This window comes from Salvia hispanica, chromosome 5, assembly GCF_029641045.1.
Source record: "Salvia hispanica isolate PSC_SH4W2 chromosome 5, Shi_PSC_v1, whole genome shotgun sequence".
Classification (NCBI taxonomy): domain Eukaryota; kingdom Viridiplantae; phylum Streptophyta; class Magnoliopsida; order Lamiales; family Lamiaceae; genus Salvia; species Salvia hispanica.
Genome location: NC_142696.1, coordinates 44,753,330 through 44,806,394, shown reverse-complemented (window position 1 = coordinate 44,806,394; position 53,065 = coordinate 44,753,330). Strand labels below are relative to the sequence as shown.

General features: G+C 37.9%; 2 protein-coding genes, 1 long non-coding RNA gene and 4 pseudogenes across 4 annotated transcripts; 6 read left to right on the top strand and 1 right to left on the bottom strand.

Moving 5' to 3' along the window:
* The first annotated feature begins 865 nt into the window (after positions 1–865).
* On the top strand, positions 866–5,386 carry LOC125188760 (alpha-xylosidase 1-like). Of its 2 annotated transcripts, none has more exons than XM_048085808.2 (3): positions 866–1,232; positions 1,304–1,977; positions 3,306–5,386. In XM_048085808.2, the coding sequence occupies exons 1-3, from the start codon at positions 1,042–1,044 to the stop codon at positions 5,186–5,188; spliced, it is 2,748 nt and encodes a 915-aa protein (XP_047941765.1). In that variant the 5' UTR covers positions 866–1,041; the 3' UTR covers positions 5,189–5,386. The 2 variants fall into 2 exon arrangements, with proteins under 2 accessions (XP_047941765.1, XP_088915467.1); XM_089059341.1 differs by having other exon boundaries at positions 1,063–1,232; positions 1,281–1,977.
* Positions 5,387–14,450: 9,064 nt separating this feature from the next.
* Positions 14,451–16,763, top strand: LOC125190806 (uncharacterized). Its single transcript, XM_048088210.2, has 3 exons — positions 14,451–14,537; positions 14,986–15,215; positions 15,311–16,763. The coding sequence occupies exon 3, from the start codon at positions 15,485–15,487 to the stop codon at positions 16,502–16,504; it is 1,020 nt and encodes a 339-aa protein (XP_047944167.1). The 5' UTR covers positions 14,451–14,537; positions 14,986–15,215; positions 15,311–15,484; the 3' UTR covers positions 16,505–16,763.
* Positions 16,764–23,434: 6,671 nt separating this feature from the next.
* On the top strand, positions 23,435–25,186 carry LOC125190294 (3-ketoacyl-CoA synthase 5 pseudogene; annotated as a pseudogene).
* A 14,992-nt stretch (positions 25,187–40,178) lies between these two features.
* LOC125189254 (3-ketoacyl-CoA synthase 6 pseudogene) lies at positions 40,179–44,054 on the top strand (annotated as a pseudogene).
* A 1,128-nt stretch (positions 44,055–45,182) lies between these two features.
* LOC148926905 (uncharacterized) lies at positions 45,183–45,953 on the bottom strand. The gene is made up of 2 exons (XR_016130934.1): positions 45,868–45,953; positions 45,183–45,387 (listed from the first exon to the last, which is right to left on the bottom strand). It is a non-coding gene; the product is annotated as an uncharacterized LOC148926905 (long non-coding RNA).
* A 1,405-nt stretch (positions 45,954–47,358) lies between these two features.
* On the top strand, positions 47,359–49,047 carry LOC125187169 (3-ketoacyl-CoA synthase 6 pseudogene; annotated as a pseudogene).
* Positions 49,048–50,912: 1,865 nt separating this feature from the next.
* LOC125190657 (3-ketoacyl-CoA synthase 6 pseudogene) lies at positions 50,913–52,692 on the top strand (annotated as a pseudogene).
* Positions 52,693–53,065: the final 373 nt, after the last annotated feature.

Sequence of the window (53,065 nt, the reverse complement as noted above, 5' to 3'; positions counted from 1 at the left end):
ACCGACTGCAAAATGCATTTGAACATTGACACTTGTTGAAATGAAATCTTAACCGAATCAGAAGAGTATGGAAAGTGGAGTAGTAGTGAGGTTTTGATGTACATTTCAACTTTGCCTTCAAAATATGATACTCTGAAAATCAAATTTTCCCTTCCTTTTACCTTTACAGGACCTAGGCGAAAAAGGTAAAAAAATGGGCCCTCGTCGTCTTTCTCTCCCATAATTGTATAATCAAATAAAGAAAATAATAGTCAAGTAATTATTGAAATAATAAAATAATAAGCTTGTTTTTTTTTTTAAATTGGGGGGCCTGGGTCTTTGATACATTGTTCATATAGATAGGCCTGTCATAAATTTAAATTCCGGTGAATTTCGTAACGTTTAAAATGAGCAATTATATTAATATAACTTTGGTATTATCCGTAATTCTCCATGGCGAAAATTGCTGTCATACCTAAATTTATTGTCGTGGCGCGTGTATGTTTAAAAATTAAAAACGTGACAATGTATTAAACAGAATGTTTAATGTTTTATTCACGTAACATTTTTCGTATTTTTCGTTTGTCATATCGTACTGTACCTTATTCCGGTTGAGAAAAAATGTTAAAATTATGATATACTAATAATTGTCTATTTTTTTAAAGTTGTAAAATTGAACATAATTTCACCAAATTTTATGTTTTAATTTCTAGCTTTTTTTTTCTTCCTAGAAGAGGAACAATAATAGTATAAGTAGTACTATGTCAGAGTTCAATACAGTGCAGTCTCTAAACTGTTGTAATTACAAAAGAAAATATGAGTCGAAGAAGAAAACAAGACATAACTCAAGCTTTGAGATAAACATGCCATTACTGAAACATGGAGATGGGACCAAATATCCCAGAAAACAGTCTGAATTTCTGGGGGACCCAAACTAACTAGATAGCCACATGCTTATGTCAAACCTCTCCATACCACACTGTACTTCTTCCCAATTTCTCACCCATTATAAAAATCTCACTCCCGCTTCTCAGTTTTCCTTCACTCCCAAAATTCTCAATCATGCCACTCTCATCTCTGCTTACATGTTTTTCTCTCTTCTTCATTCTATCATCTGCAACGAAAATCGGCAGAGGCTACCGCTTGATCTCCGTCCAAGAATCTCCCGACGGCGGCCTCCTCGGCCTCCTTCAAGTCATCCACAAAAACTACATCTACGGCGCCGACATTCCCCTCCTCCACCTCTATGTCAAGTAAGCTCTCAAACTTAGAAAAAAGTACTAATTGCATGTAAATATAAGAGTGCCAATTTTGGGTTTTGCAGGCATGAAACGGAGAATCGTTTGCGGGTTCACATAACTGACGCGGAGAAGAAAAGGTGGGAGGTTCCGTACGATCTTCTACCACGACAAACCGTTCCGGCATTTAAACAAACACTTGGTGTGCAATCACACAAGCCATCCGACTACGCCGGAAATGAGCTAATCTTCTCTTACAAAACCGACCCTTTCAGCTTCTCCATAACAAGAAAATCCAGCGGCGAAACCCTCTTCGACACGGCCTCCTTGCCCGCGGACCCTTACAGCGACCTCGTCTTCAAAGACCAGTACATCGAAATCTCGACGAAGCTGCCCAAAGACGCCTCTTTGTACGGTCTGGGGGAGAACACGCAGCCGCGGGGAATCAAGATCGTCCCTAACGATCCCTACACTCTGTACACGACGGATGTATCGGCGATTAATCTCAATACCGACTTGTACGGATCGCACCCCGTGTATATGGATTTGAGGAATCGCGGCGGCGTTGCGGCGGCGCACGGCGTTTTGCTGCTCAATAGTAATGGGATGGATGTGTTCTACAGAGGGGATTCGTTGACGTATAAAGTGATTGGTGGTGTGGTTGATCTTTACTTCTTCGCCGGAGCGTCGCCGCTGGCGGTGGTTGATCAGTACACGGCGTTGATTGGCCGCCCGGCCGCCATGCCTTACTGGGCTTTCGGTAATTTTTTCTATACCTCGCTCTTAAATAATGAATTGGCTTCCTCATTATTATCTAAATTAGTTCTATAATTGGAGCATTTTCTCGAATTATGTTAAAACTATGGAGTAAATAAATTGAGCTTTAAAATCAAAATGTCGTGCAATAATGCGGCTTTATTGTTGGATTGCATTAGATAGGAATTATAATCATAGCTAGCAATTTTGGATTTAATTTCGACTCTCATTTATAACAAAATTTAGTTAGGAATTACTGTTAGTTAGGTATTCATAAAAACAGGTAGGCGGGCAGCGGCCTGTTATTTTTTAACATTTTACTTAATTTAGATGTGTATACTACGGCCATTTTAATGCTTCTATTTCATAATTATATTTATCACTTTATTAGGCTAGCATGCATTTCTAAATTCTAGTACTAAAAGCTTTGATAATTGTAAGTACTACTACTACTTTAGCCGCTTATTTGTTTTACTATGTTGTAAATATCTAGTACTCCTACAAAAGTAGCTATAATATCATTCCCTTGCTCCATTTAGCAAGCCTCAAAACCCCTTTTTTCTTGTCCCATTTATAATGGACAAAATCTAGGCGCCACAATAAGTAGGGTTATTATAATTTACAGATATGAAAAAACACATTTTATATTATCCGTACCTAAAAAGTTCTGAGTCACGTGATGAGATTGTAGAGGGTCTATATAATGAATTATAGAGGTAAAAATCAACACTTAGAAAAGTTATCTACCATAAGTTTTGATTAATTAATCCTAGTAATCCATAATTAATTTTTGAAAATAGAAAATAAACATAAAATTAACTTTAAATTCTAGATTAGTGAACCCGGGCTAACTATCTTAAAATCAATGTACAAAAATGAAAGCTAAAAATGAGAAGAAAAAAAAACAGTGGGACACAATAAAATACCCAATTTTGGTTAACAAGGCTGCACATGGTGCTAATCAGCCCGTGAGCAATTCAAGGCCCACTTAGAAACAAGTTGAACACCCATTTATATATAAAAGCTGTATTTTACAACCCCATTTACATATTCGGTGGAGGACATTAACAGTAGGCCACGAAACATTAAAAAGCATCACTCCATTTCACATTAATTAGACAAACCACCAAGGCCCTCCCCTGCTTCTCTCCAAATATCCAACTTTTAACATTTCTAATTTGATTAATACTAACATTATTGCAAATCACACATTGATGATTGATCCTGTAATTTCAAATTCACAATTCAAGATTTGAATAGTGGAGTAGTATAGATTTTGATGTTTGTATAATGATAAAATGATAGAGTAATGAGCTGTGCTTGAACGGACAGGGTTCCACCAATGCCGGTGGGGGTACCACAACCTCTCGGTGGTGGAAGACGTGGTGGAGCGATACAAGAAGGCCCGAATCCCCCTGGACGTGATCTGGAACGACGACGACCACATGGACGGCCACAAAGACTTCACCCTCAACCCCAAGAACTACCCCCGCCCCAAGCTCCTCCACTTCTTGGAAAAGATCCACGCCCGCGGCATGAAGTACATCGTCATCATCGACCCCGGCATTGGCGTCAACACCTCCTACGGCGTCTACACCCGCGGCCTCGCTTCCGACGTCTTCATCAAGTACAAAGGCAAGCCCTTCTTAGCTCAAGTCTGGCCGGGCGCCGTCAACTTCCCTGACTTCCTCAATCCCAAGACGGTCCACTGGTGGGGCGACGAGATACGCCGCTTCCACGAGCTCGTCCCTGTCGACGGCCTTTGGATCGACATGAACGAGGTGTCCAATTTTTGCAACGGGCTGTGCCAGATTCCGGTGGGCCGGATCTGCCCGAATGGGACTGGGCCGGGCTGGATATGCTGCCTCGATTGCAAGAACGTGACGGCCACGAGATGGGATGATCCGCCGTATAAAATCAACGCGTCCGGCACATCGGTTCCGATCGGGTACAAGACTATAGCTACGAGTGCATATCATTACAATGGAGTGTTGGAGTATGATGCTCATAGCTTGTATGGGTTTTCGCACACGATTGCGACTTATAAAGGGCTACGGGCGCTTCCTGGTGGAAAGCGCCCATTTATTCTGTCCAGGTCAACGTACGTGGGGTCGGGCCAGTACGCTGCACACTGGACGGGGGACAATCAAGGGACATGGCTAGATTTGAAGTACTCGATTTCAACGATGTTGAATTTTGGTATATTTGGGATTCCAATGGTCGGGGCGGATATTTGCGGGTTTTACCCTGCCCCAACCGAGGAGCTCTGTAATCGCTGGATCGAGCTCGGGGCATTTTACCCCTTCTCTAGGGATCACGCGAATTTTTACTCGCCGAGGCAGGAGCTTTACCAATGGAAATCCGTGGCGGTGTCCGCAAGGAGGGCGTTAGGTATGCGGTACAAGTTGCTTCCGTATATCTACACGTTGAGCTATGAGGCGCACGTGACGGGAGCTCCGATCGCGAGGCCGTTGTTCTTCTCGTTCCCGAACGAGACACTGACGTACGGGCTAAGCACGCAGTTCTTGCTCGGGTCCGGGTTGATGGTGTCCCCTATTTTGCAGAAAAAAAAGACAAAAGTGCATGCTCTGTTCCCGCCCGGCACGTGGTACGATATTTTTGATATGACTAAGGTTGTCGTGTCGAAAATGTCACATTACCGCGCCCTCGACGCGCCCTTGCATGTGATCAATGTGCACTTGTACCAAAACAAGATTATACCGATGCAGAGGGGCGGGCTGGTCTCGAAGGAGGCTCGGGCCACGCCTTATACCCTAGTGGTCTCCCTCCCGCTGGGGACTGCGGAGGGGGAGGCCAGGGGGGATCTCTTTGTGGACAATGACGAGAATCCCGTGATGGGGCTTGGGAATGGCCAATCCACGTACGTTGAATTCTATGCACACGTGAATCAGGGTGCGGTGAAGGTGTGGTCCGATGTTCGAGAGGGCGAATTTGCGGTAGAGAAAGGGTGGTATGTTGAGAAACTGATTGTTTTAGGACTAAAAGGGATTGGCAAAGGAGTTGCAATTGAACATGATGGGAATGCAATTATTGTTGATGATTCGAAGGTTGAAATGAGCTCAATCGAACATGAAATTATGGATGAAGAAATTGAAGAGAGAGAAGATGAGATGAAGCATGTGATGGTGGAGATTAAAGGGTTGGAATTGTCTATTGGGAAGAAGTTTGTTGTATCGTGGAAGATGGGAAACTAAGCATGAAAAAGATCATTGTTTATTTTGCTGCTATTTCCTTTTTTTTAATGTTATTGTGATTTGTGAACGATGAGGTGATGGCATAAAAAGTTTGTTCATCCCTCTACTTCCAGGAGTGATTTTTATCTTGTGGTGGAAGAGCAATGATGTACCTTAATGTTTGAGGGAAATTGGAAGTTCTGGTCATTGTTTGCTCAATTTTATGATGCGGTTTGAGATTGTTTGAATTCGATTAAATCTCTTTAAATTTCTCCAGTGAGATTCAACACACAAAAATTAATTGCTGTTTCTGTCAAGTGTCACCATACTTTGGAAAAGTATCTCTTTAAAATTATTTGTTGACTATGGACTTAACAATTTAAGCCCAAATTTTAAGTAAGTTCAATTTTTTTTAAGTTTCTAGTACTCCATGTTTTTGTTCTTAGATAATTCATTTCATTCAATAATTTTCCCTTGCAGTCCCTCGACTACATAGTACTTCCTCAGTCACATTTCATGTGAGATACTCTCTTTTGGCAGTGAAACAAAATAGAGAAAAAAAAGTAGGAACAAAGATAAAGTAAGAGAAATATAGTGTTATTTTTTTTACTAAAAAAAGGAAATGTCTTATTTATAGTGGGACGGCTTAAAAAGGAATACGTCTCATTTATAGGGACGGAAAAAGTACTACTATTATTCTTCCTAGTATATTATGTTATGATAATTTTCTATTAAATTCATTTTTTATTACTACAAAATAAAAGGTAAAACTGATAATAAAGCAAAAGCAAAAACAAAAAAAAAAAACCAAAAAAAAAAACAGAAAGCTAAGCTAGCAAATGATAATTAAATGTACATGTAAGTTAAAAAAAACTACTACTAGTAATTAGTAAGACAATTCTTCTCAGACTAATAAGTTGAGAGTTTAAACTATATAGGAGTACATTAGAGAATATAGAGTCATAGAGTGTGTGAATTGTAACCAAAAAATACTCCACTAAGAAACAAAAGGATCGGACAAGAAAAGAAGTAAATGTGAAGGTGCAAAAGTTGGACTTTACTTGTTTTAGCATACATTTAATAGAGATGAAACTGAAGAGTTTTTGACATACTAATAGTACCAATTTTACTCTTATTCCCTATATTTTTTAATCTTCGTAGCACCGACAAATACAATGGTGTTGTTTGCCTTCTTTATGATTTAAACTGTCTACTATAAATATGCGGAGAAAAAATATTTAATGAAAATAAATTTTGAGGAAGTCGTTCATAAATAGGCCTATCTAAATGTGAATTTCTTGTTCACCTCATCAATGTCAACACATCCGCAATTAATGTAGCGTTGGAAATTTTGTATATTCACATTTTATAAAAGTGATATTGTAATAATTGACAAAATCATTTTTTCTTGACTTTTCTACAAAAATATTTATATTCTAATATAATTCTTTTAATTGCTTATTATAATCTACAAAATCTCTTATAAGTAGTAAAATAAATGAAATAAGAAATTTAAGTATGAGATGTCCCAAAATAGAAAAGTGCGACGAAGGGTACTTATATGTCCTTACAAAACAATTTTCTTATTCATGAGCTTACAGAATCTGTAGAATGGGTCTACTGAAAGGGATGAGCATCCCTTGAAGAATTTAACAAAAATGGATCCCATTGGAATTTAAATATACTACAAATTTATTTATATTTTGAAAGGAATTTCTTATGTGGGTCCGCAAACGCATAAAGATAGAGGAATGAATGAAAATTCGAAAAGCCCATATGCTCAGTCAAATTCACTTAACCTGACCACCTTCTGAATGCATCTGCCCTGCATTTTTCATGATATTTTTTGTAAGTATTAAAAAGCATGGGTGCTTCTCACTATTCTATGTTTCAATGTTTGCTAGTACAACATTTTTTTAATTGAAATTTTGAATACAAATTTTGGATTTATTCATTTTCAATTATTTAATGCAATCAGGATTTTACTCTAGTCTTAGTAAAAGAATCGGGCTGTTTTATAGTATACTAATTAGTTATATGGGTGATAATATGTAGGAGTAGTATTTGAAAAGCAAGAAAACTAAGAAGTGGCAAAAAAAATCATTTCGAAATGATTCATATATCAGAATTATTTAAGCTTTAGTTAAAGTGCAGGGGAGATGGGCATATGCTTATTTAGGAGTATTTGTAAATAGAGTATAAAGAATAAACTACATGGTCTCAACTTATACAAAGAATAAACTACAAAAATGGTCTCAACTTTTACTATATGTATATGTATATTTGCGGTTCTTGGTCAATAAACTCTTAAGAAATATAAGGACTTTGCACTTTGTACATTTTAGAATTTAGATCATTTTGAAATTTTAAAAAAACAAAGCCATTAAGAAGATTTTTGTACATTTCCATATTCCAAATAAATAACATAAAGATTGCGCATAAATAAACAAATGGGACCACTGGTTAACTTTAATATAAATGGGAGTAGTAATATAGTTTTAAACTTATAGTACTAGTTTGGATTTAAAAAATAACCAAAAATAATTAATTTAAACCAAAATAATTAATACAACAAGAGAACGTGGATGATATCAAGCTGATATTTTATTTTATATTTCGTGAGTTCTTTTTTATATTTCACGAGCTAAAGGTGCATTTATATTTTATACTCCTACAAAACTAAATCCAACAAAAACGCTTCATTCCAAAGCAATGCCAGCATGCTCCATGATATATAGCTTTATTTTTCTACACTGCACAAAAAAGGGAGATGCAATAATTTGTTGAAGAATATAAATTGAAAAGCAGTCTCATTATTTAACTGTAAAATGTGAACTTTATTGGATCTCAAATTATCATCATTGCTCATAATTAGCATTGGCTAGAACCATGGATGTTAACCAACCACTTTTCATGTCCCCGTAGCTTAGATTTTGCATTGTCCACATCATAGTAAAAGGTTCGATCACATCTCGACAATAGATTGCCACTAGAAATGTAAAATTTGAAAGGGAATTAAAATGGAAATTGATCATTGGGTTGTTTGTACAATTCACCAACTAAATACTAGTAGTAGCTAAAAATGTATCACTCTGTCCCACTCTAAGTTATACATTTTTAAAACAGAAAACTTCATTATTTTTAGTTTATTCTCCCTATTATTTTATTCGTTTTACCCGACTAAAAAAAATGCATAAAATTTAATACCAAAATAAAAATACTCTGATTAGAGTGGAAAGGAAGGAGTGATTCATAATATCTTAAATTAATTATGTAGCATTATTTAAAAAAAATATACTCCCTTCATTCCACTCATAGTGAAACAGTTTCTTTTTTTGGATGTCTCATTCTAAATGACACAGTTCTAACTTCTAAATATAAAAATATCACTCTCTCTATTTTTTTTCTCTCTTACTTTATTTTGTCCATTATACACATAAAACAACATTATATAAATCTCGTGTTGAATTAGAAATGCTCCATTTAGTGTGGGACGGAAGGAGTAATTGATAATAAAAAATCCTGAAAAAATAATGTTTTATTTTGATGTATTAGTAAATCATAAAAAAAAAAAAAAACTTGTATGAGGTTGGAACTTGAAAAGGTCATGCGATTTCTAGTAATCACGAGTCAGGTATTCTTGTAAATCATTCCAGTAATATGATATTCAGTTAATTTAGTATGATATTAAGTTAATTTAGTATGATATTCAGTCAGTAATATGATATTCTTGTATAAGATTATCACTTAATTTTTAGTATCATAGTGATAAATAATCCCGGGTAATCAGCAATTAATTTATGCAAATCAAGAACTGGATTCGGATCTAAATGTACTAGTCATACTTCGTCGAGTACTACATTTTGACCGCAAATTATCGACAAATTTGCTTTAAAATGGGATTTGACGCTATTACTGCATTTACCAGATTCTGATCTCGCAATTTCCTACCAATATATTTGGGAATATTTCACGAAATAAGTCGATGACAAATTGGCAATCCAATTTATAATCAATAAAAACTACTCCCTCAATTTCATAATAATAGAGCCATTTTGTCATTTTGATAAGTTCCATAGTAATAGAGTCATTTTCCTTTTCAGTAAAAGTAACATATTTTTTCATATTGTTTTACTCTCTCTTACTTTTTTCTTTCTTCTTTCGTACTGCTTTACTCTCTCTTACTTTTTTCTTTATTCATCTCTGTACCTTTTATTTTAATTTTTCACTTTATTTTCTCTTTACTTAACTCACTTAACACAAATTTTTCTTAATCTCCATGACGAAAAGTTTTATCTCCATAGTAATGAAGGGAGTATTGACAAAGAACACTTTCAAATTTTATCCTTTTTGTTCTAATTTTTATAAAAAAATATAGAGTAACTACTTGTGATTATATGAATGTCTAATAAGAATTTATAAAATGTTAAATCAATCAATAAAATTGACGTATAATTATACTTTTATGGGAAAACCAAATAAGTTGACTAGAATTGACTGTTGGGAGTTGTAGTAGTAGTACTACTATATTGAATAAAATAAATGGAGTAGAATAAGTAGGTGTAATGAATGCGTCGTTGATCACGTGTCTACTTGTTGACGTGTCAGCTGCTAATGTTTTTCTTGGCGGGAAAAAAGGGCGGGGGCCAGGCGGCGGCGTATTTGGCGGGAAGACGAAGCAACCTCCCTTTTTCGGCGCCCTTTTCTCCTTCAATTGCGTATCTTACTTGAACTCCTCATCACCATGCATGGCCATACATCACTTAATTATGCGTTATGTATGTGCATGCAGTAGTGGGTTTTTTTATGGATACAGGGAGTACTACTACTAATTATAGGTTGATATAACTCTAATTTAATAAATTTAAGAGTATATTTAAATTTAATTTAATATATTTTTAAATTTGATTGTTCGTTGTTTATATGATATTATTATATTAAATACTAATAAGGTCACAATTGTTCACACTTGAATATGTCCCAAGAGTATTTGACTTACTAGATTGCTAATTTGTTTGGGTTTTTGAAATATAGGGCCCAATTCCAAACGTTATATAGAGACCTAATTATATATCGTTACCTAATCGGATTTGGTTACTTTGTCTAATACAGGAAAAATGTTAAGCATGTGATATGTGACCACTTCAACTGCATTACAGCTTAACTAAAAATCTATTCTGATTTGGTTACTCTAGTTGTAAATAATAGTACTGCACTTTGTTTTCAATTATGATGAAAGAAAACCATATAGTACACGAATAGAAATTAGAAAACAAAGAGCGGATTAAAGGAAAATGTCAAAAATGTTGTAAGTTGGAACGCCCTATTCTTTTATTTTTGGGCATTTCACTTTAAATGGAACATTTCTTTTTTTTATAAATCAACAGCTTTTAACTTTTATAAATAGAAAAATGCATGTTACGAAATTCATGCATCTATTTACTTTGGGTTCATATTAGTAGTATACATTTTCCAAATTCCACCATAAATTTAGAGTGAAAACAAGAGAAAATTCTGCATCACGCAAAATGATGCGAAACAGCTGCGAAACTGAAATAATTCAGGGGCCAGGGAATTTATTTTGTTCTCGCTGAGTTGGAATTTAGACTGTTTTTCTTGATAAATAATGGTGGATAAGATTTAAAATATAAAAAAATTATACTAGAAAAATAGGGGAACGGCAAGAGTGATGCTTACAACAACATTATGAGACATCAGTGGCTGTTTTGTAATTATACGTGACATAATAATGGCTGCAACGCTTTCAATACGATGTTATTATTATTTGTCCGACCCAATACCTATTTTTTTACGTTTAATTTCTAGTAAAAGCATTATTAATAGTTTTTTTTTTACCGGCAATGAAGTACCTACACTACTACATAGTCAAAAAGGTGTACGTACGCATAAATAAATTAGAAACGTATGAATACACGTACAATCCCAGTGTCACGTGACCTACTGACCCTCATCTTAAAAAATTATTAAATGCATTTATGGATACACGATCACGTGACCAAGGAAAGGGCACCGTGCTCCTTCCCGCTTTTTTTAAGTAGTGTCGCTACTGTAGTGGAAAGGGTACGGATTCTGGGTGCGGCGGGGGATGACGTGGCAGTTTTTGACTCGCTCGATTTTGTCACTCCGCACTGCTGGTCACGCAGAGAGCAGGCTCACGTGATGCGTGCGTGGTAGTGTCATTAGTTTATTTTACGTGTTCATTTTTGGGGAATTTGTATTTAATTTATTTATTTTGGGTGTGGAAGATCCGGCGTGGAGTTGATCGATAAATAAATGAGTTTGGTGTGCCTCTGAATATCGAATTGACCCACAAGAACGTGGACTTTTATCGATTTAGTTAAGTGATCATTATAATTATAATTTTGCTTTATTTGTCGTAAGTGTTACTAATTATTAACCTAATATAGTAATTAGTGGAAGAGGACGCTCCTACCGTCCTATGCCATTTATTTGAGTATGTGATAAGAATGATAATAGTAGGAGTAATGTGTATATATTCTTTGTGAATAAGAATGATAATATTAAGAAATACATTAGGTAAGTGGAATTAATGCACTATATTTAGTATGTGTGTGAGTGTTTATGATTCATATTCCCTATGTCACAATTATAACTACCCAATTTTTCTAATATTATGGTACACTAGTACTAATAGTACCGTTTTTGTGATTATAAAATAAAAGGTCTTTATTACTTTTATTAGATTTGAAACATCATAAATAAGAATCTTAAATAGATTTTCGGATACTACAAATGGGACCGAGAGAGTTCTGCTCCATAATTGATACTACTATTAGCATTCATTTGGTCTTAATTTCAGCCTTAATTCTATTACTAATTCTGAAGGGAGTAATGATAATACTACTTGGCTTTACTTATGATGAACATATATAGAAGACTTTCGGTGCCTATATTCTTACCCAGAAATCAGATTCAAAGCAAATTGAGGGGGGATTGAAAATGTCTACTGGGATAAAATTCTTTTGTTTTTTTGATAAATAAAGAATACAAATCATAACATAATTACAAAACTTTAATTGATATATACGTTCAAAAACTTATGTAAATATTGAGCATATGCACTTGAGTGGTGTTTAAATTGATGTTGCATGTGTCGATTCATATTTAATAATACTCCCTCCGTCCCAAGATAAGTGACCTACTTTTTTTTGGCACAGGATTTAAGGAATGGTATTTAAATAAGTTAAAGTGGAGAGAGTAAAGTAGAGAGAGGGAAAAGTAGAGGAGAGAAGAGGGAATAAAGTAGGTTGGAGTATAAAATAAGAGATATGACTTTTTGCTAAAAATGGAAATAAGTCACTTATAGTGGGACACCCCTAAAAGGAATACATGTCACTTATCTTGGGACGGAGGGAGTACTACTTACTATGTGATTAAATAGTCAGTAAGAATTGTGTGTTACATGAATAATTAACGATAAAAGATGTGAGTAGTGCCGTACACAAGCCAAAACAAGGGTTTTAGCCTCCATAAAAATTAACTATTCGAATACGCAAGTATTTATTCAGCTCACGTGAAAACCAAATTTAGTGTTCGCCCCGTTAGTTATACTTAAAACTATTTCAACTTTTAAATGTTGAAACTACCTTATTCATGTTATATCCAAGGGATGCATATTTGTGGAAGACTAATATGAGTCAAATAGTGGCATAAATAGTGAATGAAGGAAATCTATTCAAAGTGACCAAAAACGAATGATTCTCCACTACTCATGTCTAATGTAACTGATTTTAACAGGACAGTCATATTGAAATAGTGTTTGGCCTTTTCTATTTCCATTAGTAGTTTTTTAATGCAAAATAATACTAGTACTACTAATTTTTTAAACTTGTTGTATTAGAAACACACTTACACAGAACAGAGCTTACTCCATATAATAACAGGTTTACGTGTGTATACATATATCAAATGTATATTGCCTTATTAATATTTTGCAGGAAACATGGCTCATTTATTTATAATTTCAGAGATTGGCAGCATGCCAAGATCCAAGGCACCCAATATAAATAAAATAAAATCTAGTGTTGACGGACATGATATACACAAGTGGCCGACTACCTCAGATGAAATTATTAATTTTTAAGATATGAAGTGAAGTGAGATTTAATTAATCAAAATATTAATTAATATAACGAGATTTTGGTGTCTATTCTTCGCCCCTAGACAAGATTATAATTTTGACAAAAAGAATTAGAAAAATGAAATAGAAGACGACAATGAATAAGACGGGCGAACCAACCTTTGATTATAATTAATAAAAGTAAACACTTGGTCGTCAAACCATATTGCATGTGGAATTTGGATCCAACTTCCCAAAGTTCACAATTATATTTAATAAATATATTGTTGAATGCAATATCAACGAATATTATTTTCTTCATAATAAATGCAAAACTATTCCGAATATAAGTTTTTATCATATTCCATCTATTTCTATGCATAGATATTCATAATCTAAATAAATAATTTATTTTTCTAGCTTTGACAGAATATTTGTTCATACGAATAAACCTTACAACTCTCTAGATTTGTTGCCAATAGATGTTAACGTATCCCGTAAAACCCTATAGAATAATTCAAAATAAGAACATTTCTTATTATTTCCATCGCCAATAATTCAAAATAAGTCGTTTTCTATGAATGATTTGCTGTTACTGAGATTTTATTTCATGAAAATCCAAATAATAATTTATTACTTACCGTAATTTTAATGAAACCGTATAAATTAATACGCCAAATTTGGGAATAAGATACGGGAATCCTTCATCAATAAATAAAAACAGAATAACAAGATACTCCGCTAAAATATTATAATAACCTATAATAAAAGATTTAATTTCCAAATAGAGTAACTTACTTGGTTTCCAAGTATCACAGTGGCACATGCGTAATTAAGCCCCATCAACGGCCCTAAAATCGCACCGCAAAGGAGATGAGCTGTCATCCACTCGCAGAAGTCAGAAACGCTTACGTTGCCGATTCGCTGCGTTACTCGCGCGTGTAACACACTCGAAGAAAAAGTAAATCGAATAGCCCTGTGAGATCACGCGCTGCGAAAGGTAAGGCGGTGTATCAGCCGATTGAATAGGAATCTCTTACCAACTATGGCATGATGAGTATGATCATGCTATGTGTATGCACATCCCCATCCATGTATAAAAATACGTATATACCCCTATCTCTACGTACATCTATAAATACACCACTCCACCCACTCCATTTTGACCGCATAGAAAACAGTGTAAAAGTGAAAAAGTTTTTCTTCACACAGAGCAAACAGTGAGGAGAAAGCGACAATCTTTGCGATACAGGAAGAAAAACAAAGCTGGTAGGCAAAAATACCATTTATTTCAATTTGTTTTAGAAATTCGATGCCAACACAGAGGTTGTTTTTACGGTCTTTGTTTTCATATTTCTTGTTTCTTTCCATTTTTCTTGAGATTTGCGTCAGTCAATTGATGGTTGGTGATTTTGTTAGTACTAATAACAAATTAAAGATTAGAAAAATAAAAATCCCAATTTTGTCCTCACTACTTTTCCCACTCTATATTTACACGCACTGGCATTACACACACAGGAGGTTTCTCTTCAAATTCTGCAAAACCCTTCACACAAGAATTCAATCTTTGTCACGTTCTAATAGCCTGTCCAAGTAATCTTAACCATTTATTCACAACCCCTTTTCATCACTTATCACTCTTATCTTCACTCTCTGAATCTATTGCTGATAGAATTTTTTCCCCTCTCGTTTTGGTTAAATTCTTTTTTTCCTGAAGCGGTGTGAAGAAAAAGGCGAAAGCTTTTTAGGTACGGCGGCTTGGACAAGAGATTTTATGTCGGCAAGTTTTGATTTGGGTTTTGTGTGTGGAGCTCTGTTCAAGCTCTGTTTCTCATCGATTCCCTTTTTGACTTGTGCTCGTCGCATGCGAAAAACCCTCTGCTGTTCGATTCAGCAGAGCGACCTCTCTTTCTTCCCGACTGTTTCGATGCGTTTGAGGCCCAAACGGTGGGTAAAATCAATCCCCCTTTCCTCTTTATAGCTTAATTTATTTTTTGGGGGTTTCAAAACGTGTCTAAATGTATTTATTTTTGGTGTTGCAGGACTTGTACTGGAGTTGTTTGTTTTGGGGGATTTCACATAAACCGGTTGATAAATCGATTAACGTGAGGAATCCAACGCTTCGATTCTTGAATTAGGGATTTTTGGTTGATTGATTTGTTCATTTTTGGGGTAAAGATTTGATTTTTAGAGGGGTTATTGATTTGTTTGTTACTATGAGAGAGATGGCAGAGCCAGTTTTGTTCAACGTCGAATCTTTGTTGACCGGAAAAGCGAAGGTCCGACCCCAACCCGTTAAGCAGATTAGGAAGATCCGGATCATTTACAATGACCCGGATGCCACTGACTCATCCGACGATGAGAGAGAGGAGGTGGAGAGAGATAGGAGAGTCAAGCGCTTTGTTCATGAAGTCGTGGTGAATCCGAACCCGAACCCGAAGGTTTGTGAATCCCAGAGCTCCGGCAATCTCGAGAAATGCTCGAAGAAGAAGAGGGCAATTTCCGAGACTCCGCAGAATCCCACTACTGGAAAATACAGAGGCGTGCGGCAACGCAAATGGGGGAAATGGGCTGCGGAAATCCGCGACCCGTTTCAGCACAAACGGGTCTGGCTGGGGACCTTCGATTCGGCTGAGGAAGCTTCTAGAGCTTATGAGATGAAGCGGATGGAGTTTGAGGCGATGAGCAACGGCGCTGAGCACATCGGGAAGAAGCTCCGGAAAGATGATTTCATCTGCGTGTCCGAGGGTTCGAGCAGCGGTAGCGTTGCTTCGCAGACGAGCTCCTCGTCTGCGACGCCGGCTGTGGCGGATGTCGGCTCGACAACGTCTTGGGTCCTCGATTGCAAGAGTGAGGATGCTGTGGTTGAGAATGAGAAGAGTGAGGAATTTAATTTGCTGAATGAGGGATTATTGGGAGGATTGGATCAGATTGATTTGGATACGGAGCTCGAGAACTTCCTCGCGGGCGACAGCTTCGTGCCGTGTTTGGATGACTTCAACGACGATGATTTCCCGATTTTTGGATTTGATGACGGTGATCGGGGAAGTGCATTGCCGGATTTTGATTTTGGTGACGATGATCAGGGAAGCGCTTTGCCGGATTTTGATTTCGATTTCAACTTGGAGGAGGCCTGTGGCGACGTGCTGTCGTGGATCGATGAGCCGGTGGAGGAGCCGATGCCGATTGATGGGATCAATGGAGGGGCGGCTTCTTTCAATATAGCATGCTTATGAGTTTTGCAGTTAGGATTTTTGTTTAGTAGTACTATCTAAGTATGTTTTAATTATGAGAAACAATGTTTCTATAACTGGATAATCCAGTCTGGAAATGTTGTTATTAAGAGTATTTTTTGCTTTATTTTGAGAGGTGAGAGTTCTTTTTGTAAGAGTTCGGAGTATCCTTTGGTTTTTGATTCTTGTGCTTTTTGAGCCGTCCAAAGGGGTTCGGATTCGAGATAGTAAAATCATGTTATTGAAATTTTATTTAAGTACACTACTCTCTACTTAGTATTAATCGCAATTTTTGTTCTTGTCACTATTATTACTACTCTAGTATGTTTGGGAATATCATCCACTTGACACTCTCTCTCTTCAACCAGTCTCACTCTCTCTTTTTCTTTATGATTTTAGAAGATTCGGTAACATCAAAAATCGTTTTCCAGGTGATTAGATTTATTGGTAGTCCAAATTGCACCACGGGTTTAAATCATGTGTCTTGGTTTCATGGACATGGGTATGAAAGTTATGTATTCCTAATTCTGTGATTCCATTGCTTATCCCTCCACATCTCCTTTTTGTACTCTTGCTGCTTGCCATGTAATTTGGTCAAACATGAATCTTACTTTAATCTCCAAACTATGTCATTATTAATCATAGGGCAAATTGCGAAAAAATCTCATGCAACTCTTAAAAATAGCCAATTATAATATAATTTTGATTTTTTTTTTTCCAATTTTCTCGTATGCTATATTTTAAAATTCATTAACTTGGGATGTGCACCTGTAAAGATTAAAGAGATGATTGATTACGTGTATCAAACTCCGAACCGTTTCTGTGCATAGTATTTCTTTTACCAAAATATAAATAATTTCTACAAATCATAAACTGTGATTAATTGACCAAACTTCATGATTTTTTTGGGTATTTTGATTTTGGTACTAGTTATGTGTCCCCTATGGCTCATATTACAAATATAATGTTAAATACTATAGTACTAGTACTGTAAGTATTTTTTAAAAATAAATTGTTTGTTAGTACAATTCGTTTCTAGCCCTACAATTCAAGCAAAGTTATAATAGAAGGTGTTAGAATGATTTTAGATAGTAGTACACAATTATTATTGGGTTGAGGACATATAATGATTTAATCTAGGTAAAATTATTTTGGTTGTTTGCTAAGTGAAGTGAGTGTGTGTTTGCGTGGGCCATTTTGTTTTGTGTAGGCTTTATCTAATTTACCAAGACCAAGCAAAGGATATCTGTAATTTGAGGCCGTTAATAAATGTAACCCTTTCTCTCATTGCAAGCTGGCTGCCTACTTGTACCTATTTCTTGCTTCATAATTTCTATGTTTGTTCGAAAAATACTCATCACAATATTTATTCATTACTCGTTCAACAATCAATGGAGTAATATTTTTTCTATATTTTGAGTTGTATGCAAAAATTAGTTATCTTATAGCACTATTTTTTATAAATTTTTCTCTTGCATAATGTGAAGCTCATTCTCTATTAAAAACACCTCAAATTTTGATAAATTTTGTACAAAATCTACTATTCAAACTATTAATAGTGGATAAAGAGTGATGATGATACGCTATTGATATACTATTTTTTTTAATTAATAAGCTTAGCTTCATATACTTGTGTGTTTTAATTTTCAAACTATCTTAATAATTTTTATGGTATTTGTTGGGTATCGATGGTGCACACCCGAACTTCACATTAGTATGATATTGTCCGCTTTGGGCAAAACCCTCAAGGTTTTGCTCTTGGGGTACTCCCCAAAAGGCCTCATGCTAATAGAGTTGGGGAAGCCTCATTTATATGCTTGCAACTCTCGTTCATTCTCCAATGTGGGATATTATTTGCTCTCACAGTATTCTCCACAAAATATTTTTCTTCAACTTTTAGTATCAATACATTAGCAACATTTTATGAACATATATACATTAGTAGTACAATTTCATATAATTATCATGTATAGTTTCATATATTTCAGCTTTGAAATATAGTTTTGATTGGAGCCAGGTCATTTCTTCTTGGCTTTGTACCATTTTTGCATCTCTTAAATTAAAAGGTGTCCACTGCTGCTATGAATGGGCAATGGGGGTAGTTGGTGGCATTTTTTGAACCTGCTTTAATGTGTTCGTTTTAGTTGCTTCTTGGTGTTGGAGTATTAAAAGTTTATGTTTTTGTTGGTTTTTCCTATTTATAAAAAATATATGTATACATATTGAGTTGTGGGTTGACTATTATTTTAAATAAATACTACCCCTACAACATATAAGATGAATGAGTTGAATTTCCGGTCCTCTATTATTAGTATTTTAACAAAATGTGACATGCCCAATATGCAATAGTATTATATTGTGGGCATGGAAAAGTTGCTATAATTGTGAAAATTATTATTGCGTTTAAATGTTGGAATAAACTCATGCAATGCAGGCAGAGAGTGGGGTTTGTGAAGAAATTATAAAGTGAATTATTGTAATGGTGGACTGTGACACCGACTATCCAATTAATTCATAATGTCTCTTTACTTTCTTTCTACCTTTACATTTATTATGATTTTATTCGGTTGCATATATTATTGACAATAGAATTCAAGTCATAGCTTCACATTCTCTTTTAGCCGTTTTAATTTTGATTAAAAGAGTATGTGAAAATAAATTACATAGCTTATGTATTTTCTAGATGCTTTTGAGTTTATTAGCGCAATTGTAGGCTGACTTTCTTTGGATTGGCCCAATATCATTGTCGGTCGGTTACTTTGAATTATTTTTTCAAATATATTTTCTTTATTGTCTCGTGTAGAGTGGTAGAATCATTTCTTTTAAATTTCTTGTTGACCAACTCTTGATTTTCTTTAATTTTTACTATAAACTTTTAATAATGTGGGCTAACTTTAAAAAATTAATTCCTTGGATACTCGCTTTGACAGGAATCTACATAGCATGCAATGCATGATTCGAGTGCTAGAAAATCGAATCGTACGGCAAAGTGATTTTTTGCTATGGTAAAATTTGATTTAATTGGTTTGAAGGGTTGTTTATTCGAGAAAGTGAACAAGGAGATGCTTTTAAGAGATTCATTTATGATTCGAACTCGGAATAAATTTATGATTAACAATTTAAGATAGATTATAGTGCTGACTTGAGAAAAAAAAAAACCATGCTTGTAGTGAAATGTACTCCTATTCCTTTAATTAAATGGAAAAGTTCGTGGTTAAAGAGTTTGGGGGAAGGCCCATTGTTGTATACTTATTTCTTTAAAGTTTTGGATTTATGGCCCAAAAGGCCAGAGGGTTCGTTCATTGCCCTATTTTTAAATTTCCAAACAAATAGCTGTTGATTTGCAATTAATCTACCCATTATAATTCCTTTAAATTCCTCTTCACTCTTTCGATCATTCAGCCATTAATAAACTGCTAATATGGCTTTGATGAACCGATGAAGGAACTTGCTTGTTATAAATTTTTTTTTTTTTTTTAAATTTTAATTTAGCAGCTCAACAGAATTTATCAATTAATTTAATAGTGGCTTCTTCTCCACTAGAATTTACTAGTTGCGTGATGCCTACAAATCACCAAGGTGACTCAATGGTATCAATGACGGACCAGAAAATTGTAATCGTAGGGTCGGATAAAGAATTCGTATCAGTAATATATATATAGTATTTAAATTATTATTATAAAAAATATATGCATTACAATTTAAAAATTACTTTTGTTTTAGTATTATTTAGGGTAGTAGTTGATTTCTATGAGAATATTCATATCTTAAATATTTAATATTTCAATTTATTTTTAATTTGTGATGCTGTGTAGTTATTTTATTGTTTTATTGTTCTAATCATGCTTTTATTTATGTTATTTTACAAATATTATTATTGATTTTAACTACAACTAAAAATTAAATTAATCTATTTACCATACTAACTAAGGAGTACTAGTTTTTTAAAATAATTTACACGGAATCTACTAAAGCTAAATCAATTGCATATAAATTAAACTAGTTATTATACTTAAATATATTAATTAGTTAGTGTATAACATAAATTAAATAAAAAAATGAATAGTAGTATTGAAATTCCATGGTTACTAACGCAAAACAATGGCTTCTCTCTTCTCCCACATTTCTCTTTTCCCTGCGTCTCCAACTCTTTCTCATCAAGCTCAGTTCTTGAATTTAAATTTCTCCTCACAAGTTAGATTCGTTTACTTCATTTTTAAAGCAATATTTTGTCTTATTTCTCTCCTTTCCTTTCTATTTTTCTCTAAATTTTTAGTTACTATCTTCCTCATTTCTCTGAAGTAGAAATGAAGCTGCCTTTCGTGGGGTCGGGAGGCGGAGTTGCCCTCAGTTGGCCGCCGATTATTGAGCTTCAAGCCAGTACTCATGGACCTGCGGTGGGGTCGGGCGACCCCGCGCGACCTTGCCTAGGTCCGTCATTGACTGGTATTGCCATCGATACCCTTGCCCTAGTTATTAACTAAAAAAGAATTATTGTTATGTGCATTGTTAAATACTCCCTCCGTCTTATAGCACATCTTTTTAGGCATGAGATTTAAGAAATTGAAATTAAAGAGTTAAAGTGGACAGAACAAAGTTTGAGAGAGGAAAAAGTAGAAGAGTTAAAATAATAAAGTAGGTGAAAAAATAAAGTGAGATAGATGATTTTTTTGTTTAAAAGGAAAATGAGTCACCATGGGACAATCCAAAAAAGAAAGTGACTGCCTATGATGGGACTAAGGAAGTCCTTATGATTCTACATGGAATGTAATTTCTTATGTTTTGTTTGAAATAATGTAAAGTACATATTTTGCATATTGCACATTAGGCTTAATTATTACGCACGGAGTACATTTAAGTGGTAATTAGGGTATTATTCCCTCAACATTTGAATAATCCAACTGAGCTTCAACATTATAAGTTTGCCAGATATGCTTCACTTTCTTCATTGGCTAAAATATTTGCATTCATAACATCTCATTCATCGAACAAAGTAACTATTAATGAGGTGATTAATAGAAAGTCTTGCATACATCTCAAACAAATATTATCAAGAAAATTCTTCTGTGCATATTTGTTAGCTTTGCATTTAAGACCGTAGTTTATGCAGTTGACACAGTCTTTAATAGCACATTAATTTGATACTGTTCGCTTTAAGCCAACTTCGCACAGATTTGTTTATGAATTACTCCCACTTCAAACTAATTGAAATTGGACAATATTTATATATTGTTTCCACCTTTCATCTATTCTTCGATGTGGTATGAATTTGTAATTCGCCATCAACGCGATCGTTTAGATTAATTGGAGTTTGAGTTTGGCCTTTCTCCTTACGGTTTGGATTATTTTTCATAATCTCTTGCATGCCAATTGGTGGGTCTAAAATAAGTGTAATGTATGGGTCTGAAAAAGGTGTAATGTATTACGAGCCTCTCATGTGGTAGTTGCAATGAGTAATTCTTGAATTTAATATTCGATTTAAATTAGTCAATGCCAGCTTGTTGCAAGGAGTAATTCTTGAATTTAATTCCGAGTGAAATTGGTCACAGCATATATGCCAGCTTGCTGTACTATACTACCGCTACAAACAGGCTTATCATAACAAAGATAGGAAATAAATAAAAGATAGACAGTGTACTATATTATCATTTTATTTTGATTCTAAATTCACTTTGGATAAATCTCGAGACAAATATTGTACTCCCTTCCCTTTATTTGGGTCACTTCTTTTGAACACGAAGATTAAGAAATTAAAATAGAAAAGATGAAAAAAAGCAGTAGAAGATATAAAAGAGAGTAAAGTAGGTGATGGAGTAAATTAAAAGTGATTAGATGTTTTATTTTTTATTAAAAAAAATAACTCAATTTTATTGAGACATCCCCAAAAAAAATATGACTCAATATAGTTGGGACAGAAGAGTGCTTGTAGTATTTATTTGAACAAAAATGACATCCCAAAAGGAAAATGCATGAAATAAAGACACGGAATTATTCAATTACTATTTTTTTATCACCTTCATTTAGCTTCACAAAGATCAAAAGTCAGAACCAATTAACAAAATATTCCATGATTGATTAAGCCTAGAACAAGAAATCTTTGAGTGGTTGAATTGGCTGTTTAAAACTGTTCCACTTTGGTGTATGTATTTAGAATGAAATTGGACTATTTATGCACTATCGTCCAATTTATTATTCAGGTTGAAATTATAACTTAATCACTCTTAAGAGTTAAGACCGTGGTCAACTCCAGATTCAGGTGGTCATTCGAACTTAATACTTTATTCATATAGTTGATATTCAATAATCAGGATATAATTATTTTAAAACATCAATCTCTGTTATAAATTATGGTAGGTAGTACTATCAATTTTGGTTCAACATGTTGAAGTGTGAAGCTAAACATCAATCTCTGCTAGTATTAATTTATTAATTTTGGTTTAATATTGAAGTGTGAAGCTTGAATGGATCGAACATCGGACAATGGTGATCCAATAATTTGGGCCTAATTGAAATACTAGGAATTATAGTAAACATATGTTTTTTTATTCTTCGTGATCACGTAGATTTATTTTTACAATAAATATTATCAAAATAATATCTTTAATAGGTTAAACACACGTCAATGTGCATAAAATTACGGGGGAAATTATGGAAACGTTATAAAACTCAATCTAATTTTACACACTAAAAAAATAATATAGTACTACTAAAAATTATTAAGACAATTTCGGATCTCCCCACTTCCCCTAAACTAGGCCGAAACCCTACATATTTTCCACAACCACGTGAATAAACCCATAAAACTTAACAATTCCATGTAAGAAACAAATACAAAAAACTTTTCTCCAACAAGAAATTGACAATAAATACACAACCAAACTCGAAATAAAAGAGAATAACTACTATCCTTTATAATCCGAACTAACAAAATTGAACTATTTCAATCATCGGTGCAACAATCTCTATAAATGTCCTCGTCCTTCACCACACCCAATTCACCCCCAAATCCATAAACACCTCTCCCCCTTCTTATCACCATGGCTGAGCCGCCGCCGCCACCGCTCCCGGACTTTTCGCAGTCGGTGAAGCTCAAGTACGTGAAATTGGGGTACCAATACCTAGTGAACAACTTCCTCGTATTCCTCCTCGTCCCCGTCATCGTCGCCCTAACCCTAGAACTCATCCATAGCAACCCTCATGACCTAATCCACCTATGGAACTCCATGCAATTCACATCGCTCCACATTTTATGCTCCTTCTTCCTCATCATCTACACCCTCACCTTCTTCCTCATGTCCCGCCCCCGCCCCATCTACCTCGTCGACTACGCCCTCTTCAAGCCCCCCCGCAGCTTCCGCGTCTCCTTCGGCGGCTTCATGGAGCACGCCCGCATCGTCCTCGCCGATGAGCCCAAATCCGTCCATTTTCAGATGAAAATCCTCCAACGCTCCGGCCTCGGGGAGGAAACCTGCATTCCACCAGCGATGCATTTCATCCCTCCGCGGCCGACTATGCAGCTCGCCAGAGAGGAGGCCGAGCTAGTTATCTTCTCGGCTATGGATTCGCTCTTCCAAAAAACCGGCCTCAAGCCGAAAGATGTCGATATTTTGGTGCTCAATTGTAGCTTATTCTCGCCGACGCCGTCTCTCACGGCGATGGTGATAAACAAGTACAAAATGAGGAGCAACATCAAGAGCTTCAATCTCTCCGGGATGGGGTGCAGCGCCGGCTTGATCTCGGTAGATCTGGCCAAGGATCTGCTCCAGCGATATCCGAATTCGAACGCGGTTGTGATCAGCACTGAGATCCTCACCCCGAACAGCTACCTAGGGAAGGAGAGAGCCATGCTCCTCCCAAATTGCCTCTTCCGAATGGGCGGCGCCGCCATCCTTCTGTCCAACCGCAGCGCCGATCGCCGCCGCGCCAAGTACCGCCTGGCGCACGTGGTGAGGACGCACAAAGGCGCCGACGACAGAGCGTACGGATGCGTGGCGCAGGAGGAGGATCCGGAAGGACACATCGGAATCAAGCTGAACATAGATCTGATGACGATCGCCGGCGAAGCTCTGAAATCGAACATCACCACGATCGGGCCGCTCGTCCTCCCCGCATCGGAGCAATTACTCTTCGCATTCTCCTTAATCAGGCGAAAATTCTTCAATTCGAAATCGAAGCCGTACATTCCCGATTTCAAGCAGGCGTTTGAGCATTTCTGCATCCACGCCGGCGGAAGGGCGGTGATCGACGAGCTGCAGAAGAGCCTCCGCCTGACAAACGAGCAGGTGGAGGCGTCGAGGATGACGCTGCATAGATTCGGAAACACATCGTCGTCATCGCTGTGGTACGAATTGAGCTACATTGAATCCAAGGGGAGGATGAAGAAAGGGGATAGGGTTTGGCAGATCGCATTTGGGAGTGGATTTAAGTGCAACAGCGCGGTTTGGAAATGTAACCGGACGATCAAGGCGCCGATGGATGGGCCGTGGGCCGATTGCATTCATAAATATCCGGTTCACATTCCTGAAGTGATTAAGATTTAGGTTTTTTATTATGAAATTAATTATATTTAGTGCCCTATGTTTAGTGGATTTTATTTGTTCTCGGATATGCTTTCCAATTCCATTATTGATGTACGACGTTTCCGGATTTATGTGTTTCCAAATGAAATTGATGCTTTTGGTATGATGTTTTGGATTCTAATTGAATTAGGAAAATCATAGTACAAGCAATTGAAATGCAGATTATAAATGCTGTGGTCCTGTGCTTTAACTAGAGCGACCTAACACACTTCGGCCTTTGTCAGTAGCAAATGGGGCACTGCACTACCTTATTTATGTTCTGTTTCTCCACTTGATACCATTTATTCATTTTTTTTATCATAAAACTTGAAGATAGATAAGTTATTTATCATATGTTTATTTGTAATGAGTCTAGGGTTTAAACGAGACTTGATTATCTCGTGAGTTTTTTAATAATTGAAAGTGAATGATATACTACTAACGCACAAATGGATCCAAACATTAATAATCACTCAAGCAATGTGTGAACATGAAAAGGAGATGAAATATTATATACCCTCCATTCCATAGTAATAGAGTCATTTATCTTTTTAGTAAAAGTCAATACATTTTTCCACACCTACGTACTTTACTCTCTTACTTTATTCTCTCTTCGTCTCTCTACCTTTTTCATTCTCTACTTACTATCCCTTTACTTAACTCACCTAAAACAATTTTTGTTAATATCCGTGTCGAAAAGAAACGCCTCCATTACTATGGAATGGAGGGAGTATGAAATATGTATATGTGTGAAGGTGAAGGTGAAGAGATGAAGGCATTAAAGGAGATGGAGGGAAAGTGTAGTTGGAGAATTAGATGCAAGCACTCTACCACTTCCTCCTTCATAATTATGCGTCTCTGTCATCTCCGACTCTATCTGCCGACACCATATTTAAGTCACTGCATATGCATATGCATTCTATTATGTCCTCCTTCAATTTAATTGTGGTTTCATTTTTCTATTATGGGGGAATTCAAAGCGTACATATCATTGTCTTTATATATACAATAATGCAACTTTTATGATAGTAATGTAGCATTTGTGTATTTTCGTAGTTAATTAATTCCATTTAAGGACAAAAAATTATATGACTCTAACTCATATTATACATGGATATATATAGATAGATGTTGTGTGTTTGACCATATATGTACCACGTATATGTCAATATGACAAATTAAGTTCTTGAACAGATAGATGGTGTCGGTCTAAAAAAATATCAAAGTTGCAAAAAATGTCACAGGTATCCAATTTATTGCATAAATAGTTTCGTTTAATGGGAAGTCTTCTGTTTTTTTAGCAGAAAGCAGGTATACTAACAATATAATATAGTTACATGTTTAATTTGAATAATTTGAAAAAATACACCAAGCGATCAGTTCATTCAGTATTACTCCTGCTACATTTTAGCATTTTGGGTAAATTTATTTACTTTGTCGCATTATATGATAAACTATTTAAATTATTTTTACAGAATTAGTTGTGCGGTTCAAGCCGTCATGGTTGTGTTCTGGGGAAAATTCCCTTTCATAACTAAAAACACCAACAAAGTTAATATTTAAGAATAAGTATATTATTTTGGGTGTGGTGTTAGATAAATAAACTAAAATATTCTGGAGAATGAGATAAGAATAATAATATATGGAATAATGAATCTGAAAAAACAAGAATAATATAGTAGTGGAAAAATTGAATAAAGGGTAGAGTTAATGAGGTGGGTAGTGTTGTTGTATCAATCGTATACTCCCCCCGATCAACATAAAATGTCTCATATTTCCTTATTTATACGGTCCTGGTAAATGTCTCATTTTATTTTTATTATTTTTGGCAAATGAATCTCATATTCCACTAACTCATTTTATCCACAATTTTATAAAACTAATACCTTAAATATGGGGTTCACATTCCAATAACTTTGTCCATCCAGTTAAACAATTTCTTAAAACTCACATCGATCAAATATGGTATACTTCAGGGGACGGAAGGAGTATATTCAACGTAGCTGCATGGGCTAAAGTGCTAAAGTGTGAATCTATAATTATAAATGCAAGAAGTGGTTTTCATACCTAAATGGCCCATTTAATAATAGTATATAATGAATCAATATATCATTTCAGTATGATAGTTCATCCCTCCAGTTAGCCCTAAAATTTGTCAAATATTTTCATATTCACCCGTCCTAAATATTTATCATTTTTAATTTTTATCATTTTTATAGGGGACGTCACATTCCACTAACTCATTCTCACTCACATTTAATTGTCAAACTAATAGTATATAAAAGTTAGACTCGCAATCCGCTAACTTTTACAATCAACTTTCTACAGTATTAGTAGTATTTCTTAAACTCATGTCGGGTCAAATGGTGACAAATATTTGGGGACGAAAAGAGTAATAAAAGAATTGATTTTTGTGAAAAATAATTAGCCATAATACCTTTTTATTAAATTTCTGAAATTCTTTTTGAACAGTTGGAGGATATTCAATTTTACTTGGAATTTTTTTGTCTGAAAATCCCATATTTACAAACAGTAGATTATTTATTATAAATGTGCTATAGATACAATTTTCTAAACGCAATTTCTTTTCGATTGCTTTGGGCCCAAATAAATGAAGTCCTAGTCTGTTGTTATGGTCCATGGATAGAGAGAGTTTTTCAAAATGATAGCAATACAACTATATAGTATTGAATTAAAATATTGGGTTGTTTACTTGTTTAGGTAGGGATATAAACATGGAGACATATTATTTCCTTATCGATTACATTGAATGACTACTTCTCATGAATAAATTGAAGAGAATATAAGAAAAAATAAAATTACATGAAAAATGGAACAGCAAAAGAAAGTTAGATACCAGTCCATGAGTCGTGGGCTGACTGCATCTATAAATAATCCAGTATATAGAGGCCCACTCATCAAAGCCCATTTACAAAGTACAGCCCAATCTGAATGATTTATGGACGAATCACTCCACCAATCGCCACCAAACAATGGTTCCATTGTGTTTGCTACATTTGATTCCGTTTTGGGTTGCTGAAGACTTTGTTTGGTTCTCGCATTTTGAATTCTCGTAGTTTAAGTGTTTTACGTGGGCTGGGATTCTGTTAGTTAAAGTTGTTTGGATATTGTTTTATGTTTTGAAGGGTTATTGATGTTTTATTTTGGATAAAATGGCTATATGTGTTCGGTTTCCGCTTGGTTAGATATTTTCACATATGTTTTTGATAGAGACTCCACCATAGCTCAAGACAACAATGGCACCAGCCATGCAAAGGAGCTGTCCAACGAAGAGGAAGATGGTCGGAAGAGCAGAGGAAGAGAGCGAGTTCAAGGAGAAAGGATCAACCAAAACGCCGTGTGTTCAAACCTGCTCGTTTTCGGGATTTCGTCACTTACTGATGATTTACGCATATCTTTTAGATTGGTTTGTTACTTTATTTTATTTCCATGATTATCAAACTTATGTTTATAATAGATTTGAGTCAATCTTCTCGGGTTTTCTTCTTGATTCTTTCCCGAGTCGTAAGTCCGAATCAAGCAGGGGGAATTCTATATATTATAGAATTCCCATAGATCGAGTCATCGAGAAATAAGAAATAAACTTCTTTTCCTCGAAACCCTACTTCTCTACAAATCCTTCACTCGCCGCTATCTGTTTCCATCGCATATTTCATTGCAAAACAGGTGCTCTGACTCTGATAAGGGCTCAGCTCTTATCATCTGGTGCTTCATTGAGCTCTCTTCCTCCACCCACGATCATGCCTTCGTCCGACGCAACGATTCCAGAGGAGAACAACCCAACAGTTTACACCAATGAGGAACTCACCCAGCTGCTGTTCGATCTGAAGATTCGCTACGCAGGGTATGACAAAAAAACTGAACTCCAACCAGTTCGATCTGGAGGCCTTTTCGCTCCGGCAGGAGGCCACGAACCGTAAGCTTGAGGAGAGCATGGCCCTCTTAATCGACACTAGCCTGAAGCGCGGTACGCCCGATGCAGCTGATCTCGGCCCGATCCCCCCGCGCTGGAAACTCCCGCCGTCCATTGTGGTTCCCCCAAAAGGCACTGAGGCTGAATCGTTGCCAAAGGTGAAACCCGATGCCCCGCGATTCAATGGTGAGAACGCGACAGAGTGGATCCGCAAAATCCAGCGCTACTACAATCACTACTTCACCCCGCTACAAGACCAGATCTATTTGACTTCCTACCTTTTTGACCACCCAACATCTAATTGGTTGACTTATTGGGAGGATACTGTGCACACAAGTCGTGGGAGCAGTTCTTGGTCGCGGTGAAGCACCGTTTCGACCCGGTGCTTTACGTGGACCATGTGGGTTGCCTAGCGGAGCTTCGCCAGACTACGACGGTCGAGGCATACCAGACGGACTTCGAAGATGTGATGTAGAAAACGACGGCAGTGGGCGAGGACACACTAATCTCCTTATTTATTGCTGGTTTGCAGGACCCTAAGTAGACCGTCCTCCTTGAGCGAAACCTTCGCCCTTGCTCAACGGTCAGCAGCTTGCCATAAGCTATCTATGGCCACCAAACCAGCGCACCGCCCAAATTGGCCCCTCCGAGACTCACGACCTCGGCAACAGCAGACGACCACTTCACCCACAGCCACGCCAACACCACCACACCGGCCACAAACTAACGGGCAGCCCCGCGAAAACATTCCGATTATTCGGATTTCGAAGGCCGAGCGCGACGAGAGGACCCGTCGTAATCTGTGCTGGTATTGTCCCGAGAAATACACGCGCGAACATGTGTGTGCTACCAAGTTCTATGCCCTCATCGGCGCCGACGATGAGGACGATTTCGTCGACAATGACCACCTCGAGGAAGTTGGTGACGGGGAGAACATGGTCATCGCGGGTGATGTCTCCAGTATCCATGTGATTGGTCCAAAAGTTAAACCGCGCTCTATACGTCTGACGGGGCAGGTGAATGAGGCCGAGTTGTCCGTACTGATTGATGGTGGCAGTACACACAACTTCATCAAGCCCACCATCGCAGAAAAGCTAAGTCTTCCGATCCACTCTGTTACCCCTTTTCGGGTTTTTGTTGGGAATGGTGCTTCGTTACGTTGCAATTATGTTTGCTTACAGACGTTCTACATCAATCTTTTTCTGTTGCAAGTTGAGGGCCCGGATGTGATCTTGGGAGTACAGTGGCTTCAGGATCTCGGCGATGTTACTAAAAATTATCGTGATTTGACCATGAAATTTACCTGGGCGGAAAGCATGGTGTGCTTAAAAGGAGAAGGCGTTCAGCCTCGTCGAATTTCCTACAATAATCTGTTCTCTTTGATTGGACAGGAACCGGACTGCGAGGTCTTCGAACTGGTGTCAGCTGCTGAGGGCAAGCAGACAGCACCTGCCGCGGGTCAACCCCCCACTGACGCCCTGATCGCTGCGGTTATTGAGTCATTTGACTCGGTGTTTTCCCAGCCTACTTCCCTTCCACCTCCGAGGAAATGGGACCATAAGATCCACTTTCCTGAGGGGACCCGACCCATCAACGTCAAACCATACCGGTACCCCTATTTTCAGAAGGCAGAAATTGAACGCCAGGTTCGGGATATGTTAGCACAAGGTGTTATCCAACCCAGCACAAGCCCCTTTTCCTCCCCGGTGTTACTGGTACGGAAGAAGGATGGAACCTTCCGGTTTTGCGTTGATTACAGAGCTTTAAACGCAGCTACGACACCTGACCACTTTCCCATCCCGACGGCAGATGAATTGTTCGATGAACTCCATACAGCTCGAGTTTTTTCGAAGCTGGACTTACGCTCTGGCTACCACCAAATCCGAATGGACGTCGCGGATATCCACAAAACTGCATTTAGGACTCATGATGGCCACTTTGAGTTCTTGGTGATGCCCTTTGGATTGACTAACGCGCCGTCCACCTTCCAAGCTGCAATGAACAGTATATTCCGGCCTTTCCTACACAAATTCGTGATCGTCTTCTTTGACGATATCTTGGTCTACAGCGCCTCTATGGTTGACCATGCTGCCCACCTTGAACAAGTGCTCCACATTTTGCACATTAATTGTTTCTATGTCAAGCCCTCAAAGTGTTCGTTCGGGGTCCTCACCATTGACTACTTGGGACACATCATATCCGCGGGGGAGTTGCGTGCGGACCCCTCTAAATTCAGTGCTATGACGGCATGGCCTACCCCTACCACGGTTAGACAGTTGCGGGGATTCCTAGGATTGACCGGGTACTACCGCCGTTTCGTCAAGGATTACTCTTTGATCGCAGGACCGCTGACCGATTTATTAAAGAAGGAGTCCTTCCAGTGGAGCTCTGTGGCGGATGATAGCTTCATGGCCCTAAAAAAGGCCATGACTGAGGCACCCGTTCTGCGCCTACCCGATTTCGAGCTGCCATTCACCATTGAGACGGATGCGTCGGACTATGGGATCGGTGCAGTTTTGTTACAGCAGGGCACCCTCTAGCTTTTTTCAGTAAAAAATTGGGTCCGAAAAGAAGGGTTGCCTCCACATACCATAAGGAGTTATAAGCAATCGTCGAGGCCGTTAAAAAATGGAGACAATACCTCTTAGGCCGGGAGTTCATCATAAGGAGCGATCAGAGAAGCTTGAAGGATCTACTATCTCAAATAGTCCAGACACCAGACCAACAATTCTATATACGAAAGTTAATGGGATTCAAGTTTAGGATCGAGTATAAGTCCGGCGCTTCAAATAGAGTGGCAGATGCGCTGTCACGGAGAGAACCTGAGGAGCTGCTGTCTGAGGTGGCGTCGGTGTTGGCCCTTTATACTCGACTGTCGCCGTCAATTATGGGGCGCATAAGGGCAGAGAATGCCGAGCTGCCTGATTTACTCGAGCTCTATCAGGCTGTGGTTGCTGGTTCAACTCCCGCTCACATATCAGCTGCCGGGGGGCTTCTCTTCTTCAAACGCCGGGTCTACTTGAGCAGGGAGTACTCAGTTCGTTTGGATATTTTGGGGGAGGTTCATAACTCTAAGATGGCGGGTCACCCAGGGGAGAAACAGACTTTTGATAGGGTCGCAACCAGCTTTTATTGGCCTGGTACGAGGAGTGACGTTCGGCGCTTTGTAGCAGCGTGTACTGTGTGTCAAGCTACAAAGTATATCACGGAGAGACCTTCGGGGCTGTTGCAACCCCTGCCGATCCCCGACTCCGTGTGGTCTGCGGCATCAATGGACTTCATTGTGGGACTTCCGCCATCACACGGCTATACAACGATCATGGTTGTCATAGATCGTCTATCTAAATATGCCCATTTTGGGGCCCTGCAGCCAGGTTTCGATGCACCTAAAGTTGCTAAGCTTTTTGTTAATACAGTCGTTAAGCTTCATGGTTTTCCGGACAAGTTGTTATCAGATCGAGACACAATTTTTATGAGCAAATTCTGGACGGAGCTCTTGACGTTGAGTGGCACGAAGTTGCAATTCACAACGGCATACCATCCCCAGACGGACGGCCAATCAGAATTTACTAATCGGGGTCTCGAACAATATTTAAGGGCATTCACCTTCGAACAACCAAAGAGGTGGTTCGATTTTCTTCCATGGGCTGAACTCGCGATGAACTGCAGCACGAATGTCAGCATTGGTATGTCGCCTTTCAAAGCCTTATATGGGCATGATCCTCCCAATATTTTCTGTACACCGGCATTGCCTGCGGAGAACGCCGAAGTGGCTCGCAATCTGGGCGACCGAACTGATTTACTTGCCCTCTTGAAGCAGAATTTGTCTCGGGCCCAAGTGCAAATGACAGCAAATACGAACAAGCACCGAAGGGACCTACAATTTCAGGTCGGGGAGAAGGTACTGTTACGTTTGCAGCCATATCGTCAGGTTTCCGTGAGTCGTCCCGTCTCTGCTAAAGTGGCCCGCCGCTATTATGGCCCTTATGAAATAAAGGAGAAAATAGGGAAAGTGGCGTATCGTCTACAGCTCCCACTGGGTAGCCGCATCCACGACGTGTTCCACGTGTCGCTTCTCAAGCCTTTCGTCCCTCCACTTTCCGATTCGGCGTCCAGTCAGCTGCCAACTGATTTCCTTAACAGCCGACCGATTGATAGTCCAGTTAAGGCTTCTGGGGAACAGACTGTTATCGTTGATGGTATTCCTCTTTGCTAATGGCTCGTTCACTGGTCGTCTGATCCAGAGCATCCGACATGGGAAAGCAAGGAGGATATTCTGAAACATTTTCCTACGATCAAGGTTGTTCTCAACGAGGGGGGAGTTGATAGAGACTCCACCATAGCTCAAGACAACAATGGCACCAGCCATGCAAAAGAGCTGTCCAACGAAGAGGAAGATGGTCGGAAGAGCAGAGGAAGAGAGCGAGTTCAAGGAAGAAAGGATCAACCAAAACGCCGTGTGTTCAAACCTGCGCGTTTTCGGGATTTCGTCACTTACTGATGATTTACGCATATCTTTTAGATTGGTTTGTTACTTTATTTTATTTCCATGATTATCAAACTTATGTTTAGAATAGATTTGAGTCAATCTTCTCGGGTTTTCTTCTTGATTCTTTCCCGAGTCGTAAGTCCGAATCAAGCAGGGGGAATTATATATATTATAGAATTCCCATAGATCGAGTCATCGAGAAATAAGAAATAAACTTCTTTTCCTCGAAACCCTACTTCTCTACAAATCCTTCACTCGCCGCTCTCTGTTTCCATTGCATATTTCATTGCAAAACAGGTGCTCTGACTCTGATAAGGGCTCAGCTCTTATTAGTTTTGTTGTTGATCTTGTTGTTTTCGCTTCTTTTCAGTTTTAGATCAACGAGCAAAATAGGTTTTAGTTTGGATCTAGTTTACAATTTCAGCTTGGATGCATGTATATGTGTTGGTTGAGATTCACGTATATGTTATAGACTTGAATCCCTTTGAGTGGATTCTAACTCCAAAGAAGAAGACATACAAAAATTTAAAGAACTTAACAATATAAATGAAATGGAAATATGCTTTTCTTACTTCATGATAATAATGCAAAAGATGTCTACCCTATTTATACAAAACAAAAACAGCAGTTTGCAACTAACTAGATAAATGGGAAACGTGAGCTAATGCAGATGGAAGTGGAGATAATGGAGAAGTGGAGATACGCTAATTAATCTAACAAGATAACGACTTGGTCAACAGTACTAGATGAAGTCTTCTTTCAAGTAGTTGGGCCTTTGTGGATTACGGGCTGAGTGTCGACGTTGGGCTTGGGCTGCTTCGTATCATCCTTCCCCACTTGTGGAACCACCTTGTCCTCAAGGTGTAACTCAGACGAATGGTTATGAATGTGATCGATGGAATGTAGAGGATTGGGTGGAGGGCTTTGATGATCACCATGGAGAGATATTTGTTGGCCATCCCAAGAGAATTCCATCTTTAAATTTGCATAATCATGCGATACTTGGCCGAGTGTTTGGAGCCATTGTACGCCGAGCAATACATCAGGACCGTGCACCGGTAGCACATACAAATCGACCTCAAACGTGTGGCCTTGCAAGGATAAGGGTACGGCAGTGCATTGTGTAGTGCAAGGTAAAGACTCACCATTGCCAACATACACACGAAATGGTGGAATTGGGGTGACTGGGAGACGGAGCTTCTCGACGATCCTAGGGTGCACGAAATTGTTATTGCTTCCGCCGTCGACAAGGACATGCACCATAACATTAAGGATGTTGCCCTCACCTCGAAGAGCGCGTGGGTGGCCTGTCCCGTAGAGGCTATTAATGTAAGATAAGTCGGCTGACAACATGGTCGCATCCTCATCTAGAGGTGTTGTTGAAACGGCTGCAGGAGTTTTTTCATCATTATCACCGAGGAGCAGCAATAAACGAGAGGCGCAACGGTGATTTCGAGACCATTTCTGGTCACAATTATAACAAAGGCCTTGTGCATCCTTGACTTGCTTCTCTGCAAAGGAGAGACGGCGAATCGGAAGGTCAGGGCGTGTGAGACTAGAGCTGGCGTGCTGTTGGTGGGTTGTCTCATGGACAAGAACGTTGGGATGTGAAGATGGGGGAGTGACAACCGGATGAGTGGAGGAGTGTTGGGAGTTGGTGCCATTGTCAGCGTGCAATGCCGAAAGTTCACGGGCGAGAGCAAAAGCCATGGTAAGAGTAACTGGTCGACGGAGATTAAGTTCTCGACGGAGCTGTGGCTTCAGCCCTGAAATGAACACTGAAACGAGAGTAGATTCGGAGACGCCGGTAACCTTGTTGAGAAGGCGCTCGAAATCTGATTGATAAGCCGAAACAGTAGTGGTGTGGCGAAGCTTCGAAAGTGCACCAACATAATCTTCGAAATGGTTTGGGTCGAAGCGCACCTGAACTTGGGTAAAGAAATCCTCCTAAGAATGGAGAAGACCGTTATTTCGTGTCCATCTAAACCAGTCTGAAGCCTGACCTTCCATGCAAAGCCCCACCAAACGCAATCGCTCATTGTGAGGGGTGGCGTAGAAGTCAAAATATTCACCAATACGATAGAGCCACCCAGCGGGGTCCGTTCCATCAAATTTAGGAGTATCAAGACGGATTTGGGGGCCTCGGAAAGCACCAAATTCTGGAGTATTGCCAGGAGCCGTATCGAAACGGAGTGGGGTGCCTCGGAAAGAACCAAACTCGAGGGGAGAGATGTAGGTGTGGAAGGAAGGAGGAGGAGGTGGAGGGGGTGGAGTGTTGGGGATAGGAATTGCTGTAAGAGGTCGAGTGTGATGAGATGAAGAAGCATATGAAGTCGGAGGTGGGGGTGGTGAGGCATGATATAGAGAGATTAATTGATCGATGCGTTGGGCAAAAGACGACGCAAGCGATTCCATTTGCATGGCAGTTGAGAGTTGTAGGCGATCAAATTGCTGCTGGATCGGGAGGGGAAGAGCCGAGAAGTGATCGGGAAGAGGAGGAGTAGGGGTATGGCTGGGAGGTGTGGTAGGAGCGTGGCTGAATGGCGTGGGTGTGTGGCTGGGAGGAGTGGGATTGTGATTATGTTTAGGAGGAGGAGTGGTAGTCATGGTGTAGTAGCAACGAAAGCACCAATGTTATAGACTTGAATCCCTTTGAGTGGATTCTAATTCCAAAGAAGAAGACCTACAAAAATTTAAAGAACTTAACAATATAAATGAAATGGAAATATGCTTTTCTTACTTCATGATAATAATGCAAAAGATGTCTACCCTATTTATACAAAACAAAAACAGCAGTTTGCAACTAACTAGATAAATGGGAAACGTGAGCTAATGCAGATGGAAGTGGAGATAATGGAGAAGTGGAGATATGCTAATTAATCTAACAAGATAACGACTTGGTCAACAGTACTAGATGAAGTCTTATTTCAAGTAGTTGGGCCTTTGTGGATTACGGGCTGAGTGTCGACGTTGGGCTTGGGCTGCTTCGTATCAGTATATATCATATAATTTCAGTTTATTAAGCTAAAGCTTTGAAAATGTTTCTTAATTCGTTTTTATCTGATTTCGTATACGTAAGGTTAATGCAAATTGACATCATGTTCGCATTCTGCAAATTTAATTTGGTGTTCGGCTAACTTCTTCGTGTGCGTAATTTGTAGTCAATTTCAGATTTGTGTTTGAGGTTTAAAAAATGGAATCTCAATCTTTGTTTCGTTTGTTAACTTAAGAAGAAGAAGGGTTAAAAAGAGATTTTTATTGTCAGATCTGAAATGGGCCTATGCTTTACGTACTTTGTATGTTTGAGTTGTAAAAATCTGTTTAGTCAGTTAGCTTCTGTTTAAATTAAGTTTTTATGATCGATTTTTACTTCTATAAACTAGCTTAATTAATACTAATATTTTGGGGTTATGATAGCAATTAATGGCGAAACGAGTTGAGAGTGTAATGATTTGTACAAGTGAACATTAATCATGAAACTCGCATATCATGATAAGGAGTACGTTTTTCAAGTTATAAGGAATCTAAGTGAAGGATGTAAATATACCTTATAAAGAAAGTAAATTGCATGCGGTTCAGTTAAGATGTCTTCAATAATACAATTAATATTACTTATATAGTTATATGGTCATATTTTAGACGTCCATAACATTGAGGCAATAATTTACTTCTAGTTCGACTCCCGAACTACTTAATAGTAGTTGGTAAGTATCATTTTTCCGACACGGACAAGACATATTCACTAAATTATACTTGCTCCATTCTATGACAGTGGAGTCATTTTGCCATTTTGGTACGTTCCATAATAATAGAGTCACTTTCGCTTTTAGTAAAAATCAACACATTTTTTCTCACATATTTTATTCTCTCTTTATCACTCCTCCTTTTCCATTTCCTAGTTTATTCTTCATTTACTTAACTTACTTAATACAAATTTTTTTAAACTACGTGCTAAAAAGAAACGTCTCCACTATCGCGGAAAGAAGGGAGTAGTACTCCATAAATTATTTTAAAAATGCAACTCCAAATATAAGTTCCGCTTTGGTATACTATGAAATTTAAAACAGCGTGAGATTTTTGGATGTGCGCTTCACGCTATTTTCGCATGTACATTTATAATGTAATGAATTTTATTTTTGCAAGTTATTAAGTAATACTCCTACTCCATATGGAGTTCTTTGCTTGTTAGGAAATACCAAAAATTTCAATTTTAAACAAGAAAAGGAAATACTCTTTTCGTCCTAATTATCTAGACTTGTTTTCCGCTTTTGGATATCCCAATTCCCAAATATATAAACTTGTTTCCGAAAAAAATAATCTTTTAAAGTAAATTACTAGTTACTCCCTCCGTCCCGCTTTAGCAGTCCCATTGACTTTTCTGTCATCTTTTTATAAAATTGATAAAAAATAGTTAAAGAGGAGAAATGGTAAATTAAGAGAGAGAATAATATAGAGGAGAGTCTTATCTAAATTATTGTCTCTCTTACTTTACCATTTCTCCACTTTAACTATTTTTTATCATTTTTACAAAAAGAGGGCAGAAAAGTCAATGAGACTGCTAAAGCGGGACGGGGGGAGTATATCTCTTGGATTAACTCTATCATCATTTAATCGTGAAAATAAATACTACTCCCTCCGTCCCATGCTACTCGCACTTTTCATTTAGGCCGTAAATTTGAGATCGATTTTTTTTTAATTAAATTAGAATTTTAAGTGTAATGAGACGTCACTTAATAAAGGACCTCTTAACTTAAATTAACATATTAATTAAATGCATTAATTCTAACTTAAACTATAAATAATGTAAGGAGTTTGTGACGTGCCGAAAAGTAAAAGTGCAAGTAACATGGGACGGAGGGAGTACTTATGAGTAGTACTCCTTCCGTCTTTGATAAGTTGTCTAATAAGTTGTCTACTTTTGACATTTCGGTCCTTCCATAAAATGTTGTCCATTTTTTTTTTTCATTTTAATAGGTGGACCTCATTTCCACTACTCCCTCCGTTCCAGATAATTTGGAACACTTTGACCCGACACGAGTTTTAAGAAATCTAATGGAGAGTGAGTTGAGAAAGTTAGTGGGATGCAGGTCCTACTTTTAAAGTATTAGTTTTATAATAAAATGTGAGTAGAAATGAGTTAGTGGAATAAGAGGTCCACTACTAAAAATGATAAAAGTGAAGTGGGACAAATTATGTGGGACGGATCGAAATGGAAAACTGGGACAAATTATTGGGACTGAGGGAGTAACTTATTACACTCACAATCTATTGTAAAACTAATAATACTCCATCCGTCCCCAAAGAATATGCACTTTGAGGACGATACGAGTTTTAATGTAAAATTGATAAAGTAAGAGAGGTGTAGAGAGAAAAAATATTGTTAGTGGAGAATGATTTCCACCTCATTAGAGAGAAGAAACTTTCCAAAATTAGAAAGTACATATTCTTGTGGGACGGGGGGAGTAGTATATAAAAGAGGGACCACAATCTACTAACTTTTTCAACTCTCTTTTCATCACATTTCTTAAAACCCACACCAAGTATATTATTAAGTTTATTATATATACTAACTCCATTCTAGCCTAGCCTAAGTGAGTCATTTCTATTTTGACACATTAATGAAAGTAATGTGATTTAATGAATTGAATTATAAATAATTTGGTACCATTTGACCCGACACAAGTTTTAAAATATGTAATAGAAAGTGGATGGAAAAAGTTAGTGGCACGCGAGTTCTATTTTTATATATTAGTTATATAATAAAATGTGAGTGAGAATGCATTGGTAGAATGTAGGATCCACTACCAAATATGGTAAAAATAAAAGGTGACAAATTTTTAGGGACGAACGAAAAAGGAAATAAGTGACAAATTTTTAGGGACGAACGAAAAAGGAAATAAGTGACAAATTTTCAGGGACAGAAGAAGTAATATACTCCCTCCGTCCCACATAATTTTACCTAGTATTTCATTTTGGACCGTCCCACATAATTTTACCTATTTCACTTTTACCATTTTTGGTAGTGGACCTCATATTTCACTAACTCATTCCTACTCACATTTTATTATAAAACTAATAGTACTTTAAAAGTAGGACCCACATCCCACCAACTATTTCAACTCACTTTCCATTACATTTTTTAAAACCCGTGCCGGGTCAAAGTGTGTAAAATTATGTGGGACGGAGGGAGTAACATTAAACTTAAGGGTTGCGGTCAAGTGGCATGAAACTTTTATCAATTTGTATTGCTGCCTTTGAATATGAAGCGGCCTTAAGTTCTTGGGTCAGTTATCTCATCCATTGAGGTGCCTATAAATCAGCGCGATAAATAATCACTAGATCGTCGTATATCTTGTTAATTACCAAGAAAAAAATATATAGTAATTAAAATTCATGGTACTATCATCTATAAATATCAACATTTGTAGCTATGAAGTTGAACCACTCCATCTCTAAACAACTAAAACAACTTGATTGTCTTCCTCATGCTATCGCTACCACTCAGGGACGGATCTATTTGGAGTTCACAAGGGTAAATGCCCCACCTAGAAATAATCTATGTATACTACTTTTAATAAGTTAATTTTAATTTTTTTAAAATATCCTTATTTTTGTCCCTTCTCAATGTATTAAAATATCTTTATGTATATTTTTGCCCCCTATGTAGAATTTCTGGCTCCGTCCCTGCTACCACTCATGCTTTCTCTTACCATCAAAGCCTTACATACTAAACTACAAGCAGTCATCCTCCATGTCTCGAATTCAACTCATGATTTGTTGACCTCATCACTCCGCTTTCCATCCTTGAATATCTTCTTCCTCATCACCATCTCTGCAATGACCTACTGCCTCATGTTCCGCCCGCGGCGCTCCGTCTACCTAATCGACTACGCCCTCTGCAAGCCTCCCCGCTGCCTGCGAGTCCCCACCGGCGGCTTCTTGGGGCACTCTAGCCTTGCCTTTCCCACCGACCCCCAAAGCGTCCATTTTCCGATGAAAATGCTCCAACGCTCCGGCCTCAGCTAGGAGACCGCCATGCCCCACGCCTCCCATTACATTTACATCCCTCCCAACCCGACCCCGGCCCTGGCCAGAGAAGAAGCCGAGCTCGTCATCTTCTCCGGGACTCTCTTCTAATCAAGACAGGCTTCAAACCCCAAGACATAGACGTTTTGGTGTTGAACTCTGGCCTCTTCTATCCAGCGCCGTCTCTGGCGTCCTTGGTCGTTAACATGTACAAACTCAGGGATGGGCTGCAGTGCCGGCTTGATCTCTCTAGATTTGGCCAAAGGCATTCTAGAAGGTTACACTAATATAAATGCTGTGATGATCAGCGCGGAGATCCTCACCCCCTTCAGCTATATGGGCATGGACAGAGCCATGCTCCTCCCTAACTGCTTATTTAGAATGGGCTGCGCCGCCGTGTTACTATCCAACCGCCGCGCTGACCGCCACCGAGCCAAGTATAAGCTGCTTCGAGTGGTGAGAACACATACAGGAGAAGCTGACCAATCATACAAATGCATATCACTAGAAGAAGATTCTCAAGGAATTATCGGAGTTAAATTGGACAAAGATTTGATTGCCGTTGCTGGAGAGGCTCTCTGTAACGACCCGCCATTTTAGGGTACAATAATAATGGCGATCGCTATCTAGGAAGACTTAAATGCAACAAAGATCATAGGCTAGGGTCTCATTTAAAGGTAATTTACTAGAGCATTTAATGAACAATTAAGTAGGGGAAGAATAATGCCTTAGCAATGAAATCCAACAAAAGATTATCACAATAAATGCTCCGAAATAGCAAAAGTTCCAAAATAATCTCATTTGTTTCATATCCAAAATACTCCCACGAAATAAAAGAATTCAACCCAATCAAAAAATCACAAGTTTTCATATTTTAGCGGAAGCGACCAAGAGAGAAGTGAAGCTATGTATGGAGACACAACGACACTTAAAGTTTCAACAGATCATGTTATTATTTCCTACTCAACACCGCTGACCGCTCGTCACCGCTCAACCTGCACATAGGGAAAACACATGCAGGGCTAAGTACTATAACCATACTCAGTGGACTCATTGCCGAAAACAGTTTTATCACAAAAAATAGTTATCATGCCATTTTCAAGTGTCCATCGGGGTTTTATCTTTAGAAAGGCCCGAGGCACCACAATATATTCTTTATCAAATATCACGGTCGCGCAACCATTTTTCACATCGACGTTTACCATATCCTCATTCTACATGACAAGGAATGCGGCCGCAATCCAGGTCACTAGACCGGCCGACCCATACGCCAGCACTCGGTCTAACATTGGTGTACACTAATCCAAGTAGAGATTGCGGCTCTACGAGGATCCGAATTCGATTAAATCAATAGTGGCATAGCCACGAGGGATAGGCACGACAAAACAAATCAAGGCATGATAACACATATCTCATTCTCATCAATATCAGTTTAGGACAATGTCCTTATTTTAAAAGAAAGCCCACTTTGTCGGCTTAGCTCGAAAGTGTTCTCTTCTCCTCGTTTATCACGCTGAGAGCGCGAAGTATCACCTTTAAATTAGGCGTATCACAAATCAGTTTCGAACATTGATTTCAAATCATGCATGTTCCCACGTTTCCCTTTTTCCCATCGATAAATCTTTAATATCATCATCCAAAATCAAGGTATGATTAGTATATCATTTTTATTCGAATAACAACTCAAGATTCACCATTAAATCGTGTCACGCATGAGTGTTCTGCACGCACCACACACACACACGAACACAACACTTGTGCACGCCTTCCGAGGCATGCACGCACACATACACACTCGGTCACACACACACTTATCACATGCATCCCAAATTCATCAATTTAATTTCCCCTTCGCTCAATCTAAATGTATGTGGACTCAAGAATACCGATTGATCGGTAGAAGAAGAAAGATTAATATAGAAAATACCTTTTCCAAAAGAACGAACGGTAGAAACAAGTTATAGCCTTGATTCTTCAATATATTCTTGAATTTCAACTTGGATTCTTCTCAATTGATGAAGAAATCTTGAAGAAAGTAGAAGAAATTTTTGGAGAGAGTGTGAGAGAGGGATTTCGAAAATTAGGGAGGAGTGGGGCGTGATTTGTGTTGCTAGGGTTTAGGATCTCTCATGTATTTATAGAGTGCCAAAATAATATCTTTAATTAAATAAATTAAAGATTTTAGAAGATATGGAGAGATTTTAATATAGTAGTTGGCGTGATTTTAGAGAGAATTAAGGGAAATTCGAAAATTCTAGGCTATTTAATTAGCCTATGATTTAATTCAAATATTTCACGGAGTAGAATAAGATATCACGGAGCAGAATAAAATAATTAAATCCTCTCCAAATAAAAGGAAATAGGCGTGTAATTTGACTTCTTCAAAAGGGAATTTAATAAAATCCTAATTAAATTAGGATATGGCAAGATCTTCCTAGATATGACAAGATATGGTAAGATATTCTAGCATATTTATATTTATTCATGGAAGAGAATAAATAAGGGATCAAATAATATAATAAACAATTCCTTCTTCCCTATTATATGAGATTTTCGAAAATCTCATGGAAATCAAAGGTGGAGTTTTCGAAAATTCCAAGGTGGAATTAAAGTATAATTGGACTTTGGATTTAATTCGGATAATTATCCCAAGCAAATTATTAAATCCAAGAAAAATAGGATTCCTTCTCCAATAAAAATAGGAGGGATCGAAAATTCCACATGATTAAATAATGCTCCTATTTAATTCTCACTCATCCCTTAGGAAAATAATTCACCACAATTATATTACTCCGCATCAAATATTCACACCAAATCAATCATCTCTTTACTTCCTCTTCTTTTTCTCAATGCATTGACCTTTCAACGGCCACGTCATATTTTCCACATCTTTGACTATTTAATAGCCACGTCATATTTTCAACAAGTTGACTATTCAACTCAATCTCAACTCCCATACACAATTAGGTCACAAAGACATCATGTAATTAATCACTCATCAATTAATCCACATATCATAACATTTAAGGCATTTAATGCAAAAAATTTATAACCCAAAAATTAGGGTTTGAAAAAGTGGGGCGTTACACTCTCAAACTCAATATTGCCAAAATCGGACCTCCTTTCCTTCCGGCATCAGAGAAATTCCTATTCGCTCTCTCTCTAATCAAAGGGAAACTCTCTAATTCTAAATCGAAACTGTATGTGCCGGATTTTAAGAAAGCGTTTAAGCATTTGTGCATCCACCCAGGTGGAAGGGCGGTGATCGACGAGCTGCAGAAGAGCCTCCGCCTGACAGACGAGCAGGTGGAGGCGTCGAGGATGACACTGCATAGATTCGGAAACACATCGTCGTCATCGCTGTGGTATGAATTGAGCTACATTGAATCCAAGGGAAGGATGAAGAAAGGGGATAGGGTTTGGCAGATTGGACTTGGGAGTGGATTTAAGTGTAACAGCGCCGTTTGGAAGTGTAACCGGACGATCAAGTTGCCGGTAGAGGGGGCATGAGCCGATTGCATTCATAAATATCCGCTTTACATCTAATTCTTTTTTGTTTGCTTAATTTCGTGATAAATATGCTTTAATTTTTTTGATGGATGATATCTGTGTGTTGAAAAGTTTTGCTTAAGCTATTCGAAATATTGCTTTTTTTTTTTTACAAAAAAATTGCTTACTTTGTGCTTAACTATGTTTAAATGTGATTAATTTTTTTTTATTTTGTTTGCTTAATTTCGTATTAAATGTGCTTATTCATGTGTGATATTTGTGTGTTGATATTTTTTGCCTATGATATTCGGAATCATGCTTTTTTTTTTTGTACAAAGATTGCTTATTTGCAAAAAACTATGCTTATTTTGGATACGAAAATAGTTTTCGCTCACTCTATACAGTGTTTAATTTGTTAGACATTTTGCTTATTCTATTCGAGAACATGCTTAATTTCTTGTAAAATGTGCTTATTTTTGTTTGATATTTTGTAAATTGAAATTTTTTTATTGTGCAATTTGAAATGTTGTTTTTTCTGTACAAAAGATTGCTTACTTTGTGTTTACCTATGCTTAATTTGGCTACAAAAAGTTTTGCTTAAGCTATTCGAAATGTTGCTTACTTATTGAGATACTTTGCTTACTTCAAAAAATTGCTTACTATACTAGTCTGAATCGAGTTTTTTGTACACCTTTAGTTCACAAGCGATGGGAAGGAAAGAATCCAGCTGATGTACACCAACAGTGCTGCCAATAGAGTGGACGACTACATCAAACAAGGTCGATAGTGGAGTGTACGTAATGAGGCACATGAAGAAATGCATGGGCCAAAAAGCAAATAAATGGAAGTGCGGACTTACTCCTAGAAACGCTTTGTCATTGCAATACCTAAGAGCCAAAATAAACAAAGAGCTGCTATTTGGGAATTCAAACGCAGTCATATATAAAATCCTACATCTTACCCAACAGTGCAATGAGAAAGAGAAGAAAAAAGGGCCAACTGATGTTGAGAAAATGATAGCAACGTACTCTAAATAGTCATGCACGAGAGTTTATGGTTTTCAAGCACTTGTTGTTTTCTATTGGATACAATGTTGTGAAGCAACTTTTTACCGTACAATGCAATTGATACTTGTTGAACGTAAAGAGGCATTGGTACAATACAATTGTGTTCGAAAATGCATAATTAAACCAACGTATGCAATGTTAATATAATAAAACATAATTGTTCTTCAAACTATATAGTTTATATAGTTTAAGCAAGTAAAACAAATTGCTTGAATAGCCAGGAATACATTTCCGTCCCTTCGCAAGACAACCATGCAGCACCGAATATCACATGCTTTCCGTGATTGTCTTTCCAAGTGAAAGGGGGAAAAACCATGCAGTACCTGCAACACGTCATACATCGTGTGACAATACGATAAATACAACAATCGACATGGCGGGATGCAATATTATAAACAACATATGCAACTAGTCATAAAAGAAAATAGCTAAACACATCAAAGATACTAACCTAATCTATGTGACTGGGATTACCAAAGATGCTACTCAAGCAGTACGCAATTCGCCGTACCACATAAGCGAATTCTCCTCAATATTAACAAATTTTGACAGAACACATAAGCATATTTATATATATATTAAGCAAACATTTGTGCAACATAAGCAACATCTTCACAAAGAAATTGCAAAATTAGGCAAAGGACGATACCTGTTTGTGTTGTATATTGAATCAATATTCAATCAACGAAGTCAAATGAACAAACATAAAAAACTGGAATTTAAGTGTAATCACAGAAGTGAAAAAAATGAAGAGCGAATTAGAACACCAACTGAACGTGAATCAACCAACACAAAAAACTGACCTTCATATGAATTATCTAATTCCATTGATGTCATTCTTTGATGAATGTAGATTTCGGCAGTGTAGAGATTGTATTCGACTATATAGATTATATAAATATTCTTCAACTGTTGAAAAGATGAAATTTTGGTGAAGAATGATTAATTCAACAGTAAATAAAGTAAAGATTGTAACTTCCTATTTTTCCCGCATAAATGACGGCAGTTTAGGATTTAGAATAACTAATGAATATGTACATTCCAAACTTACCCTTCGTACATACAAATATGAATATTACATGAAATTCCAAGTGGGTGACGTGGCACAATCATATGCGTCCGTAACTGAAATCAAATAACCTATATTGGTGGGAAGTTGCGAACTTTAAAATCTAATATTTTTAAAGTACATTTATGTGTTCTCATATTTATATTTACTTAAACCATTAAATGGTGAATAATGTGTTTTCTCTATAATCCCATTAAGGAAAATAAAGTTTTACATTAAATAGGAGGACGGTTAAAATGTACATGTAAAAAATAATCATAGTCAAATAAATACGCATAATAAATTTCTAATTGACACTCCCACTTATTTCGTCATACGAATGGTACGTATGTGCATCGGCATAGCTTAATGACATGCTAATGTACATCATTTTGCACCCCCACGCTTGTATGTTTGTATTACTCATCCAGTCATCCTCTCTCATAAAAATGGACAATTTTTCTCAGAACATACGTTCCAAAAAAATAATCACTTGTATTTTTTATAATTTATTTTATCTCAAGGCGGACTTCATTTTTCATTAATATTATTTTAATTACTTTTTTTTTATATTTTTAATACTTTATTAATTATGCATTAAAATCCATATCAATTTGGAATTGTTTATTTTTTGGGGATGGAATGAGTATTTGACTATACATAGCTGATTATGGCATTAAAAATTTATACACGTCTTATAATAATTATGATTAAAAGATAAATTGCATGTGATTCAGTTAAGATGTCTTACGTATATATTTAATTTGGTGCAACTTATATGGCATGATTATTTAGACGTCCAGAAAAATAAGGCCATAATTTATTTTTAATTCGACCCCCCAACTACTACGAGTAGTAGTTTTAAGTAAGTATCATTATTCCGACATGGACTATAGACCTATTCATTAAATTATGAGTAATTGATATATTCCGTCAAATCTTAGGTTTTCTCACGCTATCTAAGCACTTACATTTAAATAGCATTTAATATTGAAGCAAAATATAATGCAAATATTTTTATTTTTGCTGGGACACAATAGTTTGGAAACACCAGAGTGGAAGAACAGTTTTACATCTGGTGAGATACTATCATAAAAAAATGAAGTCACTGAATAACATTGCTCATATGTAAAAATTAAAGACATAATTGATTAAATAAATTATTTAAATAACTGAATATTTTGCATTGCCAAAAGCATATATAATTTCCCCCAAATTAGAGTCTATAAGGGAAAAGAGACAAGCCGTATTATGAAATGAGATAATTAAGAATAACATTTGATAATCAAAGTCATTGACAAGGAAAGTGGGCATAGTATCGTCTATAAAAATCAAAAGCACTCCATCTCTAAACATCTAAAACAATTCATTCTCCCATAATGGATGCTCCACCGCCGGAACCTTGTCAATCGGCAAAGCTCAGACACCTGAAACTATACTACTTCATTGTCTTCCTCATCCTACCAATCATGCTTTCTCTCACCATCAAAGCCCTACACAATCATTCAATCCATAATTTGAAGATCTCATCACTCCACATTGCATTCTTCCTCGTCACCATCTCCGCCTTGACCTACTACTATTTCCTCATGTTTCGCCCGCGGCGCTCCGTGTACCTCATCGACTACGCCCTCTGCAAGCCTCCCCGGTTGCTCCGCGTCCCCACCGCCCGCTTCACAGAGCACTCCAGACTTGCCTTTCCCACCGACCCCCAAAGCGTCCATTTTCAGATGAAAGTGCTCCAACGCTCCGGTATCGGCGACGAGACCTCCATGCCCCACGCCACCCATCACATCCCTCCCCAACAGACCATGGCCCTGGCCAGCGAAGAAGCCGAGCTCGTTGTCTTCTCCACCATGGATTCTCTTCTAACCAAGACAAGCCTCAACCCTCTAGACATAGACGTTTTGGTGGTGAATTGTGGCCTCTTCAATCCGGCGCCGTCTCTTACTGCGTCGATCATTAACAAGTACAAACTCAGGAGTGATATAAAAAGCTTCAATCTCTCCGGGATGGGCTGCAGCGCCGGTTTGATCTCTCTTGATCTGGCCAAAGGCCTTCTGGAATGTTATCCCAATATAAATGCTGTGATCATCAGCACTGAGATCCTCACTCCCTTCATCTACCTCGGGAAGGATAGATCCATGCTCCTCACCAACTGCTTATTCAGAATGGGCTGCGCCGCCGTGTTATTATCCAACCGCCGCCCTGACCGCCGCCGCGCCAAGTATAAGCTGCTTCGAGCGGTGAGAACGCACACAGGAGCAGATGACGAATCATACAAATGCCTATCACAGGGAGAAGATTCTCAAGGAATTCAAGGAGTTAGATTGGGCAAAGATTTGGTTGCCGTCGCCGGAGAGGCTCTGAAATTGAATATTGCCAAAATCGGACCTCATTTTCTTCCGCCATCCGAGAAATTCCTATTCGCTATCTCTCTAATCGAAAGGAAACTCTGTAATTCCAAATCGAAGGCGTATGTACCGGATTTTAAGAAAGCGTTTGAGCATTTGTGCATCCACCCAGGTGGAAGGGCGGTGATCGACGAGCTGCAGAAGAGCCTCCGCCTGACAAACGAGCAGGTGGAGGCATCGAGGATGACGCTGCATAGATTCGGAAACACTTCGTCGTCATCGGTGTGGTATGAATTGAGCTACATTGAATCCAAGGGAAGGATGAAGAAAGGGGATAGGGTTTGGCAAATTGGATTTGGGAGTGGATTTAAATGCAACAGTGCGGTTTGGGAATGTAACCGGTCAATCAAGTTGCCGGTTGAGGGGCCGTGGTCCGATTGCATTCATAGATATCCGGTTTACATTCCTCGTCTCATTAAGCCTTAGTTTTGTTTCTACTTCTCTCAATATTTGCTTTATTAAATTATTGGATCGATGTGAAGAGAATATATAAGAATAAATAAAATTGCATAAAAAATGAAGTCAGATTGTTCCATGAAAAATGATAGAAATACAACTATTGATCGAGTTAAATTATTGGGTCGTGGAAACATTTTCTCATTTCGAAGGATAATGCAATAAACGATATTCCAGTTCTGGCTAAGGTTTTAGTATGCTTTTATACGACAGATACGTCTGAGGGTGAACCACCACTACAAAAAAAGGCGCTGGTTGCTACCAAATATTTGCTAGCACCAGGTTGTGCTCAGGTTGTGCTCGCAAAACATTTTCGTCTTATAAAAATAGGCATTTTTTCAATGATCACCCATTTCATAAAAATAGTTACTTCTATTTTGGTAAACTTTGTTTCAAATGAGAGAACTTCAATCCCAAATACCAATTAATGCATTAAAATCAGTCTGTTTCAAAAGTATCTACTCCATTAAGACAATAAAGTGTTAATACTACTATCGCTGATTATGACATAAAAAATTGTAAATGCATGTCTTACTATACTTATGATTAAAAAAGTGAATTGCATGGGGTTCAGTTAAGATGTCCTATGTCTATATATTTAAGACTAAAGGTCAAAATTGGTCCTAAATATATCACTATTTTATGTTTTTGGTCCTAAACATTATCTTTTGGATTTTTTGGTCCTGCACATATGAAAATTTTATCATTTTGGTCCTCCGTCAACATTTCTGTTAAAAACTAACGGTCAACGAGTTTAATCTCGATTTTGACCAAATTAAACTTTTAATTCTGATTTTTTACTCCTAACTAATTCCTTGTTGTTTTTGTAAATATTCTAAACCCATCATCACCACCCCAGATCCACTCCAGCTTCTTCGACGCCTCCGCCCGCGACTCCGGCGACGCCAGGTCGAACAACCACCGCCGCCGAGAACCACCTCTCAGAAGCTCCGCCACCGCCTCTCCGAGATATTCTTCCTCGACGACCCGCTCCACAAGTTCAAGGATCAGTCGTGGTTTCAGAAACTGATTTTGGCGCTGCAATTCTTCTTCCCAATTTTCGATTGGGCCCCCAATTACACCTTCCAGCTCTTCAAATTCGACGTCGTTTCCGGCGTCACCACTGCCAGCCTCGCCATTTCCCAGGTGCCCTAATTTTAAGAATTCAATTTCTTCCCAAAAATTGAAAATTCTCGTCCAAGATCGATTTTTTTCATGCAAATTTGAGTTTTCTTGATTTCAATTTATAGAATTTTAATTAGGGATTTGTTCTTGGGAAATACAGGGGATAAGTTATGCAAAGCTAGCAAATCTGCCACCGATTATAGGTTTATGTAAGTGGGAAATTCATCAAGAATCCCTTTATCTTGCTCTGTTTTGTTTTGAACTAAATGCTACGGAGAATATTTATAAAAATAATTAAAGAATTAATTAGGGAGTAAAAAATCAGAATTAAAAGTTTAATTTGGTCAAAATATGGATTAAACCCGTTGACCATTAGTTTTTAATGGAAATGTTGACGGAGGATCAAAATGATAAAATTTTCATATGTGCAGGACCAAAAAATCCAAAAGATAATGTTTAGAACCAAAAACGTAAAATTGTCATATGTCCAGGATCAATTTTGGCCTTTACTCACATTTAATGTTACTTATATGGTCATAATTATTTAGACGTCCAGAAAATTAAGGCCATAATTTATTCTTAATTCGACTTCCGAACTACTTAGCAGTTAGTAATATCATAATTCCGACATGGACTATAGACCTATTCAATAAATCGTGAGTAATATTATGGGATGAGATAATTAAGAAAAACATTTGAAAATCAAAGTCATAGATAAAGAAGGTTGTCATAACTAGTATCGTGTATAAATATCAAGATTTGTAGCTACGAAGTTGAAGCACTCCATCTCCAAACAACTATAGGAGTAGTAAAACAATTCATTCAGCCTACCAATCATGATTTCTCTTAGCGTCAAAGCCTTACATAGTGAACCACAAGCAATCATCCATGTCTCGAATTCAACTCATGATTTGTTGACCTCATCGCTCCGCTTTCCATCCTTGAATATCTTCTTCCTCATCACCATCTCTGCATTGACCTACTACTACTTCCTCCTCATGTTTCGCCCGCGGCGCTCCGTCTACCTCATCGACTACGCCCTCTGCAAGCCTCCCCGCTGCCTCCGAGTCCCCACCGGCGGCTTCTTGGAGCACTCCAGACTTTCCTTTCCCACCGACCCCCAAAGCGTCCATTTTCAGATGAAAATGCTCCAACGCTCCGGCCTCGGCGAGGAGACCTCCATGCCCCACGCCTCCCATCTCATCCCTCCCGACCCGGCCACGGCCCTGGCCAGAGAAGAAGCCGAGCTCGTCATATTCTCCGCCATCGATTCTCTTCTAATCAAGACAGGCTTAAAACCCCAAGACATAGACGTTTTGGTGGTGAACTCCGGCCTCTTCTATCCGGCGCCGTCTCTGGCGTCCTTGGTCGTCAACAAGTACAAACTCGGGAGAGATATTAAAAGCTTCAATCTCTCCGGTATGGGCTGCAGCGCCGGCTTGATCTCTCTAGATTTGGCCAAAGGCATTCTAGAATGTTACACTGATATAAATGCTGTGATGATCAACACTGAGATCCTCACCCCCTTCAGCTATATGGGCAAGGACAGAGCCATGCTCCTCCCTAACTGCTTATTTAGAATGGGCTGCGCCGCCGTGTTACTATCCAACCGCCCCGCCGACCGCCACCGCGCCAAATATAAACTGCTTCGAGTGGTGAGAACGCATACTGGAGCAGATGACAAATCATTCAAATGCCTATCACAAGAAGAAGATTCGGAAGGACTCCTCGGATCTAAATTGGGGATCGATCTGGTCGCCGTCGCCGGAGAGGCTCTGAAATTGAATATTGCTGAAATCGGACCTACTTTCCTTCCGGCATCGGAGAAATTCCTATTCGCTATCTCTCTAATCAAAAGGAAACTCTGTAATTCCAAATCGAAGGCGTATGTACCGGATTTTAAGAAAGCGTTTGAGCATTTCTGCATCCACGCCGGCGGAAGGGCGGTGATCGACGAGCTGCAGAAGAGCCTCCGCCTGACAGACGAGCAGGTGGAGGCGTCCAGGATGACGCTGCATAGATTCGGAAACACTTCGTCGTCATCGCTGTGGTATGAATTGAGCTACATTGAATCCAAGGGAAGGATGAAGAAAGGGGACAGGGTTTGGCAGATTGGACTTGGGAGTGGATTTAAGTGTAACAGCGCCGTTTGGAAGTGTAACCGGACGATCAAGTTGCCGGTAGAGGGGGCATGGGCCGATTGCATTCATAAATATCCGCTTTACATTCCTCACATCATCAAGCTTTAGTAGTTTAGTCATAGTTAATATTCGTTACTGTAGTGATAAAATTCAAACTCATATATTGTACAAACTCTAAACCATGATCTGGACCGTTAAAAAATATCAACAGGTGACAAAATAGTAGCAACTAAAAATATCAACACAATATCAACACAGCATCAACCGTTGACACTGTATTTTCTAATTGAACAGATTATAGTTTGAAGTTTGTACAATATTTAGAGTTTGCATTTGATCTCGTTCCTATACTTGTATGAGCTTTAATAAATTCTTGGATGTGAAGTTAATATAAGAAAAAAAACTGCATGAGAAAGCCTGCCCATGATGCGTGGGCTGACTGCATTTATTAATATCCAGTACATTGAAGCCCTCTTCTTAAGGCCCAATTATAAAAGTAGAGCCCAATCTGAATGATTTATTGACGAAGTAATAATTGTTTCAGCGGGCTGTAAGCCTGTAACAGACGCTAATTTTTTATTATGATTTTCTTTCACTACGTTAAATTTATACTCCGTATTTAATTACTTTTACAAAATTATGAGTTTTTTAAACATTAGTACTATATTTTATAAGATGTTCTTTCTTAGAACCTCTTTAAAATGAATTAGCTCAACACCCACTTAATTTGGAAGATAGCTAGTAATAAATGAGAGCACTACTATACTTAGCAGCCTATCCAATTCAGAAATTTAATAATGAGCTTCTATCATCTTCC

Excerpts from the sequence above, each read along its gene's own strand:
- LOC125190806 (XM_048088210.2), top strand. The coding sequence starts at position 15,485 with ATGAGAGAGATGGCAGAGCCAGTTTTGTTCAACGTCGAATCTTTGTTG.
- LOC125188760 (XM_048085808.2), top strand. The coding sequence starts at position 1,042 with ATGCCACTCTCATCTCTGCTTACATGTTTTTCTCTCTTCTTCATTCTA. Across the intron at positions 1,233-1,303 it reads CTCCTCCACCTCTATGTCAA|GCATGAAACGGAGAATCGTT; the intron begins GTAAGCTCTCAA and ends TGGGTTTTGCAG. Across the intron at positions 1,978-3,305 it reads CATGCCTTACTGGGCTTTCG|GGTTCCACCAATGCCGGTGG; the intron begins GTAATTTTTTCT and ends TTGAACGGACAG.